The sequence below is a fragment of the Teleopsis dalmanni genome, chromosome 2 (genome assembly GCF_002237135.1).
Source record: "Teleopsis dalmanni isolate 2A chromosome 2, ASM223713v2, whole genome shotgun sequence".
In the NCBI taxonomy this organism is placed as follows: Eukaryota; Metazoa; Arthropoda; class Insecta; order Diptera; family Diopsidae; genus Teleopsis; species Teleopsis dalmanni.
In genome coordinates this window covers 115,526,428-115,598,516 of record NC_051847.1, presented here as the reverse complement: position 1 = coordinate 115,598,516, position 72,089 = coordinate 115,526,428, and the positions used below count along the sequence as shown (strand labels likewise).

At 29.5% G+C, this 72,089-nt stretch overlaps 6 protein-coding genes and 1 non-coding gene across 13 annotated transcripts; 3 read left to right on the top strand and 4 right to left on the bottom strand.

Annotated features, from left to right (window-relative positions):
* Nucleotides 1-5,953: 5,953 nt before the first annotated feature.
* On the bottom strand, nt 5,954-6,992 carry LOC119682451. The gene is made up of 2 exons (XM_038095899.1): nt 6,912-6,992; nt 5,954-6,851 (listed from the first exon to the last, which is right to left on the bottom strand). Exons 1-2 carry the CDS (start codon nt 6,963-6,965, stop codon nt 6,180-6,182), a joined length of 726 nt encoding a protein of 241 aa, XP_037951827.1. The 5' UTR covers nt 6,966-6,992; the 3' UTR covers nt 5,954-6,179.
* A 3,170-nt stretch (nt 6,993-10,162) lies between these two features.
* On the bottom strand, nt 10,163-12,367 carry LOC119681894 (the record flags this gene model as incomplete). Its single annotated transcript, XM_038095197.1, has 2 exons — nt 11,829-12,367; nt 10,163-10,800 (listed from the first exon to the last, which is right to left on the bottom strand). Coding segments are annotated over exons 1-2 (849 nt in total), but the record flags the coding sequence as incomplete, so codon positions are not given.
* Nucleotides 12,368-15,997: 3,630 nt separating this feature from the next.
* LOC119675526 (T-complex protein 1 subunit eta) lies at nt 15,998-41,295 on the bottom strand. The gene is made up of 6 exons (XM_038086733.1): nt 41,290-41,295; nt 40,131-40,391; nt 39,256-40,075; nt 39,058-39,192; nt 19,527-19,715; nt 15,998-16,463 (listed from the first exon to the last, which is right to left on the bottom strand). The coding sequence occupies exons 1-6, from the start codon at nt 41,293-41,295 to the stop codon at nt 16,240-16,242; spliced, it is 1,635 nt and encodes a 544-aa protein (XP_037942661.1). The 3' UTR covers nt 15,998-16,239.
* LOC119686653 lies at nt 32,203-32,336 on the top strand. The gene has a single exon (XR_005253050.1). It is a non-coding gene; the product is annotated as a U4atac minor spliceosomal RNA (small nuclear RNA).
* A 9,833-nt stretch (nt 41,296-51,128) lies between the features above and the next one.
* Nucleotides 51,129-53,857, top strand: LOC119677882 (tensin-4). The gene has a single exon (XM_038089441.1). It carries the CDS (start codon nt 51,172-51,174, stop codon nt 53,620-53,622), a length of 2,451 nt encoding a protein of 816 aa, XP_037945369.1. The 5' UTR covers nt 51,129-51,171; the 3' UTR covers nt 53,623-53,857.
* Nucleotides 53,858-62,963: 9,106 nt separating this feature from the next.
* Nucleotides 62,964-63,829, top strand: LOC119680321 (mediator of RNA polymerase II transcription subunit 28). The gene has a single exon (XM_038093084.1). The coding sequence runs from the start codon at nt 63,102-63,104 to the stop codon at nt 63,678-63,680; it is 579 nt and encodes a 192-aa protein (XP_037949012.1). The 5' UTR covers nt 62,964-63,101; the 3' UTR covers nt 63,681-63,829.
* A 92-nt stretch (nt 63,830-63,921) lies between these two features.
* On the bottom strand, nt 63,922-69,281 carry LOC119677778 (transcriptional regulator ATRX homolog). 7 transcript variants are annotated; one of them, XM_038089295.1, is made up of 4 exons: nt 69,263-69,281; nt 66,336-68,242; nt 65,397-66,260; nt 63,922-65,321 (listed from the first exon to the last, which is right to left on the bottom strand). In XM_038089295.1, exons 2-4 carry the CDS (start codon nt 68,158-68,160, stop codon nt 64,252-64,254), a joined length of 3,759 nt encoding a protein of 1,252 aa, XP_037945223.1. In that variant the 5' UTR covers nt 68,161-68,242; nt 69,263-69,281; the 3' UTR covers nt 63,922-64,251. The 7 variants fall into 7 exon arrangements, with proteins under 7 accessions (XP_037945223.1, XP_037945222.1, XP_037945217.1 ...); XM_038089294.1 differs by lacking the exon at nt 69,263-69,281 and adding an exon at nt 69,190-69,235; XM_038089289.1 differs by lacking the exon at nt 69,263-69,281 and adding an exon at nt 69,053-69,167.
* Nucleotides 69,282-72,089: the final 2,808 nt, after the last annotated feature.

Below are 72,089 nucleotides of genomic sequence, written 5' to 3'. Positions count from 1 at the left end.
TACATTAGTGATAGAATGGTCTTCTAAAAAGTGAAAGTGGTATGTATGTTTATTTTAATATACTCTAAATTATCGTTATTATAGGCGATTAATTGATTCGTCTATACTACAAGTGATATTCTTCAAAATAAAAATATTCCTCGATTTACCCAAATAAAAGTTTTTATAAATATCAGCGGATACACAATACGATCTTCTGAAAAATCTGTTGTCAACAAGTTTGTATACAAACTTTAACGTATTTGTGGTTTGCATTGCATCGAAGATCAATAAAGGTTCACATGTCTCAAAGAATTTTGAACAGATTACAGGTAGACATAAAAGGAGAAAATATAACAAAAAAAGTCTACATAAAAAAATTTATTTTTTTTGTAAAGGGTTAAGCGTAGTTACAGAAGTAAAGCGCATCACCAAAACGTAGAGCAAGAAATGAATATTCTTGAAAGTCATAGCAGAGAATAGTGGAACACAATAAAGACTGAAACAACACACTGTCATGCATATTTTCATTGAAGCATCGTCAGCATATACATACATATGTTCAAAAGGAAATGAAAAAAAAATAATCATTAAAATTGTTGTTGTTGTATAAACTACGATGCATTGTGGCTTGTAACGATAAACGCAAACATAAGAAATAGTGAAAAAACAAAGAAGACAAAAAAAATCGGCAGATGTTTCCATGCTCGTTTTACATGCGTAAGTAAAAGCTATGGTGGTTGGTATAACCACTGCATGAAGTCGTTCAGGAGTTTATTCCAGAATGATATGTGCTGTTGCTGCAATAACCAACCGTACATATAAATATGCCCGTGCATGTGTATGTGCAAAAACAAAAAAAATAATCGATTAACTTATTTTCGGTTATTTTCGAAATTTAGCATTCTTTTCTTGGTAAAGTCCATTATGCATTGAATAAACATGTTTTTTATTATTTTTATTATTTTATTTAATAGTTAAGTAAAGGGATGTACAACTAACATGCCCCAAATGTGGATATATTCTAACCATGATCCATCTCATAAACTGCTACAGTAACCCAACCAACGACACCAGCGTTTTCAACCCAATCAAGAATAGCAATTACAATACAATAACGCTACACACATCTGCCGAAAGATATATTAAATAAAATTTAGATATACATAATTCTTAATGTGAATATAAGCACAGAACGAAGGACCTAGTATCTAGTTCCTTTTTCTTAATTAATTTTTAAATTAAATTTAATGTTAATTCAGAAATAAATAAATGATTGTTAAGTATGTTTATAATGTTATTTTATATAGCTAAGATATCTGAAATTACACATACTATAAAATAATACTTAAATATACACTATGCTGATCTGAGAAAACCTACAATTCAATTTATATTGTAGTCCTATAATAATATTGTTGTAGATCTATAATAATAGGTCATATTACAGACAATAAAGAGATTGATTTTCAATTATTTTCTTACATTAATCATAGCTGTCCTGTTCCTGAATAAGCCAATGCAAAATTTAATGCTTTTTGCTATACATTTGGCTGTTCGTAATTAAGATTATCATATGTATATGCATATACTTATTTCTCTTGCAAAAGAACTCTTTTTTTCTTTGCTTCCTTGAAACTTTTTCCCATTCTCTTCTGCCTATGTCATATATTACACTCTATCAATGTTCTCTCGTTCTATCGAAGCTGCTTTTCTGCCAAGTTTATAGTTTGCTCATTTAGCTAGGTTACTAACATACATGTCCAGGATCCCGACAGACGTTGACTTTGTTGTCCTTGCCAATTTATTTAGTTTCCGTAGACAGTATTATACTTTATTGGAATCAATATACCACACGAAGTTTACCCTCGGAACAAAGTAATTTATAGTATAGAATTCATAATGTAATTTAAAAAATTACCAATACTTAAATTATCTCCCGGATTACAGAATGTTGATATTGTATACTAACATATGGTATTAATATAATGATTCTAGAGATTTTATTTTTTCTATTTTAATGGAACAACAATACATTTAAGTCCACGTAAACCCACTAAATCCAAAACCCACTAAATATAAGTAGATGGAAGTTAACACACACAAGGTTCTAGGCCACCAGAGAAATGGAGCTTAATGTCCATAGTATGGTATTTCTTTTTTTTTATATATATCTAATATTTAGCTTGTCGAATACAGAATAGAAAAACATTCGTTTACTTAGAGATGCTAGTAGTGACTTTTTACGTTATTATACTATTTTCTATCAGAGAGTTAATATCATTTTAAGGCTTTGCTCTATATAGTTGATCCGGTTTTTGCAATACTCAATATATAAATATTATAAATTTCAACAGAATTTAAAATGATAGCGCAAATCAGGTTGAAATTTAATAATTTATCTGATAATTTTTATTGGCGCACTTATGGTTAGGTGCTTAAGATATTTTAGGAAAACTCTATCACAAGAAATTCTAAGTACATATGTACATATATGAAATTATTCCCTTCGTTTTATTGACAAAGAAAATGCTATAATAATTTCTTCCAATAAGTTATCTATTTTTTATTCTTTTGCATCAAAACATCCATTATTTTTGCTAATTTGAGAATTTACTTTAATAAGTTCCTTGATATGAAATTTGTTCTCTTTTTAATTCCAGTATATATTTTTAATGATGTGATATGAAATTTTACTGCTATATTTTAATATATTCTATATTTTTCTATGTGGCAACAAAGATGGAACAATAGCACTCAAGGAAGATGGACAGCTAAATTGATACCAAATATAATAACTGGGCTCAAACGGAAATCGGGAGACGCAAATTACTATCTCACTCAGATGCTGACCGGAGATGGATACTTTGTAAGTACCTGTACCGGATAAGAAAGGTGAATCTATCCGACTGTATGTATGGCGATGGAGACTGTGACGACGCAGAGCACACCTTCTCCTACTGTAATAGATGGCAGATAAATAGAGAAAAGATATTAGTACAGATTGGACTTATAAATCCCGAAAATATAGTGGAAAAGATGACATCGAACGCAGAGAGTTGGAGAACGATAGAGTCATATGCGACTTAAGTCCGTAAAACACAGAAATTATACCTAGAAAGGAGAACCAGAAATGAGAATAATAAATAGTGCAGACACCAAAAAAATGCGGTGAAAAAGTGATGGTCTGAACGCAGATCGAAAAACACAAGAGCGTGGCTTGAAATGCCAACACAAAAAAGACTCTCCTCCAAATTATGCCAAAAGCGTTTTCGAGGGGGAATAAGTCTCGCCGAAGAGGAGGTGTTTTAGTCCGTATGCTATATATATTTGACTGTGCATAAAGCATTTAACCTCCTCACCACAAAAAAAAAAATATATTCTTATATCTGCAAAATATATGTAGATGCAACTGAATAAACAATATACTTACATAATATATACATATGTATGTATAATATTTAAGAAAAGAGTGGAAAAGAGTCGATAATTATATTTTAAGACTAATTTGTATTAAATTATTCAAAAATAAAAATAAAAATTACTTTACACAAGTTAATTACATAAAATTTATAAATATTTAACTGCATAGCATTTATATGGTATAAATTCTATTCTAATTTCTAAAAGTGTGTCTTGTATTTAGATTACATTATTTTTAAAAACATTATAAGTAATCTGATTGAAAAAGTTTTTAACAAAAAATATATAAAATAATGAATTATCTTTCATTCAGTGTACTCAGGCAACAAAATGTCAATAAAAATATTTAATTTTTTTCATAATTTAATTAAATGTATATCTGAAGTTCTTCATACAGGCAAAAATTACTGCAGATATGTTATATGTACATAATCGAATAGTAGTTTAGTGCATTAGCAGTGGTTCATTCTATGGTGCCATCTATGTTTCAAAAAAAAAATAATAAAAACTTTTGTTGCATTTTCACAAAAAATTGATACCAAACCATTCCTACTTTCACCATGCAATTTGGCCCATTATTAAAATTTTTTTGCCTCAGCTCTGCAACCTACACAGAAATCGGTATCAACTAAATGTGCCTATGTCAAACGAAGTCTCCACTGTATACCAACTAATTTCTACGCCCACACATAAATGATTCTTTTATACTTCCTGATTAAGAGACACAATATCTGGTTTTGGAATTGTATATAAAGAGGTTAAATATAAATAAATAAATATGTAGACAAAAAAACACTGAAGCATAAATCCATTTACTGTTCTACACAATCTAGGCCGCTGTCAAAACGGCCTAGAGATTGTAAAGAAATGCACCAATTAAATATATTAAATTTCTTTTTAAATATGTTCATGTTTATATTATATATCAAACAATATTATTTTTATATAATAAATTTTATTGCACGGAAAGTATATTATATAAAATTAGTTAAATATTAAAGCAATGGCAACGTGAACACGGAAAAGGCCAATTACTGGATAATATTGCTAATACAACATTTCTACAAAGAAGGAAGGGAATCAAATATTATTTTCTTTAATCAATTTTTCTTTAGGTTATCATGTTGAGCTACATATTCCAGAATGTATGGTCTACATCAGGCTGTTCACACCAGGGCCGCAGAAACAAATACATATGTACGTTCATATGTTTTCGACAAAGATAAAAATTCGGTTATAATGTTTAATTTGGTTTTATTAATTTATCAATTTAAATTTATTTATTTGGCATACCATAAAAATAAAATAATGTGGTTTTAGAAGTACACCAAAACAAAATTTGCGTGGTTATGATGATGAATTAAATAAGTGACTAAGCAAGATAGTATATTATTGCAGAGGGGATAATATATTTCAAAGAATTGCTTGTGAATACCTAGAATAAAAACAACTTGCAAATTAAATAAATTAATTATCATTCAACCTAGGTGATTGTGGTTGCGCTAGGAAAGTTACGTTTGACATAATCTGCCCTAATGTGATGGATATGTTGATCGGACATATATCAATAACTCGAATAAGCAATAAACGCATTAAAAAAAACATCCTTTGTTGACGTATGGGTATAAGTGCCGCTCGATATCCCACAAGACAATGCTTTTACAAAAAAATTTAGACTCTTTAAAAGGTCTCAAAATTATAACGTGCACAGTCCATTACATTACCATAGTACAATTTTATAGAAGTCTTGCCCATATCACTTTTACATATATACATATTTTTCTTTATCAGCTGTCTAGAGTAAGCTCTTTCATTATTCTTATTACTTCCTGCCCTAAAAAAGTATCCTTGACTCTGCCCGCATATATACCAGTGAACTCAAGATCCTCACAATCAACAACAAAAAATCTTGAGTCTTATACTAGAAAGCATGCTTATATACTCCAGTATAACTATTTCGTGGTATATTGATGATAATTTAAAGTTATCTCTATCTAACACATGTGCACATAATATTTACAACCTCTACATATCCTTGTGATATTAGAAATAGACTAAATTTCAGAGTTGAAATACTTTAAGAATCACATAAGCACACTGAAAACAAATATGTTTATTTATAAACTTGGAGCAATTCATATATGTATATATGTGTACCTTTCTCTTCTTTTTGACTACATACGAAAAATTTTCCATTCATATCTGTAATGGAAAAAAAAATTTTTCTGATATATGTATGTATGTTTTAAATTGATCAATCCGCTTTAAGAGTACGAGAATTTCGACTTCCAAACTCTATATTTGTATAGAGTATATATGTATACTCTAATTTAACATATAAATGTGTCTACTTCATTCTGGATAATAATGACAAAAATGATAAAGTCCTGAAACAGTTAATATTAAGAGACTATTTTAAAAATCTACGGCTAAATTAAGATTTTTAAGATCCAACTTGTAAGGTTCAATCAGTATGGAATAAGATATTGATAAAATCTTCCATAATGAAAGACTTTGATTAAGACACTCGTATTATAAGTGATCATTTATTTTCTCCAATTTTATTTTTTGTATAATAAACTTCAGTATTTCATATTGCTCTAACTTTACATAAATATGCAACCAGGCTTATATGCCCAACACCACTGTAATAACATATGCAATAAGATTTAATGTACAATATAAATATGTACTTATAGTTAAGTTTAATACACATATTTATTATTTTATATTTATATTTTAAACATCAATCAATAATATTTTGGAACACATCTTTTCTAAAACTCGCACTTGCCAGATTGGTTTTTTAAAATATTATCGCATTCGTTTATTATTTTTATTTTTTCACTAGCGTCATCTATGACTTGGCGCACCTCTGACTCTAAACTTGTCAATTTATGCCTTGTAAGTAGCAAATTAATCAGCATAAACTCCATTGATCTTTCACCACCTTCAGCAGTGGCAACTTTCAGGTCGCTTACAAGTTTTAGAAAATCTTTTAAGATATCTAATTTTATATCTGTTTCATTATCGCCAGCTGCCACAATTATTGTGATAGCATCCGCTGTGGTACCCGTTCGAATGATAGCCCCTCTTAATAACTTATTTAGGTAACGTGTGGTAAGTTTAACTTTAGCAGCTATTGTATCGCTGCGTCCAGTCAAGTGCGAAATTTCTTTATTGAAACCTTGTACGGCTCTTCTTGTCTCTTGCAGTTTCATGTCGAGTGTTTCATCCAGTTGCTGTTTTGCAGAAAGGAGGTCTGCACTATAACCTGATGTTGTAACTTGAAATTGTGTTGTCTCTGCATTCTCGGCCTGTAAATTTTGTGCCTCTACATTCTCCGTAATTTGTGTTTGATTTAAGTCCACTTGCTCTTCCGAAGACTCGTTGCCATCTTTTATATGAAAATTAATAGCAAAATGGAATAAAGTATTGCCAAGACAAAACTGTAATATATTACAACATTATTTTCATTAAAGTTATTCATTTCAAAGTAATCTTTTTACTTGAGTATAGCATGTTATAAATAAAATGATTAACAGCGATGCCCGCAATCCCATTATATTCTTTGCTTTTCTAAAATTGAACTAAATTGTTCGATTCTCCAATAAAAAATTGAAGTGACATTTTTGTATTTATAAAAATTTATCAGTAATCAGAAAATATGGCGGAAAGGTTGAAAGGGTCAAAAGAGATTAAACTGCTAAGTATTCAGATGTGCTTCTTTAATTGTTATTATATATATACTTATATATACATTTGCAGAAACACTTACAGCTATAGAATAAATGAGGGAACAGAGAAAAGAAAACAAAATAGTTTTTAAATAAATAAGCACTTCGGACTTAATTTTTCTTTGAGTTATTCTATTATCAGAGGGTACACGATAAAATCCATGAATTTTCGAATCTAAATTTTATTCAGAACTAATATTTCTCAACTTAAGTCTTCTTTTAGTTCATTATGATTACACTTTGTTAACTACTCTGGAATTATTTGATTTCTTTTAAATCAAGGTTTTTTTAAGATCCTATTGCCTTAAAAGAGAAATCTCTTTTCTTTAAAATTCATTTGTTGTTTTGTCACGTCTCAATGTCTAGACTTGTATTTACCTATATAACATAAAGAAGTGTTTGCGCTTGTTATGTAACATAATAGGTAACACAATACCAAGGAGGAAAAAATATTAAACTAACAAATTAATTCTCCAATAAATTATATTCATAAATTGCTTGATTATTTACAAATTTGTGAATGACGAAATTTGCTCTATTAAACATATGTCTTGAGGTCCTCTGCTCCACAACGAGACAAAGGAATTAAGAAGAAGAATATACAAGAAGGGAATAGAAATGATATCTTCATTGTTGTTCTTATTTCGGCGAAAAAGCATTCAAAATTCTTCTTCTTGTTTAAGTGCACTAAGTTGTAAGTTCATATTCTGCAAAACCGGATGTACAATCTTGGCAGTATTTCAGAAACTTTGAGTGATAACTTAGTATTAAGGACGAAACCTATATAATGCTAAAATACTATTATTTCATACTGGACATCAGCTGGACATTTAAGCTGTCTTGTAATTTCCAACAAACATCAAAATGGATATAGTAAATTACATTTGTTATATAAGAAATCGATAGAAACAGTAAATTGAATTTTTTTTTTACGTTCTTTTTAATTGTTTATGTAAATGACTAGGTACCAGGTCAGTAACTGATGATTCATTGAAGGGTATATCCTCAGCCCAGAATAAAAAAAAAGCGGAAATAAGTACTATATATAAACTGTAATTAAAATACATAAAAACCAAATTTTATTGTAAAATATATTGTAGATAGATTCAAGGTCATGTCCTTGAAAAAAAAGAGTATTTTTTTAAGCATATAGTATATGTATACGATAAAAAAATTTTATACGCATTTAAAAACAACTAAGCTGTATACAAAACATATATATATATATATTTATAAAATATTACAGCTGCAAGGGGAGTTCTTATTTGGCAATATACACAGTTCACAACAAAACATAAAGGACGAAAAACACGCGCATGCTACTTCCTCTCTTAAGCGCCATGGTTACTATGACGTAAAGAGGGTTGGTTATACATTTAAGTGGTGCCCGTATTAGTGCCAGCATTTTGAAGGAATTGATAGCATATAAATATTTTCCCAGTATTTTGAGTCCTGGTTTTCATTTATTGTATAATAGTAAATGAAAAAAAACAGTTATATTTTATTTGTAAAGAGTATAATAAAATAAATAATAATAGCATAAAATCAGTGTTCTAATATCCTTATGGTGTGAAAATTTTATTGTTCTTAAATGGACACCCCATTAACTTCCGCCCGGTTTCTGAAATACTTGGCGGCATATAATTTGAAAACGCTTTTGACATTGCTTTACATAAGCAATCTATGTATGTATGTGTTAATATACTCACTTCATAGGATATGTGCATGCGCAATATCAGCTACCCCCATAAGATTTATAAATATATGTATGTATATTTATCTGCCCCTGCAAATTGTTTACAAATGAATATACGGAAAAACGTTTTCAACGTTACACACTTACATACATCTATGGTCTATTTGCAGAAATCAAACCACCCAAATCAACGGTTATTGTACTTAGTTTCCCAGGGCTCAGCATAAGTATATATGTAATATTTATATGCGTTTGTATGTACAGCTCGGAAAAGGTATTATTATGCTATTGCGTTTCAGAATTTCGTAACGTTCATCTTTAAATTTGCTAAAATTTTAAAGCGTACTCAAAAAAAATCGTTATTTTTGCAATTGTTCAAACTTTAATACCATACATAATGATAGGTTTGCTAGTTTAATTATATACTATTTATTTACTTTCTATAATTTTTTAGTAAAATTTGCATATTTAAAAAGTAGGTTTATATCATATAGTTAACAATTATTCGACCTTGTCTTTGGCTGCTCCCAGGCAACTTCAAACACTACTAGAATCATTAGACCTTAGTCCCGTAGAACATCTGTGGGTTTATTTGGAAAACAAGATTCACCAGCACACGATTTCCAGCAAGCATACGATAAAAAAATGTAATCAAGGAAGAAAGGCTAAAAATAAACGCATAAAATACTACAAAGGTGCTTGAGTCCATGTAAAGACGCCTAAAAGAGGTTATTAAACGTAGACGTATACCCACAGGCTATTAAATTGTAGATTTCTGTTAATTTGAAATGATTTAATTTAATTATTAAGAACTGACCGCAGACTTTTGTTTTGCATATAATTGTGTTTAACTTTTTTTTTTTTAAATAACTGTTAATTTTTTATGTTTGAATTTTATTGTTGTTTCTTTGCTTAAAATATGTATATCAGAAAACAAAAATCAATTGGAGTAAAAATTAAAAACGTTTATGCGAAATTTAAGAAACATTTTTATGGGTGACCGCAGACTTTTTCTGCTGTGTGTATATTTAATGTGTAAAATGAAAAATAGTTTTTGATATATATGAAAATACTATAACTTTAATATTTTGTGGAATTATTCTTAAAATGAAAGGCAGTAAAAATATAAATTCATTAATTTATTTCATTATTTACAAATATTGAAGTAGTCATTTATTTCTCTAACTGCAGTTTATATGTAGTTATACATATGTACATATATCTTCAACTGTATAATAAAATTTATTTTAAAACATAAAAAGTTACATTTACATTTCATACTTAAAATATACTAGAAAATATATTTATTATAATATTTTTATTTCGATCTATATCTTTTTAAATAAGTCAAAACCTCTATTTGAAAGTCTAGCTTTTCATCAATACTCATTAATCTAAGTATTGGTTTTATGGAATCGAAAAATCCTTGATCAGGATCAGATTCGATGCAATTCATATCTATCAGGTTTTGTTCCTTAATAGTTATTGTATTATCTACTTGTTTATCGGATGTTAAGACATCTGTGGAACTTTGCTCACTGTATTCACTAGCACTGTCGTTATTATTACTCATTTGAGATAGTACTTCAACTTTTGTATGTTCAGGCATTAACTCTTCTAGATCATCTGCGATAGTACTTGCTTCGCAGTTAACAAATTCATTTTCTAAATCGAAAAAGTAGCGTCGGTGTTTTCTTTGGGAAATTATCGAATCAGCTATTTCTACAATAGGTTTCGGTTCTTCATCTAAATAAACGTTTAATGTATCATCAGATTTCAGTTGAATAGAAGTTCCATCACTTGGAGAAAATAAATTATCTGAATTGTTATTAGATTTTAATAAAAAGCTAAGTTCTCTATGGTATATGTATGGTCTGGCGCGCTTTATTTGCGGAGTTGATTGTAGACGTACATGCCGGTGAAAACTATCGCGCGTATTTTTCCAACGTTTTGATAATATATATTCTGTAAAATTACATATTTTAGTACAGTTATATATGTACATACATATATAAAAATCGTATAAATATTTATTTTTTGTTGAAAATAATATAATCTATGTTTCAAGTCTTTGAAAATTTTGAAAGTTTTGCAACCGTATATGATGCAAATACTTTACAATGAAAGTATTTTCGCTTGTTATTCACATATTTTTAGTAGCAGTTATATATGTACATACCATAGTAGTTCATGATGACTGTACTACTGGAAAGTAGTATTATTGGAAATTCGCAATTTAGCAGTGGATTTTTGTAAAGTATGTACTATTTAGAGCACGTTTTATATACACTGCAATATGTCAATATAGCTTGGTTCTTGAGATATAGGAACTTCAAGTTGAAAATATTTATTTAAGACATTACTTATGTAATCATTCTTTATCATTTTATGTCAATATTATAATTTTAGATCCTCCTTAATGATAGGCACAATGATATCTGCCGAATCAAGTTATATTGATTAAAAAGCTATAGTGAAAACGTATGTAGTTTCTCTCAATCATAGGTACTACTCGTACCATTTGTTGACAGATTTTGGTAAAATCTATTATATTGAGCAACATTTTCTACTATCTTGTAGTTTCTTCGACATAATTTTTTATTCTAAAAACCATCTGGCTAGCCTAGTTATTGTTACTCAACGTTTGTACCATCAATGTAAATCGTATTGGAAGAGCGTATACAGTTAAGATTAATACTCGACATTAATCGAGTTATAAGATTACATATTACGTCGACATTTTAAAAACATTCATTTTCATGTTGGGTTTAAAAATTTTTACACCAATATGTGAATTTAATCATGTAGGAGTAAATTTTTTGATGAAAAAGTGCCCGATATTACAATTTTATATAGGCAATATGCCTATATACCATGACACATAAAAATAGCTAAATGCAAAAACTAAACTAAATAAATTTGTTTCTGATGTATGTACATATAAATATACATAGTGCGTATGTGAACTCCATTGCTTCTTTTTATAAAATTACTTATTTTTCCTTGTTCAAATTTGGAACAGCCGTCGAAATTATTGTATACATGACGTGCAGCATTATGCCAAGCTTCATCGCGTTTGATTCGATTGTTATAATGTTCATGGTCTCGATCCCATAAAATAGGACAATTTTGCATAAATTCAATCAAATCGTATATAGAAAACGGCAACGATTCCAAATGTTTTAATTTCTTATGCTTGTACATTTTAAACAAACAGTCTTAAATATATATGAAGTCTCTAATCTCTAACAATCGGCAAAATGCGACCCTGTTTGCATGTTCAACTAGGCGATAAAATAATCGTTCATATTTTTTCTACACTCTTTCCAAGTATTTTTATTATTTGCGTTTTTGTCTGTTACGCTCTTCACAAAATAATATCGTTTTACTATCGCCAATAAACGAAAAACGCTGCAAAAACAAGTAGATGAATTTCAATTTGACTTTTTGACGCGATTTTATTAAGCGACATGTCTTGTTAATATATTTTATTAAAATAATATTTTAATAAATAATGGTACATAGCATTCTATATTTCTTGCACTATATTACTTATATTTATTTATTATTGATTATTTAAACACTTTATTAAAAAAACCAACGAATTTGAATACGACAAAATATTAAAAACTCGGCACATCGCACACGACTACCATATGGTTAAATTAGAGTTACCAGGTGTTAATGTTTTATTAAAATCGCGTTAAACGTCCATATTATCATTGAACTTATTGCAATTTTTTTATACATATTGCAATAAAAATAATAAAATACTCTTAACATTATTTAATAATACTGTACAATTTATTAATATTATGTAAATGATTCTAATTGAACTATGAGAAGCTATATAACACTGTGATTAAAAAATAATATGAAATTTTAATAACGTTTCAAAATCTTTATATTATATTCTTCTAAATGTCAGTAATATCTTCTGATATATAACTCATGCCACTTTTTTTTTAGTCTTGTTTTCAAAAACAACTTTTAAACTGATTTTCTAAATAAGCTTTGTAGAATGCACCAATATGGTTTTTATCTCTTCAATAGTGACTGAATTAAGTCCCCGGACTGGTTTCTTGAGCTTAGGGTATAATTTTAAAATAGCGTGTATAGTTAAATCGCTAAATCAGGCGAATACTATAATTGTTGAGCGATATGAGTTATATTTGCATCATTGTCACTATAATACACATCGTTTCGCCAAAACTAAGAATTGTCTGGAATTCTCATTCTTCTAGTCTTTTTCTGCAAATAGCTTAATTTCAAAAAATTCTTACCTCTTGTTTGTTTTTTGTTTATTCACATTTTGTTTCATGTGCCAAATATCGATCACTTTCCTTTCGGGAAATATATTTTGCAACTCTGCATTCAACATTTTTGGTGTATTATTTTTGATTTATGCTTCAGTAAGTTAAAAAGCACGAAAGCTCTTTGTATGGTTAATCAAATCTTATTAACGACCTTAATCAAATAAACTGCTTTTTTGAAGCCAATGGGAATATACTATAAGTGCTGCCAATAAGTATGTACAAATGATTAATTTGTTTAATTACCGACGAATCTAATGATGTTAAGTTAATTTCATTTATGTTATTTTTAATAATGTGTACTTTTTTTTAATACACAAAGTAAATTAAACATATTTAGGTACAACAAGAAAAATAAACGAATTTTTTATAGTAAACTTGTGTGAAATGTTCGTCTAGTTTTATTTGCTTAATAGTATTGTTTTTATTAACTGTAACATATGTTATATAAAACATATTAGGGGTATTCATTGTGTCTTGCAAACACATTGCAAGGTGCATGAAATGCAATGAATAATAACAGAACGAACGATCAAAATTTCTTGCAATTGGTGGCAATCTTGCTATACCTACCAGGGTTCGTGTTTGCTCACTCATTAGCAAGAGCCAATCCTTATTGGGTCATATTGAAGAGCTGCTCACCAGCGTGAGCCTTCAAGTTACTCATATTGAAGAGCTGCTCATGAAGTCTCACGAGCCGAGAGCTCACGAGCTCAACTGTTTAATAAAAAGCGATTTATTAGTTTATTTGCGTTATTTATTTTTATAAATGTTATATGTGAAAATATATAATTTCATATTAAAACAATATAATGAAACAATAATTTGAATTTGAAAAACAAATTTATAAAATATTATTATTTTCCACAAGTAAACAATAAAAATATATTTATTATTTATTTTAGAAACTTTGATTATTTCCACATTTTAGTTAGTTTAAGGTTATTAATATTTCTAATCTTTTTTAATGACATGTTTTCACAAAAAAAAAAATAATAGCAAAATCTTAAATTGGGCGCATGAGATCTTATGAGCCGCAGCTCATACTCTTGCTCACGAGCGTGAGCCCATTTATAACTTAATGGCGGCTCTTGCTCGTGAGCGTGAGCGTGAGCTCTGTAGTTGGGCTCGCTCGTGAGCGTGAGCTATCGTATGAAAAGAGTTTTTTGCCGGCTCATGAGCCGTGAGCAGAAGCAGAATGAGCCGCTCATGGGTAAGCAAATACGAACTCTGATCCCTACATCCTTGTATATATGCTTGCAACAATTGTAATAAATGTCTATGTAATACAACAAATTTGAAATGAAGTAAAATAAAGCTAAAACACTATTACTATATTATTAAGCTGTTTTCACATTTAACCTGCCTGTTCGTTTCTCATGTGGATGTGGAATGCTACAAAAACAGCTGTTTTATTTTAATATTGCAACTTTGCATCAGATGTGTTCTCGCACTCTTGCATTTTTAGTATAGCATTTTTGCATTTCATGCACATTACAATGACTTTGTAAGACATAGTGAATACCCTATTCATTTCAATTTATCCATGATCAAAATGACACTACATTGTTTATACCCATTCTTACTCATTATTCTTAAATTTTTCTATGCTATCATAGTTTTTATCAGCAATGTTTTCATTAACTTATTCATTAATTTCTATAGATAAATATATGTGAATACCTATATGTATCCCTAAACTAATTAAATCTATTGAGTGATAACTGATTTAAGGCATCTCTCTCTTTGCTATTTAAAAGCTGATCCCAGTTTTTTTTATTACATTTAATGTTATTAGTAAAAAAGTGAGATAAAAAAGTCTTACGCTAATTCCATTTAAAAATTCCAATTTTGTTAACAAGATTGTGATACAATTAGATGGAAAAAACATACCAAAAAAAATTCTGAACTTAGCCGAATGGCAAGTTGCATCATCCAATACTTAATACATTTTATTACACATTTTTATATGTAAAACGTAACATCGGAAATAAAGAAACGTAAGCACAGATTATTAAAACGAGTCTACATTACTGAAGCACTTCTATTGTGTGTAAAATCTACTCGTAAGTTCTTACCTCTAAACGAATGTATATTTTCGTTACATATTACAGATATTAAGACCTTCACTCTCAAATGCTAATGCAAGAAGCCGTATGTTCCTGAACAATGTCGTGATAACTCAAATATCGATCTTCCTGAGCCTTATTTATAATTTCATCTAATTTATTTGTTGGTACGGTGACCAGAGTGAGGGCCAACTATTACATTTAAATTCTAAGAAACAAAACGATTAAAGCGCTTGTTGACAATTGATTACAAAGAATATTTTTAATATAAAGTACAGAAATGCTTTTAGGTAGTTCTGTTACATCCTTCCCTAGGTCTCAAAGGTGTAGTTTCAATAAAATATACACCAATAATGATCTCATCTGTCGTCTGTCAAATAATAAAGGAAATACATGATACAACTAAACGATTCTACTTAAAATAAAATGACGCCGAATACTTTTTACCCAACCTAATATATTCTATTTTTCTTGAAATAAGCAAGAAATTTGGTTCTTGCTCGTTATGATCATAAAAGTCGTATTAAGTAATTAATAATCATTTTTCCTCCTTTCTTTACTAGGATGTAGCATGCAAATAAAATAAACTAATTTAATTTTTTTAAAATATTGAACTGTAGAACCCACAAACGTAATTGAAGAATGCAATTGCGAAGTTGCATGTTTAATATGAATCAATTTTTATTTTATAACCTAAACTACTTATTTTACACAGGAGCTGTTTATTTATTATATTTAAGGGCTATTTTGTAAATGAAATAACGTATTTTTTTTTTTTTGGTTTTTTATTAACAAAAGTTTACTGTGAAAATGAGTAAGCGTTAATAAGAAAGTTAGGAAATGCTTATAATTTTTAGATTTTATAGCAAAACTATATGAAACTTAATGTAGAGCGTATTGTGTAATATACGGAAATGACAAAACAAAAAATATGTATTTTGTGTATGTACTTTGTTTAGAATTTGAAGTGCATACGTTTTTTAAATGAATGTGTGGTTAATTGTATAGAATTTATTAACTTTTTACATGGGACGACCCATGCCTCTGCCCATACCCATACCGCCAGCCATAGGAGCATCAGCAGGCTTAGGGCTTTTAATGGTCTCATCAACAGATAATATCATACAGGCAGCTTCAGCAGCAGCAGTCAATGCATTAATTTTAATAATTGATGGCTCCCAAACGCAATTCTCATAGTTGTCAACAATATCTTCTTTAGTAATGTCAACGCCAAACCATTGCCCATCTGAAAAATTAAAAGTTACATTTATATAATTAATAAAGTAATTAAAACAAAATATTTTAATTTTTACATCGCATAATTTATAAAAAAAATGGTGTTTTATTTTAAATTCGCAGATTCTTTAAAAACAATATTCTTTGAATGTGAAGCATAATTTGATGAAATAAACATTCAAAATTTTAGCAAACAAAAGAAATATATAAATTTATTTTTAAGTATCAATTATTTAAAAATTGACTATTAAAAATAAATACATATTTAATACTAATTAAAATAAACAATATATAAATAAACAAATTGGATTAATCCATCTGAAATATATAAACATATATATACACATACATATATGTATATGTATAAAGTACATTTAAAAAATTCTATTTTTATAATTTTAAATTTTTGTTTAGTTCACAAATGTTTTCTTTATTATTTAATACTTATGTTTTAAGTTTTGTTTTTATTTTATCTTTAACTTGTTTATTTTTTATTTTATTTTTTTCTTTTCGTTTTGTGCTGTTATTTTATTTCTGTTGTGGCTACGTGACTTTCGTTATAAACAATATTGATAAAAACATTGAATTTGTTCAAAACAAAAAATAATATTTAAAAAGAGAATTATAAAAAATGGCAACCAGTTTTATAAAACGAAAGACGTGTACTTTTAATCTTATTTATAATCATAGTATGGAAAATAATATACATATAATTTATATATATATTTGTATATATAATCATATATTATGTCAAATAAATATGTATGTATATTTATCCCTATTCTTTTTTTAATGGAATAAAGAAAAAAATGCTTTAATATGAATATGAAATAAATTATTAGTGGGGGAAGAGGAAACAAACGTTTTTTATATTGACGTTTTGTTAATATACTACTGTCATATTGACAATAACTTGTATAGAATAAGCATTAAAGAAGTACAATCGTACAATCTTATCAATTTAGACCAATATGGGAGTTGCTACATAAACCAAGAAAGTTTTTATAAATATTATAAACTATCCATGCAATGTTTTACCTCCAATAGTAAGGTGATAGCTAAACAAACATATATGTTTATTTTGAGAACGATACATTTTCTATATATGTACATACATATGTAGAGAATTTACTGACTTTTTATTTTATCTTGTAGAACACAAAATTAATAAAATAATGCGAAATTTGTAATTATTTAGAAAAATGTCAGTGGCAGTCTATATTAGGTCTGTTCTACGAGCTAATCGTAGTAACTTTGAGTAACACTGTGTATACACAAGTGTGTTCCACCGGCAAATTTTCCAGTAAATGAGAGCATCTAAGACAGCGTAACATCCCTGTCGAAATTTGAAAATGCTATACAGACTACTCGTACATTTTATTTAAAGTAAAATTTATGTTGATTGTAAAATCTGTGTTAAGAGCGTAATTTGGCATTTTATTTGTGTTACACGCTCTTAGTTTGTACTTTACTTGTGTTTTACTGGAGTTTTACTATAAGTAGCTGGTGGAACAGACTTATTATGGTGGACGTGGTCAATCACCATTCAAGCACCGTGGTCATATAAAAAATTTTGAACAGGTGCGCCAAATAATTAATTGAAGATGTCGGATAAATATTAAAGGAACTATAAACATATATTGAATGGAAACCATCTAGTAAATGTCAAGCAAGTGTTCTCTTCCTTCCTTAACCTCCTTTGACTTTTATAGTAGTTCATGAATGAGACTATTATCTAATCAGAATACCTTTTAAACAGTGTGCAGTTGGTTATCGGAATTAATTGGAGAGACGTGAGCAAGACCAATCAGTTGTTTTGTTCTTATGTAATTATGCACACACTATGTTACTGAGTTACTCATATCTAGTGTAAAAGATATGAGTGAGTAGTGGCGAACTTCCTATCCTCATGACAAGTCAATTAACCCGATTAATTTCTTTATTTGATCAAAAGTGATGAATATTATTGCTAATACAAATATATAGAATATATGAAACTATTTCCCAAAATTAATTAATACCATACATAGGTGGTACTTCATGTTGTCAACATATTAAAAAGATTGCTTTATCGGTAATCATAGTCTAACTATAAAATATACAAACTGCGCAAATGACCACTAATCACACAGTGCGATATTTCTAGTTTAATAAACTTTTGCACAGAAACTCATAATTATTCGGCGTGGCACAATATATTGTGCACTCCCAACTGAAAACTGGCCAACACCAAATGTGAATGACCGCAGTTGAACGTGGATATGAAAAATCAACAACATCAACAACATCAACAACAACCAACGGCAAGAATAAACGTCAAAGTATAAATGCCAGCCAAACAATTTAGAAACTAAAAGCACCACACCAAAGTACCCGAACCTAGGCGTTGGCGTGGGCTTTTCAAAAATATTAGAAAAATACTTTGTAAAAAACTATAACTTAAGAAATTTAGAAAATAAGTAAAAACAAAAAATATTAAAAAAAAAACAAAACATGATATAAACGGAAATAGTTTATTTCAAATTTTCAAAATGAAAACTTCATGGTAAGCAACAAAAGTTTGATCAAATTTGTTTGCATAAATGGATTTTCTGCAATGATTTTTTTTTTTTTGTTTTTGTTGGTTTGTAGGCGCTAACACTTAAAGCACTAAATTAAAAAATTTGCGCATAAATGAAAATGTCGGCTAACAATGCCAGCCAACGACATGCCATGCCAGCAACCGAAAAAAGGATTGGTGATTGCCGTTTGCTGATTGCTGAATGCAGCACAAAATGCAATTTTCCAACAGCGAACAATGATTTTCCTTCGAAAATTTGTTACTGTTTTTGACTTGACATAAAACATTTTTTTTATTTATTTTTGAGTGAAAAAAACGCGAACATTTGCAACATTTAATTTTCATCTTTTTTTTAAAACATTATTTATGTGGGTGTTCATTTATAGCAAGAAAAAAAATAATTTTGTTCGCTGCAATCACTTCCCATAACCAAATCCAGTATTAGTGGATTAACATATAGCATTTGTTATTTGTTATTTGTTATTTGTCCATAAAGAACTGCAGTTTACTTACCTTTAGCATGCTTTTGCCTGAGTTTGTTCAATATATTTGTGGCATCAAAGCCAGCATTATCGCACAATTGACGTGGAATCACTTCGAGCGACTTTGCAATGGCCGCAATAAGCAATTGTTCCTTGCCGGCTATGGTGCGCGAGTAGTCACGCAATATTTTCGATAGTTCCATTTCGATAGCGCCACCACCTAAAAACAATAACAAAACATATATAAGTATTAATAATAACGAAAATAAAAGCTTTCAAAAATGTTGCTGTAGACTTCACAATATACAAATTATAATAGCTAGATTTAGTGTAATACACTAAATATATGTTGGTAAGTGAGGAACTGGAAATCGTTAAAGACTTAAGAATCAAAAAAGTTGAACAGTATATATTGTCTAAAGTTCACTTAAAGTTCACTGAGTACACTTAAACCAACAGTAACTTTATTGCCTCTGGTAGATATGCTGAACTAATTATACTGTTTAATTATACTATAAAAATATTCAGATCCAACACCAATCTGTAGTAGAACCTCAAAGACTGAAACGCATTTAAAGAGTATATAAAAATGAATTGCAGTATTCTAAGACGTATTATTATTTCAATAATACGTCGTATAAAACCATTTCCTAAGGGAAGACTCAACGATATGCTGACATCTGTATGCAATCTGGCCATGTTCCTATAAAAGAAAATCCAAAATTCTCATTGAGCTACCCCGTAAAGATATCAGTCTTTTGGTAGGTTTACTTACAGATCACTGTAAACTAGGAAACCATGCTAGAAGATTAGATCTCCTTTTTAATCAAATCTGTCACAGCTGTGAGAAAGACGATGAGAGTGCCTCTCATCTACTATGTTTTTACTCAGCTCACGTACGGCGGCAACTAAATACTTTACGAGCCCCTTTTCTTGATGATCTTGATCAATTGCAGGACCTGACACTAAATAGCATTTTAGGCTTCGCCAAAGGTTTTAGGTGGTTTTAAACTCTGAGTTTTTCCCACATATACGATAACACAATGGGCCAAAATACATAAGTGGATCCACTAGGAATCGCCGGTATAACCTAACCTAACCTAACTATAATAGTACTATATAATATATATACTATATAATATATAATAACTATATAAAATTATAATCTCCTATAATAGTACACATGAAAACTTAACTTGCAACTAAATTTTAAGATTTGAAGTTCGTATTAGATTGATTTCAGTTCGTATAGGGGATAAAAGGTCAATTACTAATATATACAAACAAGAACTTATAGATTTAAGACTAAAAAATAAACCAAGCAAGTGTTAAAGTTCACAATTTTCCGCAATTTTAGATCTTTTAAGCAATAAGCACAAGCTAATAGTGATAAAGGCACTGTCAAAGTGCTCATATTAAACAAACAAAATTATCGGAAAACTGAAGAATCTAAGTGTATAAGTATAGTTTCAAGCACTTGAACAAATTTACGAATTTATAAAATTGAAATCAATTTAGAATAAATGAAAATAATTGATTGGTCATTTTTTAAAATGAAAATGAGCAAATATTTATTTTTTTCAAGTCAAGTGATAAAAAACAACTTCAGGAATACTTAACTCAACAACGTCAGCAAAAGCAATTACATACTTTAAAAAATTTAATAATAAATAATAATATGTTAATTTTATTTATTAATCAATAGTCAATACGTCAATACGTCAGTCAATAAACAACGAGTTCGTACGATATTCTAATTTTATCTAAATACAATTGTAAGCCAGTTAATATATATGTTGATCAAAATGAATGCTTTGGAAGTAGAAAGTTGAAGAAACCTACAGAGTGTAAACTTTTACATCTCTTTGGTGTACCATGTAAGCATATCGCAGGACTTCAAACAATCTAAGATAAATAGTTTTCAACGGTATCCCAATGAGTCAAGCCAATCCACTTGAGTGGATTCCATTTCTCAATAAAATAATATTTTTACAGATAGTATTTTTTTTTAAATTTTAATAATTAATAAATACCGACGGCTTTAAAGGATTTTTGTTCATCTTTAGTATACATTTATCAAAAAAAAAACGCGGTTAAATTAAGATATGATATGAGGTTAGATATACACGTCATTGATAAATCTAGAGTAGACTTCTATCTTAATTTAACAGAGTTCTAAAAATAATTGTAAGGATTGTTTTGTTGGTTGCAAAAGTATATCGTCACGTTTATAACTCTACACATAGACTCTTTACAGTCAGGCAGTTATCAATACACTAAGCCCTGAGTTTTTAAATGCAGTCAATCGTCAATTACTGGTTCAAAGCTATAGTGAATGTCAGTAAAGATATATAATTTGTTGTTGGTTTTTTTTAATGAAATAGATCCTACCACTCGAATTCGAAAAAAGGAAAACAAATTAATGCTCCTTCAACGGCCTTTACGTTATACCGCACTTTTTTTTCGAAAATTTCAACAAATGTGATTTTAGATTTCAAATTTTCTTTATTAGATTAAATGGGTTGATAATTAAAACTTTTCAAAATAGTACATAAATAGAAATAACATGAAATACATTTTTGTTATCTGATTAATGACAATTTTAATTATAAAAATAAATTTTTAACTCTACAATTACACGTTTTATTTACAAGTATTTCCATATATTCCTTGATGTATTAAGTAAAAAGTGATTTTTAAATTATCTTAGTAACATAGAAGACTTAGTTTAGATCAAATTGCTTGCTTTTTAAATCCAAAATAAACTTAAACGGAATTGAAATTTTGTGAATGTATTTTAAATGTTGCTTAAATTTACATTTAAATCTGAACATGTCATCGTAGACCTTTTGTTGGATTCCCTATTAAAAGTACGCTTTTTACTTTTATTTAGAAAATCGTTGACCCAAATTTATTGAAGCAAATCGTTCGCATTATGCAGTCCGCAGTTCTACTTAAAACTCACTTATATAAATTCAACATTTGCTTTGGGGAAGATTTGAAAAACTAAAAATAAAACAAAAACTCGAACAAAAATATCAGATTTTGTAAAACTGATATGAATCTGCTTTTTACACATATTTTTCATAAACTATGTTATATATACTAAATACAAATAATGTAACAGCAAAACAAAAGCATTATGAAAACAAATTGTAAAGTAAATGAAATCAAAAGTATTTATTTATATGCTGTAGATGATTATTATCAGAAATATATAAAATATAAACGACAATTATTAGGGATATTCACTCTGTCCTGCAAAGTCATTGCAAGGTGCACAAAATGCAAGAATGCTATACTAAAATTGCAATAGTACAAAACACCTCTGTTACAGAATTGCAACATCAAAACGAAACAGCTGTTTTAGCAGCATGCCACACACTTCTACACGAGAAGCAATAGATATTGAAACAGCTGTTGTTTTTTCTTTTTTGTTTTATTATAAGCTTATATAAATGGGTTTAGGTGTAGCAAGATTGCAAACAATTGCAAGAAATTTTGTGTGTGCAATTTGTAATGTTCATTGCAATCTCGCGCATTCTGTGCATTTTTTGCACCTTGCAATGAATTTGCAAGACAGAATGAATACTCGTATTATATATTAGGGTAAGTAGTTTTAGAATTACTTGTTTTGGAAATAGAACATCAAAAATTTATTCTCAATTTCAAATTTGCACCACTTTTTTTTTAATTTGTGGTCAGATGATTGTAGTTTCATTCCCCTTCTAAAATCATTATATATATATACAGTAAACCCCCCTATAACGCGATACCCTTATAATGCGTTTTCAATCCCCCATAAAACACGGGCATTCCATATAATCCGGGGATTTGTACAGTTCATATTTAGCTTCGCGTACCTTTGCACGTGTCTATACGGGGTGTACGGGAATACCCCTATAACGCGGAGCCAATCTACCGCGTTATAGGAGGAATTACTATATTATGACAGCTCGTTAATGCCATCGTCTTCGGAGTTGTATCTGTTTTTGATCAAGACAATTTTTTTTTATTTAATTTAAATTAAATATGTATTTTGTCAAATAATGTTGTGACATTTTACAATTTTTTTAAAAATGAGATTTATGACTTGATAGTTTACAATTTAGAAAGTTCTCCCTGTGGATAGCTACTCGTTTTTTTGAATAAAAACTTATAATATGTGATCCACTCAATTCAATAGCGTGTCATAGTGATTCGCAAATGGAATTTTGGTATTTTAAATATCATTTATTCACTTCAATTTTTTACTAAATATCGGTTCTCCTTAAGTTTCTGAAGTTTCTTACTACAGGCAACCCGATATTTCGTACCATTATAAATAATTTTGTTAATATTTTTGGTGATACAGCGATCAGGATGAGAATATAAAAATTTCCTTAACAGAAAAGAGCGTGTGTATAAAAAGTACTACAGATGACAAAAAAATAAATTTAAAAAAAAAAAAGAATTATTTATTATATTACAATTGGAAATATGTTTCAAAGAAACTTAAACTACTTTTGGAACATAAAACTATAAAATAATTTGGAAATTCTTAGAACACATTTTAAGCTTAAATTACTAATATTACAGGAAAAATAACCCCAGAATCATCAATAGCACCAAATAAATTTGTAATTTGTATTAACCACAATAATAGATTTTCAAAAAAAAGTTTTTTTTAAAAAGATTTAATCTCAAATAGCTTAAAAATAAAAAGATACAAATATTTGAATCAAATTTTATTTTTTTACTTAATTTGGCTTATTTAAGTGTTACCAAAATTCACCTTTAATATAAACAATTTAATACATTTGAAATATTAATAAAGGAACACATGACCAAACCTTTTTTAATAGTTTAGTACAATTAGTATAAGTATACATATATAAGCACATATACTTATATAAAAATACCTAAAGATACTTAAAGATTACTAAATTGTTGCCAATATTTGCATTTTCCCAAGGTTTGGCAAATACTTTAGTCAAAAAAAGCTGTATTGGAAAAAAAATGCATTTGTTTGAGGTCTTCTCTTTTGTATTTAAGTTGAAAGGTTCCCATTGCCGTTAGAAACGAAGGTTTCAATAAATAAAATAATGAATCATTATATTAATTTTTTTTCTTAAATTCAAAATACAATTTATTTGAGTGCGCAAAAGCAGATAGAAGTTTCATGCAAAAAAAATAAACTTAAAAAAAAACAACCATATTTACGTACATATATATACATGTAAATTGAATTGTATATCATTAATTTTTGTAATTGTTGACAGTGTGCTCACAATCGCATTAGTTTCTTTGAATAAAATTCTACAATTCTACTAACAAAGCGTTGAACTTCTCATAAGAAAATGCATTGTTTCGCATTGAAATTAATAATATGCATTTCAAAGACTCTTGGTCAATGCACTTAAAACATTTCAAATAGAATAAGAGTAAGTCATAGCTACACTATAAAGAATAGGGTTTGTAAGAATCCATTACATTTTAAATAGTTATTTTTATTGATCAAAAGGTATAGAACAGAATTTTCAATGATATTTACAAAAGTAATTAAGTCAGATATGTTTCAATGAAATATAGTTTAAAAATATTCGATGTAAATTAAATAAATACATACATATATTAAATAAATAACAACTAAGGCTCTACCTAAGAGCATTAAAAAACAAAGGAAAACTAAATAAACAGCAACAAAAGTGCCAGCTAACAACACTTAAAAATATAGAAAAATACAGAGATAGATAAAAAAATTTACGTAGAATATCTCGATAGGAAGACAATCTATTAGAAACTATTAAGACATATCGCAGTCTACCTATACCATTTTGTTACAAATTTAAGTGAAACAAATGCACATTTCATAGAATTTTCCCTTTTTTTCGAATAATATAACACTCTTTTGTGGCTCTGAGTGCGATAGATTTACTATTTCTTCGGGTCTACAAACAAAAAGGCTGATAACTGAGTCTAAATAAATCAGTATTCGTTTTATTTACTAATTTCTTAACAAGGCATGATCCTGTTAAAAATATTCACACAACTTTATAAAGATGAGATGTAACTCTCATGAGCACATACTCTACCTTTATTACGCTTTCATTGAACCGAATTTATATTGTTAAGTTTAATAAAACTTTTAATTAATGTTATGATTAGAAAAGTCACATCAAGGATGAAACAATTGATTTCATTTGCCACAAACAAGATATCGCTCTTCATTCTAATATTAATAATTATTCTTTATACGTCTAGGTTCGATTTTATTTCCATTCCTTCAGGGTTCAAATATTGTGATACTAACTATTTCGGATAAAAAATAAAATCGATTGGATTGCCATAAATTGCAAACAGTAAATAAGTCTAATATTTTTTTTTAGTTTATTTAAATCCATTTAATGCACTTAGTTTCTAAATCTATATCCAGAAACCGAAAAGTATTACAAATAAATTGCTTTACCAAACTACATACTAGCAGAGTTAAATATGGAAAAAATATACATAGTCCACACATAATCTATATAATATAAATCAATCACTTCAGTTTAAATATCATTAGCTATCCTTAATTAACAATACTCATTTTAATTTAAGCAACCTGTGTTTGAAAGACAGGCTACGATTAAGAAAAAAGTTTTTTTTTTTAGAAATCAGATATAAAGTGGCAATAGGCACTAAGTTTAGCCTTAAATAATTTAGCTTTAAATAATCAAGTATCTAATTATTAATGTATTTTCTCATGCATACTGGAATTCGAGAGGAGGGAAGGTACAGGCTAACGAAGAATCAAAAAAAAAGTAGCTATTTCACCTCATACTCCCAAACAAAAATAAATTATCTTTGAAAAACTATAAAGAAATGAAGGTAAATATTATTCACAAAATGCTTAAGTATGGCATATAGTAAGTATGTTCTAGACCGGTACCCTAAAGTTTTTTATAAATTATTTTTCATTGCAACTGCTAAGTCGTTAAATATTGTTTATAATACTTATCAAAGATAGCTAGAAAAATAATAATAATAAAAACTGCGAATAAAATGCTATAAATTTAGTTATGGATACCCCACAACTTAAGTTACAAAAACAATTGCGAATAGTTTTGCTTGCCACTTAAGTTTACTTATAAGTTTATATCTTTCAGTTTTTTGTAAACACAACCAAGCAACCAAAACTGAACGCAAGTATGGGAATTGTATATGTATATAAATGTATATATGTAATATGTAATCGTACGCTGACAAGTAAATTATGTTTTTGCAATCGCAAATGCATACTAACATTCAAGGCGAGCTAAAGCAATTCAAGTCAAATCAAAACAAAACTAAAAAAACTAAAAAAACTAAAAAAACTAAAAGTGCAATACCGTGCATGCACTCGTAACTGCTTGGGGCAACCCGTACCTACCTACCCGTACTTTACGAGTTCAATAAACTTGTCATGGATAGGTGAATAGGTAGACGATAAGTGCATTTTGAAAACAATTCGGCACTTAAGCAAGTTACACTTTAGATAGTAGTTATTATTATATCTACTAAATATTACTACTAATAGTACATTAATAAATTTCGCTAGTTTATTACGCGTACTACCACTACCTTCCTTGGCACTACCTTAGTTATACGAGTAGTACTGAAATTAGTTGTCATGAAAACGAAGTATTGCGTTCTATCCATGCTGTCTTTCCATAAAGACACTTTTAGATCCGGTGCTCTACACAATACTTATATTTCAGCTTTATACAATATATACAGATAACAAGAGTAAAACAACATGATCAACAGAACCATACTTCCAAACAAACTATGTTCAATCGGAGAATTACTGTCAACAACTCCATTTTATCAAAACTGTAATTAAAAAATACGACTTTATAGATTATGTGGGGGTTTATGAACTGTCACATATATTTTGACTTATTTTTGAAAATCCACATAAGTGCCAAGGACTATAATAATGTATAAAGTATTTAGGTGTAGTTTTCAATAAGCGCTTCCCTATGGCTTGAAGCAAAGTTAACATTACCAGTTCGATAGTGTTTTCTTCAATTATATCTAGATCTACAACAGCAATTACATATTTTTGTAAAGTACATAAAAATAATGTTTAATCCATAATACAGTTTTTATATAAATTCTCATATACTTTTTGTGCAATTGTTTAGGTTCTGTCTTAAACCGTAATTGCTGGAAGACGAGATTAGATTAAAGTGGCTGCGTAAAGTATATCCGCTCATACTTAGACCAAAGTGATATCGTTTGTGATTTTACGGAACTTCTAATTAAAATGCATCTTACATGAGTTGCCGGCATATCTACCATATAAATCTATTATTACTAAGGTGATTTAATAAATTTTTTGGGAATCTAAGACACAATTTTTTAGTAGTATATTATTCGTTCAGAATAACCTATGTGCATGGTATTTCTATAAATGAGAAGTTCACAATTTGAAAGAAATGGGAACTTTTTAAGTTCATACAGGGTCGTCTATACAGCAGTTTCCTGTAATATCCATAATACCAAAGTCCTCGATAAGGTAAGTGTGGTTTTCTTCGTATAGTTGAAAGCGTCTTAATTTAATCTAATTATTAGAAAGATTATTATAATAAGTTAGCGTTCACTTTTTCTACACAGCCATACTTGAATGTGTTAATGAGAAGTATCATAGCTCAAGTGATATTCAATTCAATATTGGTTGCAATTAAAAACGGTTGTGTGTGCGTTTTTAAGTGGATTAATCGTATCATTGTTTCAGTATCGGTTTTATTTACTATACTATAACGACTAAATTTATTAAGTCATATTAAGGTACAAACTAAAGGTTGACAAATTTGAGTTATCTATATTTACTAGCAAATAGTAAAAATCATTTTACTTTAACACGTTAAAGACCGCATGCTCCATCAGTGGGTTACTCCGTAATAACATTACCGGCCCGCGTACTCACGGGTGGGTACACGACATATTTTACCTGGGGACCGCTTGTACAACTGTTTGCGTGATTAATATTCAATTTATGTATAGTACTCCATTCGCCGGTTCCTCGGAGAGATACTGCATATAGCGGAATTAGTTAATTTGCCATAACCTCATTTTAAAACGATTTTATTTAATCAAATCAATATTCGTAATTAACAATAAAAAAAATGCCGCTCCCTATGTGTGAAATAAGATTTTTCAATGCGATCTTCAACATGTTAAGTAAAGGTCCTGCTAGAAAACTTGAGAAAACTTTATAGAAGGTGTAATATAATTTACTACCTTTTTTTAAAATATGTGCTGTGTCCAAATTGTCCCGATTCAGAAACATTCAATCATCCCTTCAAGTTATCAAGTAATACATAAATATTCATGTTAATTTTATATGAACATAAAATGAAAGTACTAAACCGATTTATGAAAAAATGTAAGAAAAACTAATGAAAAATAAAATGTCACGTAGTCCCTGCCACTTGTGGACCTAATAACGCACATTGGAGATATTACGTCTTAGAGCAAAGTAAAGAGTGAAGAAAGCAACTAAAAGTGAATGTAAATTTTCATATGATTTTGGCTTTTTTATCAGACTTTTCAATTTTATATATTTTTTTGAAAAGTGTTTTCATATATTATAATTTTCATTGCTTTTTTTCTTATTTAGCATAGTCATAGCATTCTTTAAGTATTGCATAAAATGAATAAACTTCATGGAAACTTTACATTGCGACATACAAATTCATAAAACTTAATTTTCAAAGCCTGTTCGCCAGCACTGACTATACTCGTATAATCGCAGAAAAAGGCAAACCTTAACTTGGCAAAGCAGACCAAAAATTTTGTCACGTTGGTGCAAAATTCGCAAAAGGATTGAATTTCATTTACTCTTGTCTAGAAAAACACATAATGGCATAAGAGTTTATAGGTATTACGTCTACGTCTGGATGTATCACTTTTGCGTTTACATAAACAAAATAAAACTATAGTGGCAGTCACGTTGCAAAATCATAACATTTTATATTATTTAGGTAGAAGAGAACAAACAAACAAACAAAAAACAACACAAAAAAGTAGGAGTAGTAAATCGTAATAGGAAAAAAATCTAAATATAAATTGAGTAAACATTAAACGACTTTTTTAATTACTATTTTAATCTTTTGCTATTTATAATTTATTATATATTATATTTACATTCATATGAAGTAGTCCTATATGAAGCAATACATATAATGGATTGGCTCATACAGCAGTAGCAACAAAAATACAATAGTATAATATATACTAAATAGTCTGAATAATCAATCAAACTATTGTACTGAATACTAAATAAAAGTTTCACAAACATCTTCCCGAAGACCCATCCGATCATTGAAGTATTCTTACACACAGCTATAATCGGTTTCAATATAATCGAACACACAATTCTATTTTAGGATATTCTAAACATAACCTTAAAATACCAAATAAATGGTTAGCAACTTATGTAAAATGCAGTAAAGTAACATGAGTGTCACCAAAAGTGTAATGGGCGAATAGAAAGTTGAATAGATGACAGATATAAACATAGAGATAAATAGAGATAGGTGGAGAGAAAAGAGAGATATATAAGATTTAAAGATAGATGAAGAGAAGAAAGAGAAAGATATAAGGAGGATGAAAAATAGAAAGAGATTGAAAAATAGAATGTAAGATAAAAAGTAAAAATAACAGACAGAAACAGAAAGAAAGAGAGAGAGAATAAGATAGAGATAGAAGCAGATAGAAAGAGATAAAGATAGATAGAGAGAGAAAAGGATAGAGTGGCAGTGAGAGAGAGAAGTATACAGTGATAGAGAGAACGGAGAGGCTTTTCTCAAAGAATTTGTTAATTAATTTTAGTAAAAAAAAAATAGTAACGTAACAACAAAGTACATTGTTAAACCGGTTTCGGCTATTTTTTTTGGAACTGGTTCTTTACAGCAACAACAAAATCCTTTATTAACAAAACAGATGGAACCACTTATCAAAACTATAATCTATATAACTAGTCTCAAAATTGCAAAATATCGCCGCTACTTTATCAGATCACCGCAACCGTATTTAACTAATATGAGTAGTTTGATAACAAAGAATAAGAACGGTAAAGAATATTACTACAACAACCATCATTTTTTTATACATATTAAATAATATTATTAATAATACTACGATTATTTAATAATTGAATTTTATTACAATAAAATAGAATTAAACAAATTTATTAATATTTTACAAAAATTTAATTACATTGTCCCACTATCTATTGTGGCCAATTGAAAAAAATAATTCTTTTACTTTACTGAAACTTCAATAATCAGATACTTGTATTCTATACTATTTTAAATAAATTTTTTCCATTTCAACGTAAAATTTATATCGCAAAATACAAGTATAGGAAACTAATTTTTCCATTCGTAAAGTTGATTTAGTCTTTCTGTCTACAGTTTAATTCTAATGGCTCCTCTATTTATCAAGTTAAATGCGGTTTAACGAACATACAAACATAACTGATCTAATTAGTCTCGCAGGAATGAATAAAAAAAAAATATTTTTAAACAAACTTTTGGATCTGCGATTTTACTTCCAATACTTACAAACTACTACAACTTTAATAAATAATATACGCCTTATCCTTAATAAAGTGCTGGATATTAAAGTATATTTCATATTAAAATTAATTTAATTCTGGCAACAAATTTCTACAACTTTAATAAAAAAATATTCCTAATTCTAAATAAAAGTTATCATATTTAAATTAATTTAAATTATTATTTATAATTTAAATTTACATGTCTGTTCTGACGACTATCTTTCTGCGCATCACAGTCAAAAATCTTTGGGAAGTTGTTTTGTATTCTGGCAGCTGTCTTAAAAACTCTATTTTATCTTTTAAAAGACGAAATAAAAGATGTGCTATTGAACGCATCTTATGATTGTCAGTTAACATTTTGTTTGTGTTTTCCGACTAAAGTTTTCTATAAATGAATTTTAAAACAAATAAATTTTCAGTATACAAAATAAACTAATAATTAAAATAAGTGTTATTAATTAATTAAAATTTGTGGAAATGGAACAAATATATTTAACTTCGTTTTTAATACAGCGCAAATTTAAAAAAATATATTTTCTATATTTGTTTAATATATGTTTAATATATGTATATGTTTTTATATATATTTAAATATTAATATTTATTTAATTTTTATTTATTTATATATATTTAAGCTATGATTTTAGAACTAATTAATTTTTTTTTTGCCACTGCTTTACTTAATGCAGGAATAGCTGCTGCCATTTCTTTCATGGGATGAATTAAATGCATTAAATAATTATTTATTTATAAAAATCAGTAATTATGCATATAATTTGCAGCTTTTCTTCACATTCGTATTCATATAAAATTCTTAATTAGATAAAGAAGTGATTAACAGCTGTTACTTTATCTTGATTTCCCTATGAAAGTGAATTACAAATGATAACATTTTTTCTAAAAGATTTTTGAACCGGAATACCAAAAATCTTCCAAACTGTCTTTCGTTATATTTTTCAAGCATTTGTCAAAAAAAATTTAATTACCTATATCAAAATTGCACCGTTAATTATGCATACAAAACCATTTTATCATATTAATGTATGTACATGTAATATAATGCACATATAAAGAATATAATTCTCATTCTCTTTAGCGTTGTGCTGATTTATAATACTAGCTTTGGCTATATTTGGTCTTCCTTGTCATGGGGAGCGTAATACTCAATGAACGTTTAGTGAGAGTATTTATGCTGGCACCATTGAATAACTACCCCGTGCAATGCAATCCTTCTTTGTAAGTTTGCATCTGTTCGGAATTTTTGGAAAGCCCTCTTACTTTATAGGGGGCGCAAAAATAAATAAATTTCAAAGTAAAACTAGTAATTCAAGTTGCTAGTGTGCAAGATACCATATTTGTTCTACAAATATTTATCTAGATTAAATTGCAAATTAATTCGCATTCAACGTGACTTCAAATGAATTCAATTACTTTTTGATTTTTTTTATACATTAATTCTGTTGTTCTTAATTTTTCTTTTCGACAATACATCTAAATTAGCGCTCACATACATTTTTCAAAAGAGCGGGTAAAAAAGTAAATTAAATTAGTTCAGTTTAGCCGATACGACGATAGCAAAAGTTTTACGTAATTGGAAACTGGACAATTTTTCGTTTATGCGATATAAGCACATATAGCTTCCATAAAAAAACTATCTCATATATTGTATTGCAGTTTATTAGATAAACCACATACATACATACATATTTTGTAATTTTTTGTGTCAGTAGCAGTGCGTTGATTTTTAATTAGTTTATACTAAATAATGTTTGCGAATAGAATTTGAGCGTAAAGGCTATAATTTTCACAGCTGCATTCCCATAATTATTTACTTTTAACAAAAAATTTTTAATAAATAAGAGAATTGTAAACAACGTTCAGTTCATACTTTATTAGCAAGTCACGTATTTAAACAAAATCATATAAATTACGAAATATATGCTAAACGATGAATTTAAATTACTTAAATATATTTTAAAAAATAAAATCAAAGACATATGCTAAAAATAAAATTTGTTATAAGACATATGAAGTATCTTAATAAATTGCATTTATATCAGTTACGAACTAAGCCCCTTAACTTCACTAAAAAAGTGATTAAAATAATCAAATATAAAAACGCCAGTCAATAATTTAACAAACAATTTCTATAAAAAAAGTCTGTATGAAAATGTTCAATGTTTAAAAATATGTTTCTATTAAAGTAGCTCTGCTAAAATTTGAATATATTTATAATTAGAACTACTTATATACACAACATGTTTCCTAAGAAAATAACAAAATTACATAAATGTAGATTCAAGTGAATGCTCCATTTTCAAAAATTACCAAAATACATGGTATCAAAGTAAAGTCTACCCAAAAAAATCTCAATAACGGCTAATTCAAATAGATTAACTATAATATGTTTTATTATTATATATTGTAATACTAAATAGTCAACATATTTAAACAGTAACGTAATATTCAACAAAAAGTGATTGAGGTCGTGTGCGAGTTCGAGTAAATTGATGGTAAATTGGAGGAAATAGTAAATTATGTCGGTATGGCAGTGAATGTTGATATTTACCTGAATTAAATAAGATAAAGTAAATAAGATAAATAAGAGTAGGGTAAATAAGATAAGAATTAGGTAAATTAGGTGTTACCATTGTGAAAATTGTATAAGATGTTTAACAAATAAATAAATAAATTTGAAAACTTTTGACCAAAATTCATAAATAAGTGCAATAAATAAATAAATAAATATTTACATAAGTGCAGTGCAAAAAATCCCTAGAAAATTTGAATTTACTTTATCTCAATTTACTCGAACTCGCACACGGCCTGAATACCACAAAAAGTTAAACAATATATACTACCAGCACTGATAACAAAAATTTTAACATACAAATACTTTTTCCATACGTCATCGTATTTTATTGTATCCGAACTATCTTAATTACTTATGGTCATTAGAATTACAATGTTAAATTGAAATAAATGATATTTTTGTGTATGATATAAATGATATATTTTTATAACTAATTTTGGCTAATAAAAATATATACTTTTGAGCTCGGTTATCAAAACCTAGGCGGTAGATATCAAAAAAATTAGCTAAATGACAAACAAGGTGGATCTTAAAAAAACCTAACGAAATATAATAGAATGCATCTGTTTCAAACCATGTATAAAAGTAGCAAAGTGTACTTAATAACTAATTATTATGTCGCAACAAACCGAAAGATATAACTCTATAAGTTTGCTGAATAAACACTCTGAAAACGAGTAAATACAGGACACTATCTCCCCGAGTGAAAACTTTAAGCAAAAACGTTCGTTAGTTGAATACTGTGGTCGTAAAGATACAAATTTAGAAAAAAATATGCGGCTCTTTCAATTTACTTAGAGTAAATCGGTTTTGCAATTGGGTCCCTCTTTCATTAATTTTTACAAATAAGCAGTATTTATTCCTAGGCACTATTTCACTATTTTCATCACATTTGTAAAGGTTGAAAACTGTTTCATTTACATGTTTTTCTAGCAATCATTGACTTTTTAAATTTGAATCTTCTAATATACCTTTTTTTGAAGCAACTTTTTAGCTATAGTGATCATATGCTTTATAGAGTTTGGAAAGTAAGTCGTGATTCTTCGTGACTCTTCGGAAAGATCAATTAATCATTACACTCAATATTTTTATTTTCATAGTTCTATCTACTATACCATTAAATTTTTCCTGTAGATTCTTTAAAATTGATGCGAGTCACCTTCTTTATCGCTATTGTTAGAGTCATCGGAAGGAATATTAATAATTTCATATTCGTAATTTAAAAATAGAGATGACACTAATTTGTTTAATAAAAATGCTTCTGAGAATAATAACGTCCTAAAAAGTTGCATTTTTATGTAAAATTTAATAATAAATTCAATTCAGAAATAGAAAGTAAAAATTTTTCCATCGCTTTTCTTGGAAAATTGATTTAATGGTATTATGGTTCGTATGAGTGACGTGTAGGACACCTAATAAATAAATTTTTTTTAATTACTCCTAAAAGCAATGCCTCATTGGAAATATTTATTTTTTAAGTAAAATTTATTTGATAATCTAAATCCAAAAACGAGCAATTCATGTGACATATTCCTTTTTTTTTACTGAAATATCTTATGTGTTTGGTGTGATGTGAAGGATAAATCAATTTTTTAAAATTTTTGATTCTTATGTAGAATTTTTATTACTTATCGAAATCAAAAATATTATGACATATAAGAATATTTGTAGTAATTTCTTTGAAAATTCCTTCAATGAACATATAGTACATCTGTGCTTGATATGTTTTGCGGGAGAAAAAAATGATAAAATTTAATAAATAATATGCTATCCTGAAAATTTTTATTTCTCAGTAAAATTTAAAACTAAATCTATATAAAATATAAAAAATGAAAATTCTGGGAATACATTTTTAAAAATATTTTTTTTTTAAATATACCTGTTAATATTAGTACTTATATACAAACAATTTATTGAAAGCTCAATTTAATTACCTTTAAAACGCAACAAATTTCTAACATTTATAAAGTCTGAGATATGACCATTTGAAAATATGTCTACAATGCTAATTCTCAAAACCCCATGAGTCCATATCTCCTAGGAAAAAAACTACAAAATTTTTTTCCAAGATATGGGTCTTCTTATTATATGAAAAAAATAAAATCCTAAAAAAATTTCAGCAAAATCAGATATGATGAGGTCATTTTATGCCAAAATCCGTGCGGTTTGTAAACGCACGAGCCCATATACAATACGACGTTAAATAAGATGAATACCTTATCGTATTAAATATCAACTTGCTACTTTAAAGCACACTAAATAATATAAATAAAGTTAAAACTATAATTAATAAAATAATACCAATTTGTCTAAATGCTGACAATATTTTGATGATAACGAAACGTAAGAATTGTTTACTCAGGGTAACCATTAGACCATATAGTACAATTAAGACCTAATACTTAAAATAAAACATATAAAAACAACTTGTGCTGACTAAGTAAATAATACTGTATCCAATATCAAGTATCGAGTTAAAAATATCAGCGTGATATTAATTTCTTATAAAGACACACAGCTATATTTGATACATTACAAATTGCTAAAAAGATTATTATCACAATATTCACTTTTTTTAATACGACTACTGTCCAAGAAACTTTATCAATCATAAGATCCATTTTATAAACAATTGTAAAAACGTGGGTCCTTAATAATGAAGATATAATTAGGAAAGACTGACATTACAGAAGATAAATAACTCCGTACAAGTGCAAAATTTACTTTACAATGATGGGGTTATATTGCTATAGTAGCAATGTCGTTAAATATAGGAAAAAAGCATAGGACAAAGTATAGGAGTATAGGAAAAAAAGAAACGAGAAATGAGTATCCACCGTCAAGTCTTTCAATAAACACTTTAAAGGCATATTGTTGCAAAAGCAATGGTTCATCAGAGAGTATAATCTAAGCAGCAAATTAATATGTAGCATAATATTCTATATATATTTCTAGTTTAGAGCGAAGTACTTATAGCATTTATTTAAAACTGTTAACTAAAAAGTTATAAAATGCCATCACATCTGATGTAAGACAAGATATAATCTTGTGTCTACATCACATAATCATGTTAAACTGCAAATGCATTTATAAAAATGAACGTTTCGTATATTGCAGTTTTAATAATGAAAATGAAATGACATAAACAATAACTACTAAAGTTAAAGTTTCATTTTAATAGTGACAAAAATGCACTATTCAGATTTTTTATTGACAAAGGTTGTAAATATTTCAATAGTTTCTATTATAAACACAACTTATTTGTTTATATCTATATTTCTATTTGAAATGTATATATTACATATAAATCATATAAATTTTTCTGCTATATAAATTTAATTATCTACACATAACATAATTAAAAAAATGTATGAAGCAAAAAACTAATCTTTTTAATTTGCGCAAGAGGAGAACACTATATATAAATTCAAAATAAAAGTTGACTTTATTAGCGGCTAATGAGCTCTGCAACTATAAAGTATAATATCAATAATTAGAACAATGACCCTTCATTTAATCCCCCCGCCTGCATTATATTTACTTTTTGAGAAGATGCACTGTCATAATAACTTGTCATGTAATAATATGTTACCAACACTTAAGCACTTTCAAACCCTATTAACAAAAGTTAAAATTTCTTGTCTTCTATTATTAGAGATTATCTGGCTTGTCATATCAAAAGCCATTAAATCTAAATTTGGTATGCAGACCTTCAATCACTAGACCGGAGCTCCGTCACCATCATGGCTCCATAAGCATTACTGTGGCTACTAAAATAAGCCAATGCTTATTTTATTGGATTCTGTTGTTTTTATACAATTATTAGAATTAAGCTTAAAGTTTAAAAGTTAAGACATTTGATTTCCGGGGACATAAATTTCATAGTTCATAAAATGACAGAGAAAAACGCATGAACGCATGGTTATCATGAAGGATTAGGAAAGAAATTTCATATTTATATAAAAAATTGAATGAAAGGAGTCCTATTCCTTCTCTAAAATTGATCATTTTGACAGATTCATTCTTTTACACTTTATTAATTTAAAGTGCCGTCTATGTAATGGATAAATACAATCCCATCGAGACATGGGTAAATATATTAATAAAGTTTTTATATCAAATAAAAACAGAAATTTATAGTTTTAGAGAAAACCTATTATTTACACCCATTTTAAAAATTTTTTTTCACGAAATGAATTTATTAAATGTAAATATTTAAAGTCGCAACCATATTCAATTCGGGCAAGTCTTAAAGGAATTAGATATAATAGTGGATTTTGCACAAATGGCAACGAAAATCAGCAGATCTCGGAGGAACCAACAATGAGTTGCAAACTACTTGAAGCAATTTTAAACAATTTTAATTATTTTGATCTGCAACCGGTAACAAGTATTTGATCTGTAAAGCTTAGAGGAAACTTTGACAACTTCAAAAACAATAAAAATTTAACTGTTTTCTGATATTAGTGACGTAACCAAATACGTCTTTAATTTGTGTTATTTATTAATTGATATTCCAAAACAACCCTTTTTATTTATTTACATTAATTATTTAGGAGAAACATACAATTAAACTTAGAAATTAAAAGTTCTTTCATGCATTAATGCGCTCACAAATTGAGCCCCGTTCCGATGAAGTGACAAATTCCCTTCATCTGGAGCCAGATTGTATTTAATTTTCCTGCCTATTTCATCCTTATTTTTATTTTAAACCGTATAACTCTTCTTATTCCTCCACATTGTTTAATGTCTAATCAAACTTCTATATACTTTCTATTAATTCGTATTTTTGCGAACAACTATATTAATTGTACTTATCTATCACTTATTTTATATATATACTCATATTTATACTTTACTCATCTAGTTTATCATTTAAAAAAGTCATATACAATGATTTACATATAAATCAGATAACAAAAAAACCTATATACTATGTATATAGGTAAGCATATGTAATTTTTGAATATTTTAATAGTTTCTGTAATAAAACTACAAAACTATTACTTTTAACATAGCGACAGCAGTTTTTTTTTTTTAATTAAAGCATCTTATTTTATTCTTGATAAAACAAATAAATAGATTAGTGTTAGTCTACTAAATTAAATCATTTAAGTTCTGTTTTGCATTAGGAGTTGACATATAGAAAAAGATAAAGGTTGAGAAATCTTTAAAGTATTTTTAACTCATTTAAAATTTAATTTCTATAAACATACTAATGAAATTATACAAAATAGTAAATCTTATATTTAAGATCTAATGGAAAGAGTATTAAAATAGTTATTAATAGAAATTTTTATATTATTCTCTTAAGTTTTGATTATTTCATAAAATAATTTGTAATGAATACTATTAAATTTACAATATACTACATGAATTTACAATATAGCTACTTACCAGCAACAACGGAATCATGCTTAATTGTACGCCTTACAATCATAATAGCGTCGTGCAAAGAACGCTCAGTTTCCTCCAAGAACTGCTCAGCACCACCACGCAATATCATGGTACATGTTTGTGCCTGCGGGCAACCTAAATATTTTTTAAATACAATATTAAAAACACAAAACAAAAACAAAAACTAATTTAACAAACCTTGGAAAATGTTAAAACGTTCACCTCCAATTTGACGTTCTTCAAAGTATTCACACTGACCTAAAACACTAGGCTTGATATCATTAGCAGTGGTCATAACAGCACCACCGCATGCTTTCATTGTACGCTTAAGATCATCTTCAGGAACGCGTCCAGCACAGAACATATTACGATCAGCAAAATATTGTGTAGCAACATCACCGATCGGCAATTTGGATAGAACTACATTTGCTCCTGATTCATGGATTTTAGCCAATTTATTATATAAAATTTGCCACTCAACATCAACAACTTTTTGATACTCTTTAACATTATCTACGCGTACTTCGGCGTTATCACGTTCAGCTTTCAGTTCCAACTCAATGTTAAGTAATGCAATTTTACAATTTTTGTAAGATTTTGGAGCCATTTCAAAACCGGCGTATGTGAATGTTTTCTTAAATGCCACACCTGATACCAACTGTGATTCTTCTAAAGAGCCACCAGAAATTTTTTTAATACCAATCATATTTAACGGTAATAATTCTCCTAAAGAAAGCACCGCATCAACAACCATTTTTGAAAAGAAATCTTTTTGTTGATGTATTAACTTAGATGACATAGCTGTTGCTGCACATTTCTCCAAAAGAGAACGTTGCTCCTCTTTAGATTGCTTTTCTATGCGCACAGCCATCTCATTAATTTTATTAATACACAATAAAACTGCTTTACGAATAGCCTTGATTATTACACGTGGGTGGACACCTTCTTCTACAAACGGTTTCACTTGTTTAAGTATTTCACCAGCAAGCAATACAACGGAAGTAGTACCGTCTCCAACCTATTGAAAATTCAAATATTATGCATGTCTTAGCTTTGTTTCAAATTAATTATACCTCTGCATCTTGTGATTTCGCTATATCAACAAGGGTTTTTGCAGCTGGATGTACAATTTCTAATAATTTCATTATGGTAGCACCATCATTTGAAATTGTTGCTTTCCCACTTGAATCAACAATAAGTTTATCCATGCCTCTTGGACCTAAAGTGGTACGCACTGCGTCAACAATCGTTTGACAGGCATTTATGTTAGATACTAGCTGAGGTTTGCCCTGTGACGTATCGGTGCCTTCTTTAAGTAGTACGATTTGAGGTTGCTAAAATCAGATACAAAAACCATGAGTCAATGTAAGAAAGAACATGTATGCCGTCATCGCTTTATACATGTAAACAATTCACATGCGGCTTAATCAGTGTAGAAACTTCTTTGGAGGTTATGTTTGCAGTTTTTGTAGTTCCAATTTAAACAAAATGTTATGCACTTAACTATTGTAATATGTTTCAATATTGTGCAAATTAATAATTCTGTATTGAATTAGTAATAAATTAAATTGAACAAAGCTTCTATTTATGAAAATTGAAACCAGATGGCTTTAACGCTGTGTATATAAATTCTTTATGCCTTAAATTTATGGCTTCGTGTAGTGTATAAAATCTTCTTATGCTTTAAATTTATGATTTATATGCGCTTTCAATTATTTCTTACCATTTTATTTATAATACTATATAAAATTAATTCAATAACTTAATTATTAAAAACAGCAGACGGCAAACTCACGCGACTCAATCTGAACAAAGAAAATTACAATCTGTCAGAGATGAAAGTTTGACAACACAGAAGGGGAACATGTGTCGAAAAGTGACTGATAGATGGCGCATTAATATATTGTTGTTGCGAGGTATGTTCAATAGGTATCATCAATAGGTATCAAGTCGAAATATTACAAATATATTAAAATTAGCCGTTTTCTCAGTTAACACAATTATGTAAGTTCAAAAAATTATAAACAGAATATACATAAACAGAAATAACATATATTTAATAAATGATTTGTTAGTCAAAGAAAGAAATAAAAAGTATGCAACAATGACGCCAACCTTAAACACAGATACTCAGCAAAAAATACGTTACAACAGGGCCGTCCACACTACATGCGATCGCGGGCCAATACAAATCACTGTACAGAGTGGAGGTCTGCAAAAACAAATACATACGTTCATAGTTGTTTTGGAGAAAAATAAAAGCACGATAATAATGTTGAATTAAGTGTTATTCATTTAAATTTATTTATTTGATATACCAAAAAAATAAAATAATGTAAATAATAGAAAATTTGCGTAACACAAACATTAGCTGCAGGCCGCATATGGCCCGCAGGCCGTACTTTGAACAGCCCTGTGCTACAATATATGTAATACTTCGCGTATTAAGTAAAACATCAAATGTAAAAAACCTAAACAAATTAAAAAAATTTTAGTTCTATGAGAAAACTTGAAATATAAGATTGAAAACTACTACTCTTATTCTAACTGTGATGTTAATGAGCCTGAACCTTAAATATATGAGTATGTATTATAACCTTATTAAAATATAAATACCTACTTTATTTATTTTTGAATCAACGTTTACAGTATTTATTTCCGCTTAAAGCTGATGATGCAAAGAAAATTCTTCTCTATCAATCTGTGAAAAAATATTTCACAATAATGGAAAAGTTTAGGACATTTAGGACATAAAATGCAACTAGAAACGTTTTTTATACCGAAAAGAAAGCAACAGATATGTTACGTAACTGGATCCAACCCACAGTAGACATAAAAACCAATAATTCATTAAAACCAGGCAATGCAGTATAATTGGCCACTATACATGTTACCATATATGTACATCGATTACTAAAAAAAGTCACCGTACCTTTTTTTGCAAACAGTATTTTATTTAATTTCTGTCTGATTCTAAAGAAACCGATTTTACTAAAATGCATAGTTATGTTTGAATTTCGAACTAAATGTATTTTACATATTTAAAGACGCCTTAATATTTGTATATAGAATGAATGGGTTTATGTACAGAATGAATTGGTTTGTATCCAGACTAATATTAAGAGAAATGATTATATTTGAAAAAAAAAAGCATTTTGTATACTATAACAAACCGATATGACCACCTTGCACATCTATTTCGATTTCGATTTTATATGAGAAAATAATACGTTTTTATTTCACTAAAAGTTTCAAACTTTTTCATAAAAGTTGATTTAATGAATTATTTCCTTTTTTTGTATTTTTTTTGCCCTTAAAATATAAACAATTTTGCGTATAGCGGAAGAATTTATTTCTCAATCGCTTGTTTCTGAAGTGCCTCGGCAAAACTGCCGTATTTTGTCAGTTTTACACATGAAAAATATTTATGTTGATGTATAAATAATTTTCCACTTAATTCGATGCTTAACTCTTCCTACTCCCACTTGAAATCTGAAAGAAAATATTTATAAAATTCAAAACGTGCTCTTGTTTTAATTTATTGGTTTATACATAAATTGAAGTGAAAAGTCTTCATTATTTCATCCAAGAAATACCGCCTGAAGACAATATTACAAGTGAACAATCCAAAAAAATCTAAATTTGCTTCTCTTTTGATAGTAATTCGATGCTCTCTGTTTGTACCACGATTGCCCACACAACTTGTCCTCTATTTTACTCTTTCCGATTGAATTGAAATTATTTGGAAGCATTTATTATGCAAATGACGTAAAACGCTAACAATTCGAGTATAACAAATAACAGATGGCGAAAAGGTAAACACCGACTAGTATCAGTCCATGCATGACATTGAAGTACGAGTTTAAAACTGCAGATAAAAAAATTATTAGTTAATCGGTCTGATAGACTACAAGATATCCTACGCTGTTTATGTTACTTTTATAGAAATAGTATATATAATATATATTTGTGCAATATATATTAGAATGGATCTAAAAATTATACAACCAGGGGTTTTGCTTAATCTATATGTATCGCTTATTAAGCAGCTAGTTCTGTATATGTAGTTGAGATTTAAGAGTATCTCTTCGTATTCGTCCTATTACTTAGACTGTTTTAATCGTAGCTTTAACTTTCTTACTTTCTTGTTATTTTTGTTATTAATTTTACGAGTACATATGTGTCATGCTCCTACTATATGCAGATATAGTCAAATGCCAACTGTAGGGTAATAAACAACTACGCAAAAAGCTTTAGGTATATGTTTAATTGAGAGAAGTTGCACAGCTTGGATTATTATATTGAAAAAAAAACTGCAAATAATATGTTCATTTTCGATTATGCACTTAACTAATTGCGTTGACTTTCATATGTTCAAGTTAAAATTGTTTCAGTTTATTTTGTTGTTTTTAATTAAAAATTGTATAACTTCTGATATGACATCATAATTGTACTACGCATTGTAGTAACATGTTTTCTGGTACTCTGAAGTGCAGAGAAATTTTGTTTCACAGCCTTCATATGACCTTACCAAAATTAATTTAGACCCAAAGTTTGCAAATGACCTTAAAGTTCATTCTTATATTATGTTATTATATTTTATATATCTTTCACACACATTTGTGTACTATTTTAAATCTACATTAAAACACATAGTTCAATACAAGAGTTTTTTTCACTTCTTAATACTAAAAATGATTTTCCTTACATTAATAGGACTCTAGATAATATTCCTAACGAAATAAAATCTAATACATTTTGAACCGAAAAACCAGACTAGATCAAACTAGACAAATCACTAGATCATTTTGACTGTCTTGCTTTTCGTATGAGAAAAATCATTATGAATGATTCTAAAGCCATTATCGACTTTCCTTAGCCCATTGAATAAAACGATTATGAGAGAAGTTGTTATTATAACCACATCCCTTTGAGAAAAAAATTTTTCGTTGCATTTATTGAAAAATTATTTTTACCTATTTTTTCACATTCAACGTGAATGGAACCTAGCCCACTTGAAATGCAAAGCCGATTTTATTAATCCTACCGCTAATCCTACCGTTAAATGCTTTTTATATGCTAATTAACAACAATTTGGTAAGTTCGGTAAGGTAAAGATCAAAGGAAAGATACTTTATAATGCTTTTTACTTTTTCGAAGTTCCTTTCCTATTGTTTATGTGTATTGATTGTTTTTGGTTAATCTTTCATTTAATTGAGACCAACAAAACTTGTGTCTAATTGAACAAATTAAATTCCTGAAGGTTATTTTCAACGATAATCGGAATAACTGAATAAAGAATGACCCACCATCTATACTAGTTAAATTTTGGCAATTTTTGCATAAACTCACGTTTACACTGACACAAAGATATTTGTTCGTAAATTCGAAAATATACGTAGTTGCATTCGAACTTGTTAAAAACTTGTTAAAATCTAGGTAGTGTGGACATCAAGTAAATTAATAATATAAATAATGTTTGTGTTTCAATAAATTGATTAATTCCATATAAAAGCGAGACATGTAGTTCTATCCATTTATTATATTTATTTATTTTTGTAATATTGTTATTTTTAAAATTTATTATATCTTTATGTATTTCTTATAAAGGATTTGCTTGATTGATCCTTTTAAATATAGTGTAATGCATTTATTTTCATTTTTTTTTTTGCAACATTTTTCTGATAATGACATATTTTATTGTTACATAAAGGGATACCGGAGATGATACAAAGAAAACTGATAAAGTACGACCACATACCATTGATGAAGACGATGAAGTAAAAGAAAAATTAATGAATAATGATGTAGATCAGGGCTGTCCAGACCAGATGCGATTGGGGGCCGCAGAAACAAATACACAGGTATATACTTGTTTTTGACAAAAATAAAAATACGGTTATAATGTTAAATTTACTTTTATTAATTTATCAATTTAAATTTATTTATTTGTTATAAAAATTAATATTTATAATATTTATCATAAAAATAAAATAATGTAGTTTTATCAGTACACCAATAGAAAATTTGCGTAATTGTAGTAGATTAAAAACATATCGCTTTACCGCACAAACTTTAGCCACATTATGCCCGTGGGCAGTACTTTGTACAGTCCTGATATAGATAAAAAAGTTGATACTCTACAGGAGCTCTACCAAAGGAGCTACTCAAAGAATGAAGATAATGATGCATTAGATGATAATGAAGCACATTATGCTGCAGAAGAAGTCAATACAGAAGAGACTGAAGTAAATAAATAAAATTAAGCCATATAAAACCCATAAATAATGTCAATTTTTAGGAAACTGCTTCCATAACTCCAAAAGGTGTTCAAAAGCGTCGAATGCGTATAGATCAGTGCTAAACGCTAAGAGTTTTATTTCAGCTTATACTTATAAATCCAAAAAAAGTTTATAGAGATAAAACTTTTGCATTCGTCATCGCAAATAGTCGACACCGGCTGCACATACAGAAAAGCTTTTCTACAATTAACCACGGAATTATTCTAAAAATTGTAACTTAGATAAAAAGTAATTACAAATTTAAATTAAGTTAAAATTTTATTTTAAAATTTAGTAGTAAATATTTTATGGCCTTTTTTTAGTTTTGGTTTTTGAATAATGTTCTCATTTTAGTATAAAATGATCTGTACTTGCATTTTTTTCTACATATTAAGTTAATATTTTTTCAAAAAAAGTTAAGCTAATTAAAAATAAAATACATTTTTTGTTTTTTAATTTTTATTAATTCATAAAAGGTATTTCACAAAAAAGTATTTGCAAGATTTAAGTTCAAAATAATTATGTACTTCAATTTTAGAAACATATATATAACATGTATATATAAACATTAAATTTCTAATATTAGACTAATCATTAACATCATAAACATTTATTTAAACAATAATCTCTCTTATTTTTATTAACTCATATATGCTTCAGTATTATTATTAACACAATAGAATTCTAAAAGCAAAACAATATAAACTTTTAGAAAAGTTGGTTGACGTTTGATTTCAGCATGAATCTTTCTTCCTATGTTCTATCCAATCTATGGACATGCATAATAAATGCTGAACTTTAATAGTTTAGATACTCCAGTATTTATATTTTCATTATTAAAGTTACTCTTATAAACTATATAAAAACTAGTGATATTCATACATGAAATATAAATATTTTACTTATATAAAAAAAAATTATATAACACATATATTTTTTTTAATAGTAATGAAGAAATACAAAATATATAAATAGCCTTTAAAAAATTTATTTAAATTATATTATTTATATATAATTATTATTATTATTCCATACTCCATTAGCAACTTAAAGAGTCTACAAAACTTTTCCACTGGTTTCTATTTTGTGGTATTCCTCTCAACTCGTTAAACGATTTGCCCGTCTCATGCTGCACTCCAGGTCATTGCAGGTCTGCCTCTGCGCCTAGTCTCCTGGAGATTCCAAGTAAGTGCAGCATGCGCGATATCTTCATAAGGCGTACGCAGTGTGTGTCCAATCCAACCATACTTCTTTCTTCTTATATCGCTTTTGACGTTTGTTTGGTGCGTTATTCTCCATAACTCTTCAGTTGAAATCCGTCTAGGCCACCATATGCCTAATATGTTGCCCAGTCATCGATTGATAAATGATTGCAATCTTCTTTCGATTTTGAAGTTAGCAAGCCAGGTTTCCGATCCATATAGGCGTACCGATTTGACGCAAGCGTTAAAAATTTTTACCTTGGTGTTGGTGTAATATTGTTTATATACAGGTGTGTAAATTAATTTCTTCCGCTTTTAATTAAACTTAACTAAATTATTATTAAATTCTTGCTTGCATCGAATTGGATTATTTTTTCTTTTTGTAAGAACTGATGGAGAATTCTCTTACTTTCAATTAAACTTAATTGCTAACAAAAGCTTTACTTGCGTTTAGTATCATTCCTTGTCCGTATTGCGGGAACTGATGGTACCTGTGGTGATGGTATAGAAATTGCGAAATTTCACTCGTAGCAAATGTAGATTTTCTTGTTTGAGTAGCAGCGTCAATAGGTATAAACCAATAATCACTATTATGCTGAGCACGCTCTGTTGGACTTCTAGTTGCATCAGTGACGAGAACTACATTAGAATATAAGCGTCGTTACTGGGACCAGGTGCCGATGGTACAACCGTCTTTTGGTTATACTGTAAACTTTTGAACTTTTTTAATTCGTTTGGTTTTTGCAAAAGTTTGGAAAAACAGCGTTAAAAAACAAAAGAAATTTTTAAAAATATAACGGTTCTGCATTAGTTCACACTACACCTTAAATATCAATAGTTTCAATTCTTCACAAACTTACACATATGCGAGTTTATATTTGAAATTCCTATCTTATTAATTTATATACGATAATGTGAATATTAGAATAATATAGTATTAAAATAAATATATAGTAAAATTGATGATATTTTACATAAATAGAGATTGGAACCAAGAGATCTTATCAAAGTCTTGCAAGTGCAGGTGAGATTAGGTTGTAGTGACGGCTTTGTGCCCAAAGCTTACTTTAGTTCAAATATTGGTCCATTATGGATCCACAGGACCAGCGTTTGTACATGCGTCGACTAGCGGTCAGCGTACGAGCAACTTGGAAAGACACGACTTCCGCATTAGATAAAGATGAACAAAGTGATAATTCTATGAAATTGACTAAGTTTTGTTACGTCGGTAAGAAAATAGGCCTTGAAGATTAAAGATCTTCTTGCTAAAGATGGACACTGACACATGTGGTTGAGCACAGTCCTGCTCAACCGCAGAGCCACAACCTTGACAAAATTCATTATACGGTAGATCTAGCTTCATAGTATATCTTCCTATTACGTAGTGAATCGGCAGGATAGATACCGTATTACTAAGTAGTTCAGATTTATGGTTGGAATTATAGTTTATAATTATTCTTTTACGCACCAGCACTTGTAGCAAGTGTACGGGTAGGAAAGACCGAATTGTATGATAAGAAACGTACGGTGACTATAACAGGTAGTATATACCAAAGAAAAATGAAATGCAATGTAAATTTTGGAGTCCAACAATAATAATAATATGAACAGGATTTAAAATATTTATTTAAACTCTAAAATTTTTATACATCTAACAACGTGTCCATTTTGTTGCTCATAAAGTAGAGAAGACGGAAATATTAACGGCTGATCATAGTTCCAGGGTTGCATATATTACTTCGTTAAATATAGATAGGTGTGATACAAGAAGCATAAAAAAGTAACATTATCTTAGGAGTAACATTAACTATTGCAATGCAACGGAATAAGGGTATTGGAGTTCACACGAACATAATGAAGATATCAGTGGACTTTGGAATTTTTCGTTAGTGGAATTTTTGAACTGCAACTGTTAGGTATCGAACCCTGTCAAATAAAAATCATAGATTCGCAATTAAATATACGAAACCGAACTTCACATTTATATTGCGTTATATTGCGTAATTTGAACAAATGATGGTATTATATCCTTATGACTTATATTTAACGGTATGAAGGAATAAAAATTTCTTACAGATGTATAACAGTGTCGGATACAGTATGATAGATGTAAAAAATAAAGAAAGTCATATATTCCACTGGAAGATAGTAAGTACAATTTAATGGTAATAGTAATCCCTCTTACAAGTATGCCTATACATAACACATCAGTCAATAAGTTGCCATTGTCAAATTTATATGACTTTTATAAAATACCAACCTTCAAAAGACTATGTGTAAAATTTCAGGACATTTCGATTAGTCAGGAAAAAGTGAGAGCCTTTTAAATGAAGCTACTTTTGTTATTTTCAAAACAATGGATTCAAAAAAACTTCATGTGTTAATTTATCATTGCTTATTGATGAAAAAAAAATACTGTACAAGCTCAGCAATGGCTTCAAAAGTGTTATCCGGACTCTGCTCCATCGAAAAAAACTATTTGTTATTGGTTTGCTGATTTTAAACGTGGTGGTACAGACACCGATGATGGTGAACGTTCTGGTCGTCCAATTGAGGTGGTTACTCCAGAAAACATCAAAAAAGTCAAGAAATTGGTTATATCTGATCGTAAAGTGAAATTGCATGAGATAGCTGAGACCGTAAAGATATCAAAAGGCAGTGTGTTTACAATTATGCATGAACATATGAGCATGAGAAAGCTCTTTTCAAAGTGGGTGCCGCGTTTACTCACAGTCGATCAAAAACAACAACGTGTTGATGATTCAGAGCAGTGTTTAGCCATGTTTACACGTAATAAATCAGATTTTTTGCGTCGATATGTGACAATAGATGAAACATGGATCCATAACTTCACTCCGGAATCAAAACGATCATCATCTGAGTGAATTGCAACCGGTGAACCACGTCCGAAGCCTCCAAAGGCACAACAGTCAGCTGGGAAGGTTATGGCTTCAGTATTTTGGAATGTACATGGTATAATCTTCATTGACTATCTCGAAAAGGAAAAAACCATCAATAGTAACTACTACACGGCATTACTAGATCGTTTGAAAGCAGAAATTGTGAAAAACCGACCGCATATGGCGAAGAAAAAAATTTTATTTCATCAAGGCAATGCTCCATGCCACAAGTCAACAAAAACGATGGCAAAATTGCACGAATTACACTTCGAATTGCTTCCTCATCCACCGTATATTCCAGATCTGGCCCCCAGCGACTACTGGCTTTTCACTGATCTCAAAAAAATGCTCGCCGGTAAGAAATTCATCTCAGATGAAGAAGTAATTGCTGCAACTGAAACCTATTTTGAGGTAAAAGACAAATCCTTCTACAAGCACGGCATCGGGAAGTAAGAGAAGCGTTGGAATGATTGTATTGTATGATGAGTAAAATCAATTTTTGGAAGAAAAAATTTGTTTTTCTTAGTTAGTTACCCGTATTATTGACTAATGTGTTATATATCTGGTATATGTTAACTACAACTATTTTGTAAAACTGAAAAGTCTGCGCTTTTAAATTAATTTTCTAGGCTTTCTTTATAACTTGGGTGATGTTTTAATATAATTCGTTAATTTTGTTAGAAAATATATAAAAGATTGCAAGTCCCCCTCCGCCTTAACTGACATTTCATTACTGCAATCGTACACTGACTACACACTCAAAGCAAAATCTTCACGTTTATTTTTTTATAAAATTTTGTACTATTTAATTGATTATATCTGCTTCGTTATTCATTGATAAAATGGATGAAAATAGTTTAAAGTAGAAATTTTTAATTTGAAATGCTTATTGTCATTTCCATGGAATATGCTCCACAATGTCGTTATTGTGATATGTGGTCAGAGCCCTATAAAGGCAACTGGCAAATAAGCAGTTTCTGAAGTTGGACCCGTACGAAAAGTAACAGACTTGTATGAAATATTTCTACCCAAGTACATATTGTAAATCTTGTGCGGGCACATTGTCTCAGTCATCAGACTGCTTAGACTGCGCTAATATCTGTAGGAGAAACAACAACAATGTATCTTTCACTGAAATGTTTATTTGATTGAATTGAGTCGAATAGAGATAAATTAATGTACGCGGAGAGTCAACAGCATAAAAGCGAAACGATGAACAAACAAGCGGATGACATCACTAGCAAAATACGAACACAACAAAACACCAAACACCTTTGCAAAGTCAGTAGGCAAAGAACGACACAAGATACAGATACTCGCACAGTTGTATAGATACATAGATGGACCTATAGAAATATTATGCTTGCAATTCCATTTGTGTGCGGCAGAGACGACTGAGTTTGTGCTGTTTGTATTTTTCGTGTTCGCGCAGCGATTTCATACGAAATATCTTCGCACCACGAAATACGAAATACCATATAGCCATATGCTGTACGTTGTACGTTGTACGTTGTAAGCTCCAAACGAAGGAAAGGTATGAGAAACGCTGGAAGACAGACTGACAGCAGATACATAGGCGCATATGGCTAAATTGAAAGTTTAACTGAGTTTGAGTGTGTTCGTAAATGTGTTTGTTTCTGTTTGATTCTATTTGTGTGCATTGTTGTGACTGTGAGTACGATAACTTGTATCTGAGAGACAGTCAATCAGTCTTGAAAATATTTGCGAACTATGCGGTCACCATACGAAAGTTTTTCTACCGTTTCGGATAGTGAAGAAACTAAAAACAGTGCCATTCCATATCACGCCCGTGAAAATTCGTTACCTTTCAGTTACGGGCAAATAAATAAAACATCAACGCAACTGCGTAGTGTTGGTAGTGGCACAACCGCGAGTGCATTATATAGAAATGGTGGCACTGATGACAGTGGTATAGACTTTGGTTTAACAAAAGATAGAAGTGGATTCAATTTGTACAGCGATAGCGATTATTTAAGCAAATACAATAATAATGGGCCCAGAAATGCTTCATTAGGCCATTCGTCAAGTATAAATTCAAGGAAAACTGAAACGGATGGTAAAATGATTAAGACACAACCACGTCTGACTAGTCCTTTGCTTGTTCGCAAGAGTCTAAATAGTAGATCACCTACGCGAGGTTCTACCAATACCATCGCGAATACTTACCACTACAACTATGACACGACCGATAACAGCAGTAGCGGCTTAAATGGAAATTCAAACAAATACAACAGCATTAGTAGCAGCAATACTCTACGTAAGACTCCAACACGAAACGACTTTGAGGAATTATTGCGCCAGCGACGTGAAAAGATCTACAATGAATATCAACATCGTTCAACAATGCCAGATTTGCGAAATGCCAAACCGGAGCCACCACAGCGCCAATATTTAACAACAACTACCGCTAGTCGGCCGACAAATGGACAGAATAAATATAATTTCGATTTTGAATTTAATTTGAATTTAGATGATGCACCTTCACCACAACGACGAGCAAATACCATTGATCGTTCATGGTCACAGTATCGCACGCGAGATATACCAGTAGCGCCTGAAACAGCATATTCGGAGCGAAATTATAACACAATCGGCTCGACGAATGCTGTCAGAGAAACAACATCGTCGAAGTCATCTGCAGTGGGTTTTGCGAGTCAAGAACGCGAACGACCTCTATTACCAATGAATCACAACAACAATCGTTCACTAAGTGAACAACATATACAGCGCACAGAGTACACCACATATGGCAATGGAAATTTGTCTGGTTACAGCAGCAACAACAATAAAAGCCACATCAACAATGATTTCAGCTATGACGGTACATTGGGAGGAACACGCAGTCGTAGTGACTTGTCGCCGATATATGCAACTACTACGAGACAAGTGACTGGCAATAACAATAACAGTATGCAGAATAACAAAAACAGTGTTAATTCAACAACAACAATTACCACTACAACATACCGCAATGCATATGAACCAGAATTGTCAATTACTGATTATCCCCTTACCGCTAAGGCTTCAACATCTACACAAACTGTACAGCAGGTAGGTGTATCACGTCCAGAAACGCCAGCTTTCCCCGTTACACCACGTACACCATTTGGCAACTATAACACCGCATCAACGCAGCCTCATAGTCCAAATGGCGGTCAATCAACAGCTACTGAAATACATAACTACTCTGCAGAAACAATTTACCAAACCAATCCAACTGCTTATAGACCTCGATTAAATTCAAGCGTCTCAATGATTAATAGTGAACCGCAGGAAGTAGCTGCACATCTGGTTAAATTTGCAAAAGATTCTTCTAAATTCTGGTATAAACCAAATCTGTCGAGGGAGGAAGCTATATCATTGCTCATAAATGCCGTGCCAGGGACATTTATTGTACGTGATTCGACTACATATAAGAATGCATATGGACTAGTGCTACGTGTAAGTCAACCACCACCTGGTGTAACAAATTCCGGTAAGCCGGATGAGCTAGTGCGACATTTTCTTATTGAACCCACAACACGGGGTGTACGCTTGAAGGGTTGTGCCAATGAACCGGTTTTTACCAGTTTGAGTGCATTAGTGTATGAGCATTCTATCAATCAGCTGGCTTTGCCATGTCTACTACGTATACCGGAAGATGATCTAGTCCCATCGCTTGAACTGACGCCAGCTCAAAAACATCTTTTTACACAAGGCGCTGCGACCAATGTATTGTGGCTATATTCGTGCGAAACCGAATCTCTAACCGGCGAAGAAGCAATACGCAAGGCTATACGCCAATTGTATGCACAAAAATCATTACCAAGTCCGACTGTTGTGCACTTTAAGGTGTCACAACAAGGCATAACATTAACAGATAATACACGCAAAAAATTCTTTCGCAAACATTACGCAGCCGACATCATATCGTATTGTGCTATTGATCCAGATCATCGAGTCTGGACTATGCAGGAAGAACAGAATGGCGAAGAACAAAAGAAAACAGTTGGCAACTTGAAGAAAACAATATTTGCTTTTGTTGCAAGGCGTTCATCCAGCTCCAAAGATAACCAGTGTCATGTTTTTTGTGATCTGTCTATTACTCAACCAGCATCGGCAATTGTGTCATTCGCGAATAAGACACTTCCAACCGAAAAGCAGCGTAACTACGTGCTTTGAGAAGGCCTGAATTTAAGTGAGGAATTTGGAGTTAAACACAGATTAGCAGCTAATAAGAGAAGTGAAGGATATGCAACGATGACAGTTGGTGAAAAGAAAAGGGTATCATTTTTATTATAGATTTAATTTGGTTTATATTAGAAAAGTGTGTCCATAGGTGTGATAACGAATTATAAAATATACTAACGATAAGTGACGAAGGTAAAAAAAACAAAAAATTCTTGCAAAAGTTCAGCACTTAAAAATAAAAAACTTTGTCAAGGAAATGTTTTCAAAGTATATATATATTTGAATGAAATACTGAAAGAATTTTCAATATAAACATCATTTTAATATTTTTTAATAGAAAAAGAAACTTATTTAAAGGATATATTCTCTTCGTTAGCTTTAATATACTTTTAATCAAAACTAATATTGTGTCTGTTGTTCGTTAATAATATCTAAACGTTATTTAATATCTATGGCATATATTAATTAATGATACTAATCATTTTGAATTGATGTTTTTACATTAAGCAATTTTTTTTGTTGATTCGTCAGTAGCTCAACTAAGTTATCTTTAACTAAGTAACTTAATTTTTAACAGGGATAAATTAGCCTGGTCTAGATTAGGTGTAGCCACAACCTTGCAACCTTGCTTTCAATCTTCTATATAGATGTTTTATTTAAACATATTGGTTTTACGAACATTTTTGTGTAAATATATTTTGAAAGCTTTTACTGTTTTTAATATCTAGTTTAAAATTAATTTGAAAATCTTTAAATTTAGAATTTTTATTAAGACTAAATTTCAGCGAACAAATAATGTTTGTATGATTGAACCGATTTATTTGTTCTAACATAAAAACCACGAATCAATGTTACACTCAAATATTATGTTATTAAATTTTTTATTTAATTTTGTATACTAATTAAGCAATTTCTTATTAAAGCAATAATGGAATTTATATTTCAAATGGAAGCTAATCAAAACGATTGGCTTGTCTACGGTACAGCAATTGTGGAGAGATATTAAGTTAACCCTTAAAACGTATAGCTTGCCTACGCTACAGTGAATGTGTATCGTATTTGTAATCTATATTAAGTATTGTTTGTGGTTTTTATTATATGTATGTAATACTAATGTAAATAGTTATGAACTACGGACTAACCTTTTTTGCTTAGTCAGTGAAAATATGATATATGCTAACAATGTTATAAATGTGATTTTTCACAAATATTCTTAAAAAACAAAGTTCGGAAGTCGGCACACCTCAGCAATCTATAATAATAAAGTCAAATTTTAATATTATATTTGAATACATTTCAAGGCACACAATGCCTTCGCCGCACACAAATAGTGTAAGGAAATAATTTTTAAGCATTCACTATGATTAGAAAGGATGTGTTAATATCACACCTTCTTCTACCAACAATCATATCGTATGGTTGCTAAAGCCATACCTCATTTTAACTTGTAAGAAGAAGCACACCGAAAAAAAGAATAAAAATAAAAATTGCACTAAATCAGTAAAAAATACGTAGGAACTAAAATTATATATATTCATAATAGAAAAATATCTTTTAGTATTATTAAATAGCGGAAAGTTAGACACACATTTCCCTCCGCAGCAACATAGACTAGAATCACATAAAAGCATTACTCATACGCCAAAGCACCAAACAAGTTCCACATTTTTTGTTAGTGTACTTCTCTTTTTTTTCTTTGAAATTATAAAAACTAAAATTAAATTAAACAAAATTCTTTTTAGTTATATACATTTAATGCTCATGCATTATAATGTATAATTATATCATAAATTGCACTTAATTTTGTACATTTCTACATATGGAATATTGAAATTCTTAATTATTTTTTGTTTATTATTTCTGATCGCTTTGTGTTTTTGCGCATTAAGAAATTGATTTTCTACTGGCCTTTGCTATCGAGTATTTATATACGAAGCTGTGTGTATTTATCTATATACATACATATGTTAAAATTATTCTTAAACTTAATTGAAAGCGGTTTAGAACATCCAAGCAAAAAATTTATTAAACATTTGAATTTATTCAAGCGTTTTAAGATTTTAACTTTTTTTGGAATGTGTTTACATTCTTTTCATATATGTAAATGTGTATAAAGGCAAGTGGAAGGCAAGCAGCTATAAATAATGCCACACGTTGTTCTATTTCTATGTTTAAATATGAAAAAAAAAAATAAAAAACGGCTAAAACGTTAAACACAAATATACATAAATCAGAATCAGAACAATACTTTCTATTATTTTCATTTTAAAATTGTAGAAAAATTCATTTCATTTTTTTAGATTGATCATTATTATTGTAATTAAACTCAATTGCAAGTCATATGAGTTGCGTTATACGAGTTAAAAGTGAATAGATGTCAGTAGCGCATTTGCGATCAATTCAAAAGCGGACACTACATGCATATAGCAAAATTCAATAGATCAAGTTTTGTGACAATTACTTGATACAATCCCCTTACCCTCGTAATCGTTTTTCATAAAATATTAGACAATGTCGAAAATATTTATTTGTTGTTGATTAAATAAATTTTATAAAATACATACATACATTGTTAGGTGATTGCTTCTTAGAATATGGTATAGTATTAGTCAATATCTAAATTGTTCAATTGGTGTTGCCCTAATAAATTCGATGATATTGTTAGAAATTCTTTATATCGCTACATCTTATACAAAACTAAGAAAAGCAAACACTAATTCACGGTTAGTCTAAAAATCTTGTATTAAAGTCTTTTAATACTCACAAGTCTTTAATTTTATACTCACAAGTCAAGAGCTAAATTTTAGCTTTCAACTAAATTTAGTTTATTTGTACATAAATTCGCTACTGTTATTTATTATTTATAAAACTATAAGAGCTTATGGTTTGTAGACATGGAAGTTGAGCAAGAACGACAGGCAGGCAATACTATGTGTGATGTCAATTGAAAATTGTAAAATTATATCAGAAACTATTTTTGTTTATAAGATAACGCATATGTTTGAACTTTTGCAAAATTAATTTAATTTTTTACCTATTTATATAAAAATTTATACATACATATATAAACAAACTGTTTGGTTCATTCATTGTTGTTATTATATACATACGTATATTAAAATTTAGAAAAACGAAATATTTAGAATGATTTTAAATGTATATGTTGCAGTCATAAGCATATGTGCCTTTATTATAATAATTGAAAATAATATTAAAAAAAAATAATAAAATAACTAACATAAAAAACTAAATTATTGTTTTAATGTATTAATTAGTTTAATTAGTTCAACAAAATTTTCATATTACTTTGATATATATGTATATTCGTTGGTATATTATGGCATATTTCAAATGTTGCTAAATTTATATAATAATTTTATGCATTGGATCCGTTTCGTATATTAAATCTCTTCTATTTAATTTTTTTTTTTGCTTTTTTTTTCTCCGTCTTTAATTTTCTGTTTTTCTTTTTAAAAAAAATAATATAAATTTTCACATTTGATGATATAACTACAATAGCTTTGGATAATAACATCAAACCAACATGGAAATAAAATAAAATATAATTCTATTTAATAAAAGTAAAACAAGCAAATAGAGGATTATATTTTGATGCATTACATCGTTATTGCCTAATGTGTTGCGTACAATACAACGGAGACGAATTCCATATTCTTTTCGAATAATGTTAAATTACTAACATTATTTCAAACCAACTTTAATCTCACTTATTTTGGGTAAAGAAATAGTTTTCAAAATGTAGAATTAAAATTAATTAACTAAAGAGTAGGCACGACATTTAACCTTAAATTGAAGTATATCTCCAATAATTTTACTAAATATCATTCCCATATCACAAGCAGATAATATATAACGATTAGAACATTGAAGCAGAAGAACTACAAATGAAGCTCCAAGCCTCTTGCTCAATAATAACAAATCCTGCCCGTGCTTAGAGTATGCTGGTATAACAGCATCATAAAACCAATAGGGACTTTAAACAAAATTAACATTATCTCAATACCTATATTGCATCACACTTTCAAATATATTTACCAGAAAATAATCATATAAAAGTGAGCAAATATATTCTAATATAATTTTTATTAATTTCCATTCCGTGTCTTTATACTTCCATATTCCAGCACACAAAAATAGTTCAAATTCCACAAATTCTTATATTGGATATATAATTTAGCAAAATACTTCACGTAACATATCTCTCTGTGAAGGTTTGTTTTCGTATGCGCTAGATAATGACAAAACAGTTGTAAAGCACTTTCTTCAACTGCTTTACGGTTGCTTTATATAGCATAGTTTTCTAAGCGAAAGGGAGTACCTTTCTGCAAACTCAGACATTGCTTAAAAAAATTTAGTTTATACCAATCTTATGCATATTACATATATGATTTTTTTCATATTTCTTTACTTTACTTTACCAAAACAGATTCGACTTCTTCTTCTTCTACCACTACTTCTTTCTTTCCTGAACTTCTAATTCTTTGGTCTTTAATTATTCTCATTTACGAGAGTTTGAGATTGTCATTTTCAACGAGTCAACAACCCAAATCATTCCCCCACCGATTCCACTTTAAAACCAAATTTCTTCTCTCTAGGTTGGATGGATTTCGATATCTAAATAATGCGTAATAGGTTTAATAGTTTAGTTTTAGGTTAACTTCTGACACGGAGGCTTTGATGCTTCGCCACCTAATACAGAAAACAAAAAGGTTACTTGCACAATTCTTTGCATTCACAGTGGCTATCAATAATGTGACACCATATAAATCCTAAAGTATTTCATACTCGTATACCAATAAATTAACATGTGTATAAATTAAAGTTACGTTCAATGCATAATAAATCAAAATTCTAATGAATTTTTGTTACAAGTCTTTTATACAATATTTAAAAAATATAATTGCAATTTATAACACGTTTGAAAACAGATGCACTCCTTGATCAACTGCATTTCAGTTTTGTTTACATATTTTGCATATATAAAATGCAACAGCTACACAAATAAAAAAACCAAATAATTAGTAAGTAAAACAAAACCTTTTGGCATATTAAGTGAATTTGTTATATTTATTATATGTACGAGTATGAATTGCTTCTTTATGAAAAATAGAAATCGTAAACCAAATGAAACCTAATCTTATCTATGCAAAAAATGGAAGAAGAAAAACTAGTAGTAATTATTTAGCAAGCTTATCTTCTTTGCCGTAACTGACTTATTAATTTAATACTACAGTGAACCCTTTGAATAAATGCCAATCTTTTGTCATACAGTTCTAATGATGATTTAATCAAATCAATGAGTTAATGGCAATGGCAATTAAGTTTATGACATTAATATAAAAATCGTTTATTATTTCAAATTTTTAATTTGTTACTTTGAGATCACAGAATATATCACACTATATATTCTGTTATTTCAAGATTTACGATTAAGCTTCTTTTTATATCAAGTTACATACTATAAAATCTGAGGCACACTTTTTCTCATTAGTTAATTTTTTGATTTCTTATGCATTTGTTTCCAATAACACTTAAAACGCTCGTATATCTACGTATTTTAGATTTCTGGAGCAAAACTTGATGTGGTTATAGCACACAATAATTGAAAGGCAGTCAAAATGATATGTTTTGATACAATTAGCTGAGTACCCCAAGTGCTAACCAAAATATCCTGCCGAATATATTAGTCTCTGCTCAATAATATACCACATATTGCAATTTTCTATTTCCTTTTATTTAGAAGGATTTATATTGGTTATTTTAATAATGAGTCTATAGTTTCAAAACTGGAATATCCTGTCGACCACAAGTAAAACAACCAGGATATGGGTTATAAGCCCATATCCTTAAAACCGTTCTGCAGATTTTGGGTTCGTCATTTTCGGATTTAACAATTCAAAGTACTTTAGATTCAACTTAATTTGGTTTTAAACAAAAAAAATAAATGTGTCAGATAGTGTGATATGTCTTTATAAGAAAGATACTATTTATAACCAGAACCACTAAGGTTACTAAGTTAGAAACGACAAAAATATCCCAATAGACTAAGTGACAACAGTAAAAATTATTTTTATTAAATTTTCTGACACAGGTGTCAGACTTTTTTAAAATACTCGTAGATTTATAATTATCATTTGTATCTAACTACGTACCATAAGTATAAAGTAAATAATGTATTTTTTAAATGTATATTATTAAATTTAATATTAACGCCAATATGACAATAGTGACTATTTTTTATCTAATAGAAACTAATGTATTTGTCAGAGAGGTTTTAAAAAGTAGTGAATTACACCAACAAAAATAAAGAATTATTTTAATTAAGGGCCATGTTAGGGCCATGTTAGGGCCATGTTATGCAGAGTGTCTCGGGCACGGCATGAGTACAATTGTTGTTGTTTTCAATGCAAATTTTAAATTTGAGAATGAGAGAAAAAACAATATGGCCGTTCAAACTCCGGCATGAGAGCCGGCGTATTTGTGCCCTGGCACTAAGGCAAAACAGTGTTGTTTAGTAATAAAATTTCAAAATTTGCGCCTTTTAGGAGCAAATTACTACAATTCTAGTACGTTTTGGAGAAAAAATGGCAGTAACACAGCATTTTGTTTATAAATCACTAATAATATAATTATTACTCTTTCCGATTTTAAAGAAACGCGCAAGTACTGTTAACAATTATTATAAGATAATATAATAATAAATTAACAGTATTACATCCTCTATGATGTTTTTCTTGCTAGTTATTTTTGGTGGTAAATTGAAAGTGAGCATATTCAAATTTCTTTTTAAATTTAGGCACAACCAAGAAGTAGTAAAAATATAAAATTGGCAATACTGATGTGACACTATGCATAACATGCATTTTCGGCATAACCCGAAAGAACGTAATTTGCCGTGCCCGAGACACTAACAATTTTCTTTGTTCAGCAGCTCCAACAATTTTGAATCCATATTTTTAAGAAATAACGAACTACTGAGTATTACTTGCCTGACAGCAGGAAAGATCTTCTTTGCATGACAGTTTTACGAAAGTGTTGCCAAGCAAGCAAAGAGAAGTAGTATCATTCACAATAGAGTCTGAAAAATTATATGTGCAGGAACCAATAAGTTTATATGGCATTTACACTGGCCTCGTATGGCTCATTGCAAATGAGTCATATGAAAGTATTTACATTCGTTATAATTCATTTGTTCTTATTTCAAATAGCTGATTTGATTTTTGTTCTGTGCCAAAAAAATGTTAAACGAAGGTTTAATATACCTTCAAACTGTACAATATAAACAGAAAACTTATTTTTAGCTTTGATTAATTTATTTGAAAATTTTTAACCAAAAATAATAAATAATTGGAATAAATTAATGAATAAAAATTTACATAAGTGCAGTCCAAAAATTGCCTAGGAAATTTTAATTTACTTTACCTGAATTTCCTCGAACTCGCATACGACCCACCTTTGCAAATCAATTACACATTCATAAAAAAGAGAATTCTGCGTATAAAAACAAATAATTTCGAACATACAACAATGTACAGATATTTTGAATACATCTACCATTATATGGAAACATAATAAAAGTGTAAGTACAATACTTAAACATAAAAGTTACAAAACAATGAGAAATATAATAAAGATATCAATCGAAGCAATGTTATGCAGTGGCGTAACTACATTTTTTAGGCCCATAAGCAAATTCTAACTAAGGGCCTCCTACCAATATCTTTTTATACCCTTTACACGAAAAAGTGTAGAAAGGGTATATTAGGCTTGTCACCATTTTCGTAACGAATTAAAGGAAAAGTCGAAAATACCATAAAGTATATATCAGTATATGTATATACATATATACTTTTTCAGTTCAAACTACTCTCTCAGCTTTTGAACTCTTCGAGTGAAACTTTACACACATACTTTTTGGGAGCAGAACCTGTTCACTATTTGATTTGATTGAAATTGGCCTACTAATTTTTATAGATGTGTGTATTTTTATTTTTCCTGACAAATATTTCCAATCCCAAAATCCAGAACACCCTTGATTTGTTTGATTAGAAAATAACCAGCATGGCTCACAATATACTGAATCCAATAACTTTGAATAGTATAACTAAAGTCGTGGCAATGTTCCATATTTTGTTTTTAAATTATAGTACGAAGTATTGAAACTTATATTTTCTTGAATAGGATCCTTTAGAAATGACCCTTGTAATCTCTGGTGGTCGCAAGAATTATTAATTAATAAGCGTTTAATATCATCAGTAATTTTGACATTAATATAGTGCCCAGTTGATTTGATTATGGTTTCATTAATTATTTTGAAGTCTGTTTCAGTATTTGAACAATGTGTCAATTTATTCTGTGTATCACAATTAGCAAAGACATCATTTAAATCGTTTACTTCTTCACTTTTATTTTTATTTATTTTTAGAAAATTGTCTGGTTTTGGTAATTTCTTTAATGTTTCTTCTCGTTCGTTTTGCTCTTTTCTTTTCTTGGCTCCATTTAACTGTCAACACAAAGAAATTTTAAAGATTTTCTTGAAATTACAAATACAACCTTGTTCAAAAACCAAAATTTATGTTATTCTAACAAAAAACCTTTCGTCCTTCTTTCGAAAATTTATTAAAAATAAATATAATGTATACATAAATTTATAATGGGGCCCCCGAATTTAGGGGGCTTCTTAGGGGGCGAAAGCGTTGCTTCCAGTCGCTTCTCTGTAGTTACGCAACTGATGTTATGTTAAGTAATGTTATGTTTTTGCAAAGAGCCAATCTTTCATATGTACACATAATGCAAGCAAAATACATTTTGTATAACAATAAATAATTAAGATAAAATTAAAATTAATACTTTATTTAAAGCAATATTAAAAATGCAGGAATTTTTGAAATTTTCTTTTACGACAAAATAAGTAATGGTTTAGAATATTTGCGACTCAATACGTATTAACTTGTTAGGAACTAATAAGTTAAAAAATTTAAAGCGCTTTTAAATTATACTTTCTTTACGTAAACCTAAAAGTTTTTGTATATATTTTTAAAATATTTATTTTCTACAAATTTGTAACATATATTTTTAAAATATTTCATTTTCACAATTTTCAAATTTGTGGAACTTTAACTTTATTTAATTTTTTGTTTATTTTTTTTAATACATATGCATTTATTTATTGTATATTCTCTTACAATGTCTAGTCCATATTATTAAACGTAAGTCAATTGTCAGTTGAAGTCGATATATGAATTTAAAACCTATCTATGTGAATAGTAGTTTTTACCTTCTCTTATTAATTTTAGTTTTTCAATTTACACGATACTATTGTGAATAAGTGTAATAAAGAACAAGCACATATTTTAACAAATGTCAACTTTAAAGTAACAATCTGAAAAATTGTTATAAAGCAATTGCATTTTTTATTATACTTTCTTGCGAACGAAAAGTTGTTTATTATGGCTACATCCAGCAACGAAAACGGGAATTTGATGGATGAGTTCGAAGAAGCATTTCAATCATGTATCTGTGCTTTAACTAAAATGGAACCGAATACTGGTATTAACAAAGAAGAAATTGAGCTTGAGGTACAAAAAACAACAAATAACTTTATTGATGTCGCTCGTCAAATGGAGTCTTTCTTTTTGCAAAAGCGCTTTCTTGTGTCTACGTTAAAGCCAGATATGTTAATTAAAGATGAAAATCTAGACCTTCGTCTTGAGATACAGCGTAAGGAGAATCTCTTAAACAAACACTACAACCGACTAGAAGAATGGAAGTCTTGTCTATCAGATATACAACAAAACCAAAGTGTGCACAATCGGCCGGTTGGAGCTATGGGCACTGGTGGTCATATGTCTGATATTGCTGGAATGGGAACGAGTAGTGGTATGGTACGTCCAACAGGTCTAGTTCAAGGTGGTATGCCAGGTCCCTCTAGCCAAATGCAACCTGGACCACAACATCATTTACAACAACAAAAATTACATGCACAACAAATACAGCAACTGCGTATGATGGGAAAATTACCCAAATAAAGTTGAATTTTGTTTCCCATCTATACATAGTTATTTAAGCTGAACAAAATGTATAATAAAATAGTACAATATCAAATATTACGATTTGAGTTGTGATTGATGAATAATAATAAATCTATACAATTTAGTGTCAAACATTTATTTTGATTTAGTTTTAAATACTTTTAAACCAATGAAGCAAATATTTGGTACCATATTAACGAAAACATCTTTAAATTATTTTATAATTTTATTTATTAATAATTTATTTACTGCATATATTCATGTCTTTAAAACTTATAATCAGATACAAGTAGAGTAAAGGGACATAGCTTAAATACATTCTTAATATGTTGTTATTTCAAAGCTGGTTTGTATATATATGAAAATTATATTATCTCTAAAAAAAAATATAAAACTAAAACAAACTTATCTATTATTAAATAAAAAATATAAATGTATTCAAGTAACTAAATGTAGTTAAAATTAACTACGTGCCGACATATAAGTGTAACTAATATTTTTTATATCCGTATTCAAGGTAATTATATTTTAATAGCCGATTTTTATGCTTTTTTTAAAATAATTTCACTTAATCTATTTCGTAAACCTCATTCGGATTAAACCCGTGATTTGGCGGCTGCGTTACCGGCGCGGCTGGTTGCTGCTGCTGCACTGCAGGAGCTTGATAATAACCGGCAGCTGAAGGATTTTGATTTGCATATAGTAATGGATTCATATACATTCCACTCGGATGTGCAAGAGTTCCATGTAATGCTAGCAAATCTTTATACATTGAGGGATTTCCCACATTCATTTCACCATAAAGCTGTTGTAAATACCTTGGAACTAGTTGCAATATCTGGTTTTGATTGAGGTCAGGTAAATCTTTTGCTATTTTCATATTAAGCAATTGCAAAAGAACATCAGAACGAAAACCGAATATTTTATTTGAAGTAACACTTCCAGCAGCATTTCCAAATTGACTACCAAATGCTCCACGATCATATGATATATACTGCGCAGTTTGTACAGATCTTGTTTTTTCCGCCTCATATTCTGACCATGCTGCCTTTCGTTCAGCTTCACTCAAGTTCTCACTTTCTTCATTTTCAAGTAAAGAATCATGTTCATGGTATTTGAATAAAAGACTTTCGTGCTCTGTTAACAATTCCGCAAACAAACGATCTTTAGGTAAAATGGGAACTTCACGCTCTGTGCTTGGTCTCAATTCATAAGTATATAGTTCTTGCAAATCAGATTGGTTATAATGACGTGATATTTGTTGTTCATCTATTACTCTCTTTGCAGTTGCTTGCTTGGCAACTTGCCGTTCGTATACCTTTTGCTCCATTGTGCCCATTGCAATTAAACGATAAATATAGCAAGGCTTTTCTTGTCCAAAACGATAAACTCGGAAAATACTTTGCGTGTCATGCGAAGGATTCCATGAAACATCAAAAATGACAACACGATTAGCCGCCACCAAATTAATACCCAATCCTCCCGCACGTGTAGATATTAAAAAGAGTCGCGCTCTCAAGTTTGTTACATCGTTGAATTTTTTACACATTGCTTCACGCTGTTCAACTGAACAAGAACCATCAAGTCGAAAATAATCAACCCCAGCTGTCCAGATGCCAGTTAGGTCATCAACGTCACCTGGTTTGTAAATAATTTCACATAAAAAGGCATACTTTTAAATAAACATATATATATATATATATATTTACTTACCTTCTATTTCCTGTCCTTTTGTTTTTTCATTGATTAATGATAGAAAATGTTCAATCACATCAAGTGATTGCAGAGATTGTGAAAATACTAGTACTTTATCTCCAATAGCTTCGCATTGCTTCAGCAAGTGCAGGAGTATCACTAATTTTGGGGAATGATTAATGTTATTGAGCTCTTTGTCTGCGACAAATCTTTTCCACCATTCTGATGGGTCATCCTCTTTTTCAACAATTGGAGTTGTATCTTCCATATCGCTATCTTCATTAATATCTTTATTGTTACGAGTTTTTCTTCTTTTTATGTCTGTGCCACTAACACCACCTCCACTACCAAAAGATTTTGATGAATCAACCGAGTTTTCCTCAGAAATAGAACCATTCTCTTCCTCATCATCTTCATCGTCACATATAAAATCTTCCATTGAATCAGAATCATTAGCCATTAAGCGTTTACGTATAACATTATCACTATTTACACGTAAGTTCATTGGATGTGTCCATATACGACGCAAGTCCTGAAAATCTTGAAACAAACGTGCACCTTTTCCAGTTATATCAGAACTGCATTTATCACGTTGAACAGTCATATAATGTTCGTATAGTAATTCTTGTAATATCGAAAGAGTTGTATATACGACGTATTCATGTTTAGGTGGCAAATAGGGTGCCAATACTGAATAGTCTCTACGTTGTATGCAACCTTCTAACATTTTATGCAATATATGGGAACGATGTTTCATTAAGCGTATGTCGCGGTCTGTAGAATCTGTGTATTGACCATTTGTAATTGGGTTTACGAACCGATTTAAATATTCTTTATAAGTACCAAGTAAATTGGGTTTTATAAATTGTATCATACAATAATCTAAAAATATAAATATTAAATATATAACAAAATAATATTATTAAATATTTAAAAACATATATAACAAAAACTTACATTCTTTAAGATTGTTTTGCAATGGAGTACCGGTCAGAACAATTCTTCTTTTAGTACGCATTCGATTTACTGCTTTACTAATTGATGTTTTCTCATTTTTAAGCAAATGTCCTTCGTCACATATAACTAAATCTGGACCTGGTTCTACCAACACCTTTTGCAAGGTCTCCCGTTGTTTCTTGCGCAAGCCTTTTGCCTTATCATTAGATAATATACGAAACATATCGTAGCCTAGGATGCATGCACCGCCTTCTTCAAACCACTCATTTAACTTAAATATGCGTGTCGATTTATCTTTGTACTTGGACATATCATAAATTTCTACTTCTTTTTTCCTTGCAAAACTTATCCAATGTTTGAATTCTCGCGCCCAATTATTTAATGTACTTAGAGGTGATATGACGAGCACACGTTCCACTTGTGTTTTTCTTGCATTAACCAATAATGTATGCGAGAGTGTTACGACTTGTAAGGTTTTGCCCAAACCCATACAATGAGCTAATATGCATCCGGAACCACATTTTTCATTTGTATCCTTTAAAGTCTCAAAACAAGCATCCCACATAAATTTTACACCAGCTACTTGATGAGGTTTTAATTTTTTTAAAATTCCCTTATCTACCTCTAGTAATGGGTCCTTTGATTCCTCATCAAAATCTAAAACTAACTCCGTTACTTCAACACTTTCAGCCTTATCATATATTTTATTATAAATTTTTTGTCTCTCCTCAATGCGCTTCCGTCGTTCTTCTTCTTCTTTAGTAGCTGTTTTTGTGCTGATGTCAAGGTCTTTAGTGCTTATAATTTTACGTATGTGCTTTCGTTTATTTTTATTCTTTTCATCTTCTTCGCCACTCTGATCACTGTCATCACTTGATTTTTTAATAATCCTACTACGCTTTCGAGGTTGTTTTTCTTTTGGTTTAAAATCAGAATCCGAATCTGTAGAGTTTTTTGTTTTATTAAATGTACGCTTCTTACGTGACGGTATTATTTCGCTATCGCTACTTTTCACATCCGAATAATCTGAAGAGATCGCATCTTGTTTCGCTTGACTTGAGACGTCATTACTTCCCTCACAATCCGAGTTATCAGACTCAGATGATACCATTGATTTCCGGTTTTTAGCTGAGCTAGTTGCAGCTTTCGAATGTGTTGCAGTAAGTGTGTTCATTCTAGAACCGTTTACTTGTTTACTAAACTGCAGAAGAGGAATACGCTTTAAACGCACGCAAAGTTTCCGTAGCTTCTGTCTATCACCTTCAATAACGATCTTTGAATTTAAATCAATTGAAGATGATGTGACTTCTTCGTTTCTTTTTTCTGCACAAATACTTTTGATTACTTTTGTATATGGCTTTTCTACTTCCGCAGATGGTTTTTCAATTTTCTTGATTTGTCTTTTTGTTTGATGTTTAATAATAATTTCTTCGTCACTTTCTTTGCTTGATGTATCACTCAATTCGATTATAGAAGTATTATTTCGTTTCTTTCGCTCTGGCAAACGAAGTTTAAGTTCTGGCTTCGAAGCTGTCAGTGGCACAGGCGGTTTTTCAAGCAACCTTTCAATTGGTATAATACGCAAGCGGAATTGATTGTTTGTGGGAGCTATACAAAGCTGTTTTTCGTCCTCTTTCCTTTCACCGTTATTTCTGTCTAAAAGTAGACTGCCACTGGTATTGCTATTTTCATCATTATTTTTTTCAATTTTTGATGCGATGTCGTCTGAATTATTTGATTCTGATCCACTATTTATATTATTGACAACTGTACCTGAATTTTCATCGGAGATCAGGTTGCTACAATTTGTTCTGACTGTTTCCATAGGTATGCGTTCCGAAAATATTCTTTTACTTGCAACAAACAAAAAAAAATTGCAAAATACTGCTGTCCATTAACATGCAATCCTATAAAAAAAAAACTATTATATGTGTGTGTCTTATTTAATATATTAATTAATTATTTTATATATTATTTAATATATAATATATATATTTAATATATATATATATATTATAAAAAAATTATAAAAAATTATTATAAAATTATTATATTATATTATAAAAAAACCCAGATTTTTTCTAATATGAACAAAACTACGACCTACGACTATTGTCAATTGTACAGCAGAAATTTATTTAAGACGGTTTATTTGGAGTTTTTCCGTAACCACTGAATTTCTTTTTCTTTACATATGCACGTACGTTTGTATTATTAAAAGTTAGATTTCTTTGATCTCTGATGTTATTAGTAATGCCGATTCTTTTACAATAAAATATAGAGTTCAAACGTTTATTTCTAGTCTTCAACTGTCAACACAATCATTTCCACAATGGCACCATTTTTTTGCAACTTTGTTACATTTTTTTAGGATCGTCTACAGTTGTTGTTGTTACACATAAATTGCATTTTTTTTGCAAATGCATAATTCAATTGCTATCTCAAGAACTCAAATTCACTGAAGTAGCATATAATAATATTTAAGCGTATTCTATGCTTTAAATTTGTTATAGTAACATTATTTAAACAATTAATAAGAGTTGACAAATTTTATTTTATTTTTAAATTCAATTCCTATAACTTTAGCGATATCAAACACCAACTGCTAGCATAATGTTAAATATTATTCAATGAAGAGTTTATGAACTTATAAAAATAATTAACCATCCTTCGTACTATTTAATTAAATGCCGAACAATTATCAAAATATTTTTTACCACAAAAAACGCCGCTAGATGAAAAAATATTTAGGTATACATAGCAGCATTAGAGCAGTGTTTCATAGGAACAAAATATCTCAGATGTTTATAAAACATTCACAATAACACAATAAAATAAGTTTTGCATCAGCAACCTAAATGAAATAGACTGAACACTTTGGCATAATTATAGGCTCATAATGCGTTCACAAATAATATAAGCACTACTTTCAAAGGCAAGTCTGGACAAAATGGAAATTTTGTTAGGCTTATATGCAAAATATATAATAAAATTAGAAGTTAAAATTTCGAAAATGAATAATGATTCTTTGCAATCATGATAAAGATTGTAATGTAAATAAAATATAATTTTTCATGCCTTTTAACAGTAAAAAAATAAATAGAAAAAGTAACGTATTTAACAGTAAAAAAATAAATAGTAAAAAAATAACGTATTTGTTACGAACAATGATGAAACGAAATACAAATAACTAACGAAATTGTTAATAGTTAACTGAAAATTTCGTAGGTCCTACCAAAAGTCGTTCACAATAGACGAATTTTAAGTCTTAGCAACTATCTTGAGTTGCTCATGAGTTAAGCGATTTTTAAAATGTTGGACTAAATTAGCCAGCAGTGTTATTGTTTCATATATTATTTTTAAAATAGGCGGTTGTTCTTTTGTGATATGCTTACGAAAGAAAAAGCCTATTACCGTTCAAAATTGATGCCATTTAATATGTTCATTAGAAGAAGTTTTCATTTGTTATGAGAATAATAAGTACGAACACAAATCTGCATCATCATACATGAGATTAATCTCATGAGACTAATCTGCACCACTTCAAGATTGTATCCACATGACCTCCCTGATGCAAGAACAATTGTTTAATATAACATTGAAGAAAATTATGCAAAAGTTCATCATAGGGTATGAGCGTTTCATTATAAACTAACACGTGAATTTATTTTTTATTTCGTTTTTAATAATAATCTATTTATATTCACTGGTTATAACTCGAAGATTTAAAAAGTACCTTGAACTGGTTAAAATTCTCAATAGAGTTCTTCAGTGACCTTTAAGCCTTTTAACTTTTCATACGGTAGCACATTAACTTAATAGGTTTAACTTTTATCAGCTTTAATAGGAGATTTTACCTTTGAAGTGAAAGTGAACCATCCTAAGTTTTTAAACTTGGCCAAGTCCATAATTATGTAAAATGACAGATCTGGCAGTTCAGTATGAAAAGGAGCCCTGAAGACTTTAAATAATCTTGCCAATGATGGTTTCCTTCCTTCTTATTCGCAAAGCCACAACCATGATGAAAGTCATTATAGAATGGACCCAGTCTCATAAAATGCAATGCCCCGTCGACACTGACACCACATTGCTGAGCAGGTTACGCATTAGTTGAAGCAGCGGACTGGTACATCTCTTGCCTGGAGACCAATATCTGAAACTTGAATATCATAGAGCGGCGGGCGGGACTGCGTGCCTCTGGGAGCGAGTACACAAAGCAACGTGCCTGATTGCATTTAATATGGAAAATATGGAAAATGCTAGATTGAGCCCTTGTCGAACTCAATCCAAGTTGTCGCAAAGCCTCCACGTGGCACCCCTGGATAGTTACCTCAAACCCGTTGGATGATGAACTAATAATACGTATAGCTAGTCCAATGCTCACGACTTAAAATTTGGGTTGTCCACAGAGTTTGACACCTGTCACGTAAAATCATTTGCCAGTGAATGGCGTAAGGCTGCTTTGGAACTGGAACTGGAATATTGACGACCCATGCAAACGCTTAAAGGACTATGATTTACAGATATGCACCTGGAATGTCCGGACTCTCTATAGAGGTGGTATAGAGATATGCAACTGGCGAAAGCCCTCAATAAATGTAATGTAATGTATATGCGATAATTATATTGGCAATGCATATTATTAATATAATAATAAGTGGTTATATATTTGAATGCGCTGTGTATATACAAATACACTAATTGTTTCCAAGCGCATTGCATTGTTTACAAACAAATTCATAATTCCACACACAAGGAATTTTACACCACACATATCGTCGGCACTTTGCCTTCGATTTAACCGTATGCTTGCCAGGCATTACTGCATATACAATAACATCAACAGTAAGCGTACTCAAAAAAAGTGGAATCGAAGACGCTTACTTAGCAAAAAATTATTAAATAGAAAAGTACTTACGCTGTGCCGTTTGGTACATAAATAAAACTACATTTAAAATATTAAAATAAATAACACAAATATATATAATAATTATAAAACATTTAGTAAATAGAAAGTGCATATGCTGCGTCGTAATGTACCTAGGTTAAGTTGAAAGTAAAAACCTAAATAAAAATAAGAACAAGAAATGCACTCATAAGAAGCGCACCAAGTTCTCCAACCATACAACCATTCTTTTATTTTTAAAATAGTAATCTATTTTATAATAAGGAACGCCAATAAATAGTGGCGATTTAATAACTATTACTTGTAACGATTACAGTAAGGCGTCACCATCACCCAGGAAATGCGATGAAAAGGACAAGACTGCTCTAAAAGAGCAAACTGTGATGTATACTACAGCTGCCATGTAAATAGGCGTGAATTTGGATGCGATTTTGGTCAAACTGCCGAAATATTTAGCCTCCATGAATCAACCTCCAACAACGGTCTGATGCTACTTGATTTTCCTGTGCTACGAAAAATGGTAGTATGTAGCACCAAATTCCCACACCGTGGTATTCCTTAGGCATCGTGGATATCTGCAAATCAATCAACTCGAAACCAGATTGATTGACGCAAGACATGATTCAAGTCTGCTGAACGTACGTTTATTCTGTAGTCCAAATATCGACTCAGACCACTACCTTAGTACCGCTAACAACATACGCTCTCGTGTACAAGAGACAGCTGAAGTCTTCACCGCTTAACTCTCTAGTCGATTAAACAACCAACCTTCTCGTCCCGATAATACCGTTAGACAATGGAGACATATCTCTCACTCTCTACGCACAACTGCAGAAGATGTTCTTGGT

What these genes read in the sequence shown, in the direction of transcription:
- LOC119682451 (XM_038095899.1), bottom strand. Translation starts at nt 6,965, where the DNA reads ATGGGATTGCGGGCATCGCTGTTAATCATTTTATTTATAACATGCTAT. An exon ending in TTATAACATGCTATACTCAA is followed by an intron (nt 6,852 to 6,911) that starts GTAAAAAGATTA and finishes AATATATTACAG; the next exon opens with TTTTGTCTTGGCAATACTTT.
- LOC119675526 (XM_038086733.1), bottom strand. An exon ending in CGAAATCACAAGATGCAGAG is followed by an intron (nt 40,076 to 40,130) that starts GTATAATTAATT and finishes AATTTTCAATAG; the next exon opens with GTTGGAGACGGTACTACTTC. An exon ending in GCATGATTCCGTTGTTGCTG is followed by an intron (nt 19,716 to 39,057) that starts GTAAGTAGCTAT and finishes TATTGTTTTTAG; the next exon opens with GTGGTGGCGCTATCGAAATG.
- LOC119677882 (XM_038089441.1), top strand. Translation starts at nt 51,172, where the DNA reads ATGCGGTCACCATACGAAAGTTTTTCTACCGTTTCGGATAGTGAAGAA.
- LOC119680321 (XM_038093084.1), top strand. Translation starts at nt 63,102, where the DNA reads ATGGCTACATCCAGCAACGAAAACGGGAATTTGATGGATGAGTTCGAA.
- LOC119677778 (XM_038089295.1), bottom strand. Translation starts at nt 68,160, where the DNA reads ATGGAAACAGTCAGAACAAATTGTAGCAACCTGATCTCCGATGAAAAT. An exon ending in GCAAAACAATCTTAAAGAAT is followed by an intron (nt 66,261 to 66,335) that starts GTAAGTTTTTGT and finishes TTATATTTTTAG; the next exon opens with ATTATTGTATGATACAATTT. An exon ending in AAAAGGACAGGAAATAGAAG is followed by an intron (nt 65,322 to 65,396) that starts GTAAGTAAATAT and finishes TTTACAAACCAG; the next exon opens with GTGACGTTGATGACCTAACT.